Source organism: Helianthus annuus, chromosome 2, assembly GCF_002127325.2.
Source record: "Helianthus annuus cultivar XRQ/B chromosome 2, HanXRQr2.0-SUNRISE, whole genome shotgun sequence".
In the NCBI taxonomy this organism is placed as follows: domain Eukaryota; kingdom Viridiplantae; phylum Streptophyta; class Magnoliopsida; order Asterales; family Asteraceae; genus Helianthus; species Helianthus annuus.
Window position 1 is genome coordinate 170,704,828 of NC_035434.2, and position 72,089 is coordinate 170,776,916.

General features: G+C 38.2%; 5 protein-coding genes across 9 annotated transcripts in view; 3 read left to right on the forward strand and 2 right to left on the reverse strand.

Annotated features, from left to right (window-relative positions):
- Window positions 1-8,236: 8,236 nt before the first annotated feature.
- Window positions 8,237-9,146, reverse strand: LOC118488333. The gene is made up of 2 exons (XM_035985726.1): window positions 8,843-9,146; window positions 8,237-8,709 (listed from the first exon to the last, which is right to left on the reverse strand). Exons 1-2 carry the CDS (start codon window positions 9,039-9,041, stop codon window positions 8,330-8,332), a joined length of 579 nt encoding a protein of 192 aa, XP_035841619.1. The 5' UTR covers window positions 9,042-9,146; the 3' UTR covers window positions 8,237-8,329.
- A 13,800-nt stretch (window positions 9,147-22,946) lies between these two features.
- LOC110927197 (mitochondrial dicarboxylate/tricarboxylate transporter DTC) lies at window positions 22,947-29,642 on the forward strand. The gene is made up of 6 exons (XM_022170825.2): window positions 22,947-23,150; window positions 24,299-24,382; window positions 24,899-24,960; window positions 25,054-25,415; window positions 27,398-27,612; window positions 29,371-29,642. Exons 1-6 carry the CDS (start codon window positions 23,031-23,033, stop codon window positions 29,425-29,427), a joined length of 900 nt encoding a protein of 299 aa, XP_022026517.1. The 5' UTR covers window positions 22,947-23,030; the 3' UTR covers window positions 29,428-29,642.
- A 3,967-nt stretch (window positions 29,643-33,609) lies between these two features.
- LOC110927196 (DNA damage-repair/toleration protein DRT102) lies at window positions 33,610-35,131 on the forward strand. The gene has a single exon (XM_022170824.2). It carries the CDS (start codon window positions 33,680-33,682, stop codon window positions 34,589-34,591), a length of 912 nt encoding a protein of 303 aa, XP_022026516.1. The 5' UTR covers window positions 33,610-33,679; the 3' UTR covers window positions 34,592-35,131.
- Window positions 35,132-42,769: 7,638 nt separating this feature from the next.
- On the forward strand, window positions 42,770-49,267 carry LOC110927195 (uncharacterized protein At5g43822). Of its 5 annotated transcripts, none has more exons than XM_022170820.2 (7): window positions 42,770-43,110; window positions 44,185-44,385; window positions 44,494-44,612; window positions 45,366-45,545; window positions 46,429-46,485; window positions 47,642-47,706; window positions 48,924-49,267. In XM_022170820.2, exons 2-7 carry the CDS (start codon window positions 44,254-44,256, stop codon window positions 48,965-48,967), a joined length of 597 nt encoding a protein of 198 aa, XP_022026512.1. In that variant the 5' UTR covers window positions 42,770-43,110; window positions 44,185-44,253; the 3' UTR covers window positions 48,968-49,267. The 5 variants fall into 5 exon arrangements, with proteins under 5 accessions (XP_022026512.1, XP_022026514.1, XP_022026511.1 ...); XM_022170822.2 differs by having other exon boundaries at window positions 44,193-44,385; XM_022170819.2 differs by having other exon boundaries at window positions 42,771-43,110; window positions 44,157-44,385.
- A 14,086-nt stretch (window positions 49,268-63,353) lies between these two features.
- Window positions 63,354-72,089, reverse strand: part of LOC110927194 (calpain-type cysteine protease DEK1) — a 16,212-nt gene continuing 7,476 nt past the window's right edge. Inside the window, exons 18-29 of the mRNA XM_022170818.2 lie at window positions 71,909-72,071; window positions 71,743-71,814; window positions 70,870-71,247; window positions 70,653-70,768; window positions 69,627-69,924; window positions 68,581-68,900; window positions 67,401-67,752; window positions 66,240-66,665; window positions 66,028-66,156; window positions 64,863-65,381; window positions 64,112-64,348; window positions 63,354-64,016 (exon numbers count right to left, since the gene is read on the reverse strand). Coding sequence (XP_022026510.1) covers window positions 63,711-64,016; window positions 64,112-64,348; window positions 64,863-65,381; window positions 66,028-66,156; window positions 66,240-66,665; window positions 67,401-67,752; window positions 68,581-68,900; window positions 69,627-69,924; window positions 70,653-70,768; window positions 70,870-71,247; window positions 71,743-71,814; window positions 71,909-72,071 — 3,316 coding nt within the window. The 3' untranslated portion in view covers window positions 63,354-63,710. The remainder of the gene's footprint in view (window positions 64,017-64,111; window positions 64,349-64,862; window positions 65,382-66,027; window positions 66,157-66,239; window positions 66,666-67,400; window positions 67,753-68,580; window positions 68,901-69,626; window positions 69,925-70,652; window positions 70,769-70,869; window positions 71,248-71,742; window positions 71,815-71,908; window positions 72,072-72,089) is intronic.

The following is a 72,089-nucleotide window of genomic DNA, read 5'->3' on the forward strand; positions in this document are numbered from 1 at the left end:
TCGATTGCGTTCGTGAATGTTCGGTAAGGTGTTCATGAGCATTCGTTGATTTGCGTTCGTTTATGTTCGTATGTTTGTGTTTTAATTTAAGATCTTTGTACTTTCTTATATTTTATTTGTACTTTTTATATTATTAAACTTTTATTTATTTTATTTCCCTAACAATTAAATTAGGAAACCCACTTTCACCTTGTTTATGCATCATTTCCCTTTCATTTCTCATTATTTACATCCACGAATACAATCGACCTCCGTTTCACAATAAGGGATTCAAGTTCGAGTGCTACTCTCTGGGTCATCTATCTTTATCCTTCGTCGCGTTCGCCAAATTTATTTGTGTTCGAATGTGTTCGTGAACCGTTCGCGAACACGCTCATTTCCTTAATGAACGAACACGAACATAAAATCCCGTTCGGTAAGTGTTCATGAACCGTTCGTGAACACATTTATTTCATTAATGAACGAACACGAACAAGGCCTTGTTCGTGTTCGTTCGGTTCGTTTACAGCCCTACTAGTAACGCTACCCAGTTAGGAAGACCTGTAGCCAAATTTATCGATTCATCAAACATTTTTTAATAGTAAGAGCTTTCACAATTGAGTCTTCTTCTCCATCTTTATAATTACACTAAAAAATACTATATTTTCTCTTTTTTTCAATTAAATAATATTTTTTATACTTTTATCATTACATTTTCTCTCTCTCCTCCACTCACAATCATTTTAAAAAAAATATTAAAAATTATAAAGGTGAACAGTATCTCCTCCAAATTTACTGGTTAACAATAATTTACAACCACTCTAAAAAATATGATAAAAGTGAATATGAGGTTTTTACACACCTAAACTTAGATGTGAAACCTCTCAAAACTATTTAGTTTTGATTAATTTTATCTCCAAACTAAACTAAAAACAAATTAATTCATTAAAACCGACTTTGAGTCTTTGACTATTTTCGTAGTTTTGATAGGTTTCACATCTAACCTTAAGTGTGTAACAGCATCATATTCACTTTCCTAAAAAATATATAGAGACTAGGTTAGTTCCCCGTGTGTTACACGGGTTGAACAATTTAAACTATATATAGTATAGATATTTCCTGTAAATGCAAAACAAAGACAGAGACATTTACATACCATATTGACATAAATAAGTTAATATAAATGTAACCCATCAACTCGTACATATTAATTAATGTCGTAGAGTTCGATAAGACGGCTCTAATGTCGGTTGAATGAGGTCAATCAGAGTCTCTTTGATACCCTTGTACGACTTTTTTTTTTTTTTTGAATCTTTGTATTTGATTCTAAACCTATTATTAATATTATTAATAATAATTTTAGTTATATATATCAATAATATATTTAGTTTAACATATTAATATCATTATGAATTTCGAAACTTGTTTAGCTAGGATTTAAGATTCTATTGAAGTTTTAGTTTAACAATATGTTATTGAATTAATAATAAGAATTTGTATTAGATTAGATTAAATATTATTATTATTAGTATTATTAATAATTTTAATCAATTAAATGAGAGAATGATAAGTGTCTCAAAACAGATTTCTTTTATTATATAGTATAGATTAGAGTTACAATTATGAATGCTCTAAAATGATAATACTAAAAAACCACCTTTGAGATATACGTAGGAAAAGGTGAAGCAAACAAACATGTTAACATGGTAGAAAATTCTTAAATAGCACAAATTCGTACATGAAATAAAAAATAATGTATTGTGATGTAAAGGGTAAAATGGGAAAAAACAGGATCATGAAGTGCATGTGAGAAGTAGCATGGCTGGTGCTTACGTGTTTGCTTAACTGCTTCGCTGTACGCCTTCCACATTATTCTAGTTGACGTGGCATTTCTTTAATTAGTTATTAAAGCCATGTGAATAATGGATGTAACTTTTTTGAAGGTACTTAGTTTGTTCCCCGTTAAAATTTATGTACATTCTAGAAGAAATAATAATACTTATTATATAAGTTGATCAGAATACGTGTAGGTTTTAAGACTACTCTGTATGGTTGATAGAGAACGGGCCTTCATATCAGCGCCATGTAGGATGGGTGTGAGGATGAGACAAAGAGAATGGACCTAAGAAAATGAGAGATAACCTAAAATATATTTATGTGTGTTGTATGTATATTTGTGTGTGAGAGGGATTTTTTTTGCCCGTCCTCGTCGTCTCCTCCCTGCCGATCTCGATGCCGACGTTCTGCTGGAAATGGTGTTGAGGCCCTGCACCGTCTCACGACGTCCCTTGCCGAGCCCCACACTGAGTGGTCTAATATGTTGGACATTTTGTTTTAAATATGGTAAATATAGTGTTTTGCTGTTTAAACGTGCCTCTTTGTATATACACTACATGATCTATATGTACACATTTTTATATTTAAAAAAGGATTAGAAGAGTATATAAAATCAAAGGAAATAAAACATATTTTTTTCATTTTTATTACTTTTGTTGAAACATTATGTACATGTTTTTATACAGTTCTTATGGTTCTAACTGTAAAATTGAAAAAAGTGATATTTAGCATCACTAATATGGTTTTACCTAACTAACATCCATGATACAAGGTGGAAGGTTTGTCTTTAGTACACTAGATAAACCCGTTAGATCCATTTAAGAATAGCCTAGTGATGTTGATGAATTAGATAAGTTTTAAGATAGTAGGAGGTTATGGCCTTATGGTTCAATCTCCATGGTGTACAAGTTTAGCCATTCAAAAAAAGAAAGATAAACCCGTTAGATACTAAAATTTAATCACAACATCACTCGGATCGATGATCCAACAGTTGATGCCAAAAAGAATTAGTCTGAGAGATTAAAGTGGAAGCCCTAAGCCCGTAAGTGAGCAAACCGGATAGATCACCATTACTCCATTAGGCCATACGTAACGGTTAATGCCCTTTAACGGGCATTTTCCACCACATTAACATTATAAAGTCACTTAAAAATGTGTAATGGTTAACCCTCCTTAATGTCACAATTCCATCATTACTTTCCAATTTGTTATCTTCGTTGGACATTATACTAGAAATACCCCTTGCTCTTCATGCCCATATAAAGCCCACGAGGGTGGTGTTGGGGGCATTATCACACCCCTACAAAGCCCATTACTCGCTGTCTTATTGTCACAATAGAAGAGAAGTTGTGTTTTTAAATATATTAGAGATAAACCGTAAGGGTCAGATTCGGTAGAGCATTTATTATCAAACATGAAATTTCAAAGATAGCTCCCCCTGTCCCGAAGTGTAACTGTAAATAAATCGGTCTATAAAACTTGGGGTCATTTGTTTCAGACGAGTTGTTCTTCTTTTAGTCTGATAAGTGACTTAATTAGGAACAAAAAAGGCTTGAGTAACTTAATTGGAAAAGTGTAAAAACTTGGTTACTAGACTACGAAGTTTTCTCTTTATATTTTAAGTTTAGTAATTTTGTTCAATAGGAAATTCATGAGAAACGGGTGGCGAGGAACAAAAATAGGGCAATTTAGATACAACAAAATACCCACATAAAGTATTTGACTACAATTAATGACCAATATATGTTACGTTCGTACACAGTTTTGAACCAGTGTAGCTTCTCATATCTAGAGACCAAAATTTTGAAAAACTATGGAGACCACCAGTGTACTTTACTCTTACTTATAAAAGATTATGTATTTTTAAGTTATAAAAATAATTAACAGTCATCCTATTCTTAGTACCGCTCCGACTATGAATTTTTTTATGTTGTAAAACTAATTAACAGTCATTCGCTTCTTAGTATCGGTCCGACTAGTGAACCAGTTGAGCAACCAATTCAATAACCGGACCGGTTTTAACAACATTGCTCCTTGCATTGCTAGATCCTCCGAAAAGCTCATCCCTCAAGTACCTTCATTCTTCTTCAAAAGCTAAATATGATGTTGAATCTATTACTTACTTTAAATTATAACATTTTAACCTTTTTTTTTCCAGATCCCATCGTTCATACGTTGATTAAGTTCTAAAATTAATTATTAGTCATCTGATTCTTAGTACCAGTGCGACCAGTTGATCTGGTCTGACCAGTGAACCAGTAAACACCCGGTTCTAAAAAAAACCAGTCCAGATTATAAAACATTGCAATCAGATACTACTTAAACGGATCAACATACAATAATGCAATAATATTGGCTTTGCGGTATAGGATGTCGCATTTTAGCCAAAGTGCATACATTGGTTCCATTCATGGCTAGGGACCCATTGGTCTAATTTGTAGACATTATGGCTTGTGGTCCTTAAATGGGTTGATATGTTTGAATGGGTGGTACTTCACAAGTTAGGAGTGCAGTCATGTCTTGACTCCTGCCTCCTGGGTGGTTGGGTGACAATATTGTTGACATTAAAATCTTGATGAGCTGGACATTTCACATATTAGTATTATTTTCTTGTATGGCTGATATCCAACAAATTTTTAGAATATGAAAGAGGGTTGATAAGTTATAATTATTTTTCAAACATGAAAAAATAGTTTTAACCATATATCCATGTAAAACTGTTATAGGATCTCGTAACAATCGATACCCCACCAAACGGGCCCACAGTAAAGATACCCCATCAAACGGGCCCATAGTAAGGATACCCTACCAAATGGGCCCATAGTAAGGATTGGGGGTGTGAGAGTTGTTAAAAAAAGCTAAACTAAACTAAAGCAAAGGTTTTCTAACCTCATCAACACTATTTGATAATATTATAAAGGAACCATATGTTGTATTTTTCAAAATAAGAAAGTCCTCATAGTCTATTAGACTAGACTGGAACCACAATTGTTTAACAAAAATCTCCTTTTCTGCCACCCAAGGTAAAAGCCATACATAACCACGACCATTCTTTTTCAAAATCCAAATCTAAGCTACATGTCTTGCAAATGATAAAAGGCTAAGAGTTAGCTGAGCTACTTGAGGTCAACATGTTAAAATCATGAAGGAAACAGACTTAAATGAGCTTGAGTTTAATGTAAAGCTCATTTAATAAATGGGCCTAAACCCGAACTTTATACAACGGACTTTATTAGGTTTATAGGCTTAAACGAGTATGTTATTTTATAAATAAAGTTGTCTTTAAGTTTAATAATAAATAAATATTACATATTATATATATATATATATATATAGAGTAAGGTTAACATACAAAAAGCCTTATCATACATTACGTAGGAGACAATGGTAACCGTTGGATCAGGGGTATAATTACGCATGGGACCACATAATTACGCATGGGACCACATGGGACCACATAATCACGCATGAGACTATAATCACGCACGTTCTATGATAATAACGCACATTATATTTTTTGTCATGTATGTTAATGTAGGTTAAGCCCTGAAGTACATTATACTTTCTCTATATATATATATGTATTAAAATATTAAATTATAACTATTAATATATTATTACAGGGTGAGGTTCGGCTACAAAGTCTATTTTTCCCATAAAGTGTACAAAGCCATAAAACACCACAATTTCAGCCATAAAACACACTCAAAACCCACAAATAACAGAGTGAAGATCACTAAAACACAATATCTAAACCGTAACAGTCCATAAAATTAACTATTAACTAAGAAATCATAAACGAGTTGAGGTCGAAGTTGTAAGACTACTTGCAAAAAGAAAAAAGAGTCGAGCTCAATAAAGTGTTTCATGATTTACCTTAAACCCAAATAAAAGTAACCACTAACCAACACTTATCATATTTCTTTTCTTTATTTAAACGGGCCACAAATATACTTTATGGGCTCGGTTGGAGGCATTGGGCTTGTACTAAGAATATTCAAGTTGTTCGGCCACTTCTATGTAAATATTTTTGTTCTATTCCTTTATACAAACAACTTTTTACTAAAACTATAAAATAAATGGTTAATATCGAAATACACATATAAGTTATTGCATACATATTGATGTTACACTAAATTATCTATGATGTTTCTTATTATTATCCTTATAATTTAAATAAAAAAAAACGTTATTCCATAGAAGAAATTATTCATTTTCTACCCTCTTCCCCTCCACACATACACATTTCATGCTTTGTCCTTATAATTCTAAGAAAACGGTTAACAAATTGATATATCGATTTAAGATTCTACTGTTCATTTTCATATAATTTTAAAGATAAGGTTAACGTTTAAGGAATTTGATGTATGACTCTTTTAACTCAAACCTTGTAATAGGTGTAAACGGGTTAAGTTAACCACAAATTGCTCAACGTTAACACGTTAAAAATTTAACTTGAGCCGAGCTTATACTAGCTGGAGTCCAAGTCTTACTAAATCTATTTAAAATTAAACAATTTTTTTAATGACCAACAAAAGTCGTATCACATAAATAAACCCAATGACAAAAGACCATCTACGCCAGTAAATGCAGACAACACTGGTGACCCACTCTGTCACCATTCCAAAGAAAACACACCACCCGAAGATTTACCGTGATAAAATCATCTGACTTAACCTAGAGTTATTTTACTCCGTCCGAGACTCAGAATACATAACTTTTAATTAAGACTTAAGAGCCGTTATATGAAAAAAAAAAAAAATAATAGCACAAGATTTTATCATTGGTGTGACAGTTGTGACGTGGATTTCAAAAAGGGTGTTCTTGTGATTGGTTATGTAAACATGGACAATATTGTAATTTCACTTGCTAAATGATGCAATATGAGTGGTTGGCTTCCAATGGGGTGGTGGGTGTCCTCGATAAAAGCAACCACATTATATTGCCACCAAATTAGGATATTCCAAAACTACCCTTCCACCGAGACCATCGCCAATCACCTTGTGTGTACAAAACAAACAACTTGGATCGACTAGGAATCACAATAGATACCCTCAAGGCCCATTCCCCACTGGCCCACTCCATGACCCACTTGATCCAGTGAATTTACTATTATACCCTTGAGTGTTGAAGAATGAAGATGCCCAATTGTCTATTTGAAGAATGAAGATGTCTATTGGAATGACTATTGTGCCCATGACCCACTACAAGCAAAGGGTTCTGTTGCAACTTTGCTTCAAATAAACTCAAATAGTATTAAATTATTAGTAACTAAAACATATATGCAAGCAATACATATTATTGTTTTTATTTTTCTTAAATGGCACAACAAGCTTCACATGTCTGGCCAGCTCAGCAACAATGTGACATGTCAGGTTTACTACAATCATAAACTAGTTAAATTGGTGAAAAATAAAATCATTTGTTACAGTAGCTCTGTCGTTATAAAATAGAATAATTGGGTTCCTAAGAAGATAACTATATTCATGTGGCGGGCGGAGAAAACGAAACTCCCAAGTATTGAGGCTTTGAGGTATCGTAATGTGCATATAGAGAACGATGGGTGCAGTTTATGTGGCGAAAGCGAAGAAACAGTGATCATCTACTAACTTCATGCTACCTCACATTGAGAGTTTGGCAAGGAATGAGTTCGTGGTGTCTACACATTTGATGTTTGAGACCAAGGGTGTAGCTTAGTGTATAGTGGGGGGTGCCCCCCATCCCCCCCGAATGTTTCGGGTAGAAGTGTAAAATTTCCTATTTTTTGTTCGAAAATTTTAAATTATATAGGATTGTCCCCTCAATTATTTTGCCTAAATATTTATACAATATATAAATTGGGTTCCATGACTTTCCGCCCCCTCAGAAATTTTGGCAAGCTCCGCCGCTGTTCGAGACCCGTGTTCGGTGCATAGCAATCTAAATATGGAAGCATGTAAAAAGAAGGTGATATATGGTATAATTCTTAGGGCTACTTGGTGCATTTGAAAGGATAGAAACAAAGTGATTTTTGTGGATAAAAAGGCAAGTGCAGCAAAAGTTTTGGAGAATATAAAGTCTTTAGCCTACATTTGTATTAAAAATAGATCACTCTTTAAGAATCTTTGATGAAAAGATTGGTGTGCCCTTAGACTACATGGTATGGTGATGGACCATCCTTGGAGGATGATCCGCCACGTAGGCGCCACATCATAGTCCTCCCAAGGATGGATCATCCTCCAAAACTAGGGGGCATGGGAGGATGGTCCTAGTCATCATCCTCCACCACTTTTATATTTTTTTTTTTTTAAATCTCCATCTTTTTTTAAACATTTAACAAATAAAGTAATAAAATATTTTAATTAATATTATAAAACATTACATAAACATAAAAAAAAAATTAAACTTAAAAAAAATAAACTAAAAAAAACATAAACTTAAAAACCTAAAGTTAAAAAAAAAAAACGTAAAAATATCCTAACATACTAAAATAAGCTACTAGTCGTCGTCTTCCATGTGGTGGGCGGGTTCGTTTTCAGCGTTGTTCCAAATATGCTCCACCAAGTCCGCTTGTAGGTTGTGATGTGTGTACTCGTTTCAATTTGACAACCCATTGGCAAAACTTGTATAAACATCGACGTGCGGTTCTTTCAGACATCCTAATGTACTCGTCTAATGCATCTGGTGCGTAACCGTACGCAAGTTGGCGAATGGCCGACGTACATTTTTGTAAATTGCTGAAACCCCTTTGACCCCTAGCATCGTTTCGCAATGTAAAAAACGGATCAGACTGGGCCATGTCGCCTGCAATACGTAAGAACAGTCGACGACTCATGCGGAAACGACGTCGAAAAATCTCGGCTGGGTACACGGGTTCGTCGGCAAAATAATCGGCTACTAGTTTATCGTGGCCGGCTATAAATTTAGAACAAAACAAAAATGAAATTAATTAAAACATACATTTTAAAATCTATATAAAAAAACATACATTTTAAAATCTATATAAAAAAAACATACATTTTAAAACATACAAAAAAAATTAAAATACCTTCTTGGTCTCGATTATATTTTGCTCGTCTGGTTAGCGGTTGGGACGACCCTTCAGCGGCCGACATGAACACTTGAGCCGCGTTCATAATCATGTTGTGCATAATAACATCCTCTTCCGAAGATGATGAATACCACTCGGACGAAGACGATGAAGACATTGATGAAATTGAGGAAATTGAAGAAACGGGTGAAGCCATGATATTTTTTTAGCGAGAAATGGTGTGGAAGCGGGTAAAAAATGATGCAAAATATGAAGACTTTTTATAAAAAGAGATGAGTGGTTTATAAAATGTGAGAGAGATGGGGTGATATTGGGTGAAAAGTGGTGAAAAAAGGGGTTAAGGGTGTGAGTATTTATAAAAATGGTATTGAAATGGGTATTTATTTGAAAAGTAGCCGTTAGTTTTTTTTTTTTTTTTATTAATATTCAAACGGTCATATGGGGGGCCCACACCTTTTTGCTTCGTCGAGATCGTCCGAAAAGGGACGTTGGGGACGGGATGGGGGCGGCACGGTGTTTGGACCGTCGCCGACCCGCGACGGGCCGGGGCCGACCCCCATACCGTGTAGCCTTAAGATCACGGTTATTGTTTTTACTTTTATTTCTAGCTTCTTGCTAGTTTTACTAAATGAAAGTCGTTAAAAAAATTGTATAAATATCATTTAACATTTATAGATAAGTCTAAAGGTATTGAAAGTAATATATCAAATGATAAATATTTTTTATGCTAATGTAATTTAGTATTAATCTACAACAATAACTATATTTATCAAATATTTTTATATAACTATACTATGACACTCACTAGTCATAATTTTAAGGTTTAACTACGACTACAGCTCAAAGCTTACAAAACTCATCTATTTGTCAACTATACTCAAAATCACGTGGATTTAGCCCTATGATATATAAATGTAAATGTAAATGTATGCACACCTACACGAGCATACACATATATAGATATAACTATTATGGGTGCATTGGAAATTACTTTAACATCATTTTTTTTTCTTGTTAATTACACCTTATTTCCTAATAACCTGCTACGACGTGCTTATATTAACAAGTGTTTTGATGTGCCTTTTCTTCTAAATTATTGTCACCATGTGTTTTTTATGTACATCTTGCTATTTAAAACAATGATGTGTTTTTTATGTACATCTTGCTATTTAAAACAAAGGCTCAACAACTTTATACAGTTCTCTAGGGGTGGATCTAGCATAGGTTGAGAGGTAGCCAACTTTCTTTGCGAAGTACATTTTCAGTGCAATTTTTTTTTTCTTTTTTTGGTTTTATGCATCGGCTACTCTTGAACAATTTTTTAGCACGTGTTATCTCTCAACTTTTCGCTTATATCCACCACTACAATTCTTTCTACGTACTTTATAATGACAATGTTATCGCAACAAGGTGTGTCCACCATAACATCAGCTCAATAATTTTGTCAAAAAAACATTTTCAACTTTTGTACATTTTTATATTTCATAAAAAAGAAAAAAGAGTTAAATGCCATTTTAGTCCCTGTGTTTTGAGTCATTTTGCCAGTTGAAGGGGTATGGTCCCAAAAAGTCGCGCAAACCTCAGATCAGGTTGCGCGTGAGACCATACTCCTTAAAACAACAACTTGTTAACAACAACCTCGCGCGACCTACATCGCACTACGATTTATCCCGCGCGAGGGAATGCACACAACAAACTCAGATATCAACACTTAGCATAAAATAATGGTACAAATGAGCACACTAGCCCCGCGCGGGTTAGTTGCCATCCAACAAGAACCACTCAGTAGGAAAGCGCGCTGCTACCTACAAGGGTACACGGGGTACAAGTGGCAGTAAAAAGAGCCAATGAACGTCCAGCAGGCTCTGTCCAATCGTGCGCCACGATCGCCTGACGATAAGTACACAAGGACGCCTACATGGCACCAATCAAGAGACGGGGACAACTGTCCCACGATCTCCACTCGTCTGCTGATGACAGAAGGACAACAAGGCCGACAACAATGACACGTGGCTCCAATCAAGGTGCGCCAGCACCGACGAGCATCTAGAAGCCACTAAGCGGTCGATGCCAGCAAGGCAATGAGCATATTCGTTGTGTTGTCCGTTTCTGGCCCAAGGCCCATCAGCCCACAACCTCTTACACCTCTCCGGCTATAAATAGAGACCTTCATTCCTCAGGTTAAACATTCGATTCCCTTGGCTCTCACTCTTTACACTTAATTACTCTCAAAGCAGTCGCTTATTCTCACGCCGGAGCCTGGTTAAGAGGGAAACCCCCACATTCCCCTCTTAACGAGTTAACGGTGTTCTGTTTTGCAGGTTAAATCACCAAGTCGGAGCTCAAATATCCTTAAGAAGATTAACCCTCATGAAAGGAACATAAACCAATCTAATTAACTCCCTAATTAGATCACTGTTTCTTCATTGGCGCCCACCGATTTTTTCTATAACCACCCTCATCTTCTTTTATTTGAGCCTTTGACACCTCTTTCTTCCTTCGACTATGACTGGTCAAGGAATCATCCCAGAGTTCGGTTTCGGAACCAACTCTAACACGGCGTTGGGCGAAGGAATCCAAAACTTCCAAGCCCAACAAATCGAAGAAATCGGCGAAGTTGAAATCAACAATACTGGGGGTCCGCGCGGGAGCTTCACCCGCATCACCCAAGTGGTCACCCCAGGAAACGGAGAAGGACCTTCGAACACAGCGCCACCTCAAAATGTATCTGCATTACTTGGCTTACCAGAAGGTGAAACCCCAGCCTCGTGGTATGCCAAGAACATCGCCACTATCAATGCAGCATACCAATCGCTCATCGCGCAGCAGGCAGTTTTGACGGCAGAACCGTCCTTGGTCACCCCTCAGAGTCAGGGGGTGCGCCAAATGCCACCACCAGCCAATATACAAGGCATAACCAACAGGCCTCCCCCTACAAGACGTTTAAGCGTACAAGACACGCGCGATACAAGAGGGGAAACGGATAGTTACTATGAATATCCGTCGAACCTTCAACGAGGCCCTGTTCACAGCCGGCTCACGCCGCGCAACATGAACAACGAATGGGAAGAAACAGACCCATATGATCCCACATGGGAAGGTGACGAAGAATCGTCAGTCATTAATCGTTTACCAAAAAACCATGAGTACTACAAGTCAAGACAACACATTGGCTACACAAAAGAAGCTGAAAGAGATTTCCGCCTGGCATACAGACCAGCGGAAGCTGCGGAACACTCCAAGTTTATCCCGAAAATTGCACTCGCGCCGCTTTCACGAGAGAAGCTACCCCCAACTGTTGGGAAATTCAATGGGTTGACTGACCCAGACGATCACGTCAGAACATTCACGAGTGTGGGCTGCATGGGAGGTTGGAACATGCCCATGTGGTGCCACCTGTTCATTCAAACCCTTACCGGAGCGGCTCGCGCCTGGTTTGACAGCCTTCCGCCTGGGAAGATTAAATCATGGACAGATTTCAAGACGCAATTCTTAAGCTACTTTAGCCAGCAACGTCGCTACCAACGTGACACAGCTGAAGTAGAAGATATTTGGCGAAGAGATGGTGAAGGTCTGGAGGACTTCATCACGCGATTTAACAAAGAGTGTCTGGAAATAGGCGGCGTCAGTGAGCAACTCATGCGTTGTCACTTCAAAAAGGCTATACGCTGCGATAGTCTCATTAGAACCATCACAGGCAAAGATGGAATGCCGAAGGAGTGGGATAAACTAATGGAAGCCGCAAAAATCGTCGCGCAAACTGAGGAGTCCCTTGCTGGTGGAAAGGGCTACTACCCAGAAGATCGATTTTCAAGAGGAAGTACGCGCGATAACAAAAACAAGCGTAACAAATATAAGAGTCATGACTGGAAGTCTGAAAGACCAAGAGGCCGTGACGACAGGCCACGCTACAGAGAAGATGCGCGAGAAACGATTGACCGAATCGGTTACAAGAAGGCGGTCAGGGACGACAATCGTGACAAACACTGAACTCCGCTCAGAAAAACTCCAAAGGAGGTATTGATGACGGAGAATGTCGATTTCAAGGCGCCAAGGCCAATGACAAACAAGAAAGGGCAAGACCCTAACTTGTACTGCGATTTTCACAAAGATTCAGGGCACCAGACCGACGACTGTTACAGCTTGCGCCAAGAAATCGAGAGAGCGCTCAAAAGCGGCAAGCTAAGCCATTTAGTGAAGAATGTACGCAAGGAAACCCGTCAACTCCAGCGCCACGATGAAGGTAACCACAAAAAGGTCCGACGACTAGAGACTCACATGGTCAACGGACCCAGGTACAGCGCGAAAGAGAAAGGCAAACGCCCTTATGAACCTTCTTGGCAGAAGCAGCAAGTTATATTTCCAGTAGTGCGCGGCGGACCTCGCGCCACACGTCCTGTGGTCATCACCGGCATAATCGGGCATTATGAAACTGACTACATATTCATAGACCCGGGAAGTACTGCCGACATCATTTACGAACAGTGTTTCAATCAGTTGGATGAAGAGGATAAAGCGCGACTCGAACCTGTCGATTATCCTTTGTCTGGATTTTGCAACGAGATGGTTTTTCCTCTCGGACAGATCAGTTTCCCCGTCACGCTCTCTGACGGGAAACACTCAAGAACAACAAATGTGAACTTCATGGTAATGCCAGTGAAATCGAGGCATGATGTGCTTATTGGGAGGGAAACGCAAGGCGAGCTAAACATGGTGACTTCAACGCCTCATTCTGCGATAGGTTTCCCAACCAAGACAGGAGTAGCAATCATATATGCCAAGAAAGAAGTAATGTCAACTGAAGAGTTGCGCCCAACAAAGGCGGCAAAGGTCTCCACGACCGAGCCAGAGAAATGGGTTTTAAACCGGAAATACCCCGAGCAGACTGTGACAATTGGCCACGCCATTTCGTCAGACATCAGAACACGACTAAAGCAACTGCTGTTTCGAAACATGGATATATTTGCCTGGACACCGGCAGACATGACCGGTGTCCCGCGCAACATCATCGAGCATTGCTTAAACACGTACCCATCTGTCGAGCCAAAGGTCCAAAGAAGGCGCAGCCTATGGGCAGACAAGACAAAAGCAATGAACGAGCAGGTATGTGAGCTGCTCAAAGCCGGGATCCTGCGAGAGGTAAGATATCAAAGTTGGGTGGCGAACCCCGTGATGGTCGAAAAATCAAATGGCGGATGGCGCATGTGCGTAGACTACACTAATCTCAACAAGGCGTGCCCAAAGGATTGCTATTCCTTGCCTGAGATTGATAAAAAAAATAGATTCTCTCGCGCCATACCGATGGAAGTGCTTTTTGGATTGCTACAAAGGATACCATCAAGTGCAGATGAAGCTAGAAGATGAAGACAAGACAGCGTTCAGAACGGATCTTGGAATCTTCTGCTACACAAAGATGCCTTTTGGCCTGAAGAATGCAGGCGCGACATATCAACGCTTGATGGACAAGACCTTCGCAGGTGACATCGGAAAGCATATTGAGGTTTATATCGATGATCTAGTGGTTAAAAGTCCTGAGGAGGACCAAATGTTGAAAGACATCGAGAAAACATTCAACTCATTGCGCAGCGTAAATATGAAGCTAAATCCAGCCAAGTGTTCTTTTGGCATGGAAGAAGGGAAGTTTCTAGGCTTCATTGTCACAAACGGCGGTTTCAAGGTGAATCCAGAGAAAGTACAAGCTATAGAACGAATGCCTTCACCGAGAAACATCAAGGAAATGCAACGACTAGCCGGCCGGCTGGCCGCGCTTAATCGTTTTCTCTCCAATCACGCCGCAAAGTCGTATCCCTTCATTAGCACATTGCGCAATTGTGTGAAGAAGCAAGAGTTCAGATGGACCCCGGAAGCCGAAACAGCTTTTCAACAAATGAAAGCGTGTCTGATCGAACTCCCTACCCTGACTGCACCATTTGAGAAGGAGCCCCTCGTACTGTACTTGTCCTCCTCGGATAAGGCAGTAGGGTCAGTACTATTGGTCGACAGAAGCGGGGTACAAACCCCGATCTACTATGTCAGCAGGGTACTCACTGACCCAGAAACAAGATATTCCACAATGGAAAAGCTGGTTCTTGCACTACTACACGCCTCCCGAAGGTTGCGCCGATACTTCACAGGCCACGTGATAACTGTGCTTACAAATTTCCACATTGGCACCATACTACAGAAGCCTGAGACATCAGGCAGGTTGGCAAAATGGGCCATTGAACTGGGCGGCCATAACATCTTGTACAGGCCGCGCCCAGCCATTAAGGGGCAGGTCCTTGCCGACTTCATCACAGAAGTGCCGGCCGATAAAATCAAGGAGTGCGAGCTGATAGAGACTCCCGAGAAAGATACAACAGATGAAACTTGGATGCTTTACACCGACGGGGCATCAAACGAAGATGGCGCTGGAGCAGGATTGCGCCTGGTGAGCCCAGAGAATCACGAGTTTACTTACGCCATTAAGTTGGACTTCAAAAACACCAACAACGAGGCTGAGTACGAAGCATTTCTGGCAGGCTTACGCCTCGCCATCAAGATGGGAGCAAAAAACTTGCGCGCACATGTTGACTCACTCCTGATAGCCAGTCAAGTAAATGGCATATACGACGCGAAGGGAGAAGTCATGGCTTTATATCTGGAACAAGCGAAAGAATTGCTCCAACAATTCAAATCCCACAAAGTTATACATATCAATCGCTCAGAAAACAAGCCCGCAGATGCCCTGAGCAAACTCGCCTCGACTTCCTTTTAACATCTCGCCAAGGATGTAAGGATAGAGGTACTCAAGAACCCGTCAGTATTGCTGCGACAGGTGAATGTGATCGAAACAGGGCAACCATCGTGGATGACCCCGATCATCCAATACTTGCAAGAAGGGCTGCTCCCCGAAAACAAAGCGGAAGCAAGGAAGATCCAACACAAAGCCCTGCAATACGAAATGAACGGCGGTATCTTGTACCGAAAATCCTTCCTAGGGCCACTACTGCGCTGTGTGGACCCCCAGGATGCGAATTATCTGATAAGGGAAATCCACGAAGGGATTTGCGGCATCCACTCCGGACCACGGATGGTAGTCGCGAAGATCATGAGCGCCGGTTACTACTGGCCTGGTATGCATGTTGACGCAATGAAGGAGATCCGCAAATGTGACTCTTGCCAGAGGCATTCTCCAAAAACGCTGCGCCCTAAAAATGATCTTATCCCCGTATCCACCGCATGGCCCTTTCAGCAATGGGGAATTGATATGGTGGGACCCTTCCCGTATGCTCCCGGCGCCGTAAAGTTCATCATAGTAGCTGTCGACTACTTCACAAAGTGGGTAGAAGCCAAAGCCCTTGCATCCACCACAGCTATGATTGTGCGCAAATTCATATGGGAACACATCATATGCAGATTTGGCCTCCCGCTCAAGATCGTGACTGACAATGGCACCAACTTTGCTTCGGACGATCTTAAGAAATGGATGAAGGAGATGAACATCGAACACACTTTCACATCCGTTGCGCACCCACAAGGCAACGGACAAGTGGAAAGTGTGAACAAATGCATCGTCGAAGGGATAAAGGCCAGATTAGGAACAAGGCGGCGCGGATGGGTTGATGAGCTCCCAAGCATTTTATGGGCTCATCGGACCATGCCAAAGACGAGTACCGGCGAGACCCCTTTCAGCCTGGTCTATGGCTCAGAGGCGGTCATTCCGGCGGAGATTGGCCTGCCCTCGCCACGCATGACAACGGTCAACGCAGTTGACAATGAAGCGGAAAGGCGCCTAGACTTGGACCTGTTAGAAGAAAGACGCGAAATCGCGAGAATCAGAGAGGCCAAATACAAAACCCAGTTGGAAAGGTACTACAACACAAGGGTTCGCATTTGTACCTTCAACCCAGGGGAATACGTCTTTCGCGACAACGAAGCATCAAATGCGGAACGTCCAGGGAAATTGGCACCTAAATGGGAAGGCCCATATCTGATTCATGAGGTCCTGGGCAAAGGGGCCTACAAATTGCGCACCCTAGATGGCCACATCTTACCAAGAACTTGGAATGCGCAACAATTGCGCAAATGTTACATGTAATCTATTTCGGCCTTGCGCCATCTTTCAATTCACTACGCCGGCTACAAGCCATTAGCAATTATGTATGAAGGCCTAAGCGCCCATTTCTGACTTGAATGAAAACATACGACATGTTTTTCTGTTACATTTTTCGTTACAAATGCATGCTAAACTTTTGATTAGCGCGAAAACGCTCCAGCATTTCAGGGTTGTTCAAACCACCTCCAAGGTCCTCCGCGAACAAAGCGCGAGACCGGGTGGATACCTTAATACTTAAAAAACGCTTCCATTTATTCGAGCTAATTTAACATAAAGTTTTTATAGCAATGCAATAATTGCAACGGAAAAAACCAAAATGTTTCATTTCATTTAAAACTTGCGCAAATGCGCAGCATTGTACATAGAGTGTCCGAAGAAATTACAAAGGCACAAATGCCTATCAACCACCTATTCAACAAACTATCCTATTCATCGCGTCGATCATCACCATCATCTCCGTCATCTCCATCATCATCATCGTTGCCATCATCATCACCATCGCCGCCATCATCACCAGCTGGCTCTTCGTCGGACAACTCGACGGTAACTGGTGGATCGAGGACTGCCTTAAGACGCTGGCACCAGTCGTCTTTCTTCAACGATTCAACAACCAACTCCATGATAGGCAAGGAAAGGTTGTCATAGGAGTTTTCAGCACTTGCCAGTGCAGCATCAGCATGTTCCGTCACTGAGCAATGACTTATGTCAAATTCCTGCCCAAGCATCTGCTCAACGTGATCGGCACACTCCAGGTAGCCTCCCCGATGACCCACCGCACGCGCCGCATCTGTCAGAGCCGCTACGGCGCGGTCTAGCTCGCCCGCATTCAGGATGGAGTTGGCAACCTTCACAAAAAACAAAAAGCATTAAAGATAAAACTCTCAACAAGAAAAAGCATAAGACAAAGGCACTTACCAGCACTACTCCACGAGTGCGCATCCATTCAGCTTCTGAGACAAGCGTATCGACGATGCCTTGAGCCTCGGAGTAGTTGGTTTGGGCCACATTCAGCGCAGCAGTGCTAACAGCACGCGCCTCCTCAGCCGTAGCAGCCTTAACCTTCTCGGCTTCCAGGTCGATCTCCAACGACTCGCATCTGTCAATTTGCTCGTTTAAGCGACGTTTGAGCTCCGCAATCTCAGCGTCCTTGGCGTGGAGATCTCTGTCCTTGCTGGACAGCTGTAGTTTGACCTCAGACAATTCAACCTGAAGGCCGACAAAACAACTTAGGCCGATGTATTAACAAAATAGCAAGTATAAAGGAAAACAAATAGACTAACCTCCACCTGCTGTTTGGCAGCCTTCTCTCCCTGCGCCTCCTCTACCTTCGAGGTCAAGTCAGCAACTTTAGCCTCAAGATCAACTATCTTCTGTCGAGCCGCATAGGCGCGCTCGTTGTCTTGGGCACAAATACGTTTAAAATCGGCCTTCTCCTTGGCCAGTTGCTCTTCAACATTGTGGAGTTTTTTCTGCAGCCCCTCGCGGCCCCACTCTTCAGCCTTCTTGTCAGCCTCAAACTTGGCTCTCTCCTCACCAAACGCGGCTTTAGATTTTTCAAATTCAGCAATACGTTTCAGCATACGCTCGCGATAAGCCTCCCAGTCGGCGCGCTCCCTAACCATCGTTCGCCATTCGCGAACTATTTGATGGTTGGCAGCACGAGCGTTCGCCTCGCCAAGGATATAAGTACGATACAACATTTCGTGAGGTTTCGCCCTTTGCCGATTGACTTCAGCAGGTGTAAAGGAGTTCAAGAACCACTCGCGCGCAGGGCTGAACTCAATGAAGGTATCTTTCTGTTTTAAACTCCAGGGGGCTTGATGAGGAGCGTCACCACGTTCTTCTTCATTGTAAGTCTTGTAGTAAATATCCCCAACGGTGTCCTTCGCACCTATCACATTGGGGTTATAACCCCCAGCTCTACCAGAGCTCGCGCCGCTTGAGGAGAAGCGGCTGGAACCCTTGGAAGTAATAACAGGACCGGTGTAGGTTGGTTTGGTGACCTCAGGACCTGGAGATTTAAGAGGCTGATCCATAGCCTTTTTCGCCGTTAGCTCCTTCTCCAAGGCCTGCTTCCTCGCCACTTCAGCCAACCTCTCCTGCTCCGCCCTCTGCTTCCTCTCCTCCTCCTCTTTTCTCTTTCTCTCCTCCTCCTTCCTCTTCCTTTCTTCTTCATCCTTCCTCTTCTTCTCGGCAACCCTCTTCTTCTCTTCCTCTCTCTTCCGATCCTCCTCCACCTTTCGCTGCGCCTCAGCAGCCTTCGCGGCATCCTGAGCAGCAGTGTCAGTGGACTTGACGGTAATCTTGGGCCTTTTCGCCGCAGCCTCACTGAACGTGACACCCTTCTCAGGGGTCTTCTTCTTGATTTCTGAAAAATAAAGCAAGTGCATTTGAGTAAAGAGAAAAGTATTAAGAAGAGAAGCGAAGAACTTACCAGGAGAAAATTTGTATAACGAGCGCAGCTTGCTCGTTTTCCCAACCACGGGAATCACAACAGATGTAGGGGCGGAAGCCACACCAGTCGTGGCTTCGCTCCTACCCCTCTTCCGCCCAATAAGCTGGGCACCAGCATCTTCTTCTTCGTCATCTTCAGGAAAAGATGGAGTCGCGCCAGCTTCAGGGTTACGAGAACCCGCGCTCCCCGAGCTTTTCGACCCACCAGCACCAGTTTTTCCCTTAGCTGCATGTGATAAACCTTCATATGAGTCACTGATTATCACATAGTCGTCTAAGTCACGTTGACGAAGGCGAAGAGTACCTTTGACAGCAGCAGAAGTTGCGCGACTAGGGCCAGTGCCCTTACTGGTCACCTCAGGCTCCACCTTCTTCTTCTTCTTCACCGGTTTCTTCTTCTTCTCCTCGGGGTCAATCCCCAGGTCGCGCAACACACCTGCAAAGATTTTAGACCAAGAGCTTAGCTCGCCGCTGGAAGAACCTACGGACTCCTCGCTGGAAAGATAGAAAGTCTCTTTCCCAGCGAGAGTCACAGAGCGCAATGGAAGAGGTTTAGGGTATTGCGCACCTTCAGTAGCGGCCGGCGGTGAAGCGAAAGCATCAGCAGCAGGAAACATGAAGTTTCCTTTAATCTGGTCATACCAGCTTTCCTCGTCATCGCGCAATGGGCAAACGCCCATGGAGCCGCCAAATGTCGAGAAGGCAGCTTGATAGAGTTGCGCTTCTAAACATGCACTTAATAAAGTTAGTAGCAATTAAAGCAGATCAACTAAAAAAACAACAAAGAAGACACTAACCTTGATCGCCGATCTTCAAAACCGGAACCTCCCTGCTGCTAGGTAACCACTGGTCACTCATCTTAGCAGCAACTAACACATTTTCCCCAAACACCCGATTTGGGGTTGGGGTTAGCTGCTGGTACCACCGAGCAGTTTTTGGGATGGGAAGATCTTCCTTCGGGATGGCCTCGGTCCAGTCCCTAAAGGGCATGGCAATCGGCAAGACTTCTTCCCTGATGAAGAAGAACTTGGGTTTCCAGTCGTGGAAACTCTTAGGAGGATTCAACAAGATCTTCTTTGCCGCGCCCCGGCTTGCAAACGAGAAGAACCCCATCGTTCTCTGCAACTGGTAGAAAGCACGAAACTTATCTACCGATGGCTCGACGCCATGGGAATGGCACAAAAACTTAAAGTGTCGTACCCTCACCATCCCGGGAGGGCTCATCTGAGATATATGGAAATTGTAGTAAGAAAGGATACTGCCTAGGAAGTTGGTCGCCGGCAGTCGGAAATTACCCTGAAGAAAGAAGTCTTCATACAGGGTAATGTAACCGGGTGGTGCATCAGCCGCGGTCTGGCTCTGAGCCGGATACCGGGCATCCCACTCCGGTGGGAATCTGAAACTACGAACAATCTGTTCGAAGAGACCTAAGTCCCATTTAAGGACAGGAACCGGTCCTTCCTCACTAACAGGAGCCTCTGGGTGTTCTTCACTCATCTTTTTAGAAAGATCTGGAAAAAAGCTTGAAGAAAAGTTTGAAGATTTGAAGAAATCTTGAAGAGACGAAGAACACTTTGAAGATTCAAAGAGTTTTTGAGAGAAAAGTGGAGAAGAAACGAAGAGAAGTGAGAATCTCTCACCTTCTCTTCGGATATATATACCCATCGCATTTAATGCGATGGGTAACCGTGCCGCGTTCGCCGCTAGGCCAACCAACGAGAGGTTGCCACGTCGAGCGGAAAACCAGGGACGACGGTTACCACGCGCGCGTGGGCCTCACTCTCCTGACACGAAGTGCAACCGCCACAGGCGGCATGATGACATCCGTGCCAGGGGTCAACTCAAACGTCGCTCTCAGCGACTTATCTCACCAACCTGTCAGAAGTTCAAATTTCGAAGTTTCTCGCCATAAAACGTGCAAGTAACTTCATGCAGAAGTCACATGAGCCGCGCCAGATATACGTAACCTACTATAACCTCGCACGCCTAAAAAGGTCAAACAATAAATCACTCAACACCTGCCTAGTACCTGCGCATTTAAAACGACAGTTTTCAACGTACGCCATACAAGTCAGGATCAAAAGAACCATTTCCCCTTCTCTTATTTTTTATTAAGTCCAGAGCTCCAACCACTTGCGTTGCGCATGGTGCAGCACTGGACTGGGGGGACTTGAAGGGGTATGGTCCCAAAAAGTCGCGCAAACCTCAGATCAGGTTGCGCGTGAGACCATACTCCTTAAAACAACAACTTGTTAACAACAACCTCGCGCGACCTACATCGCACTACGATTTATCCCGCGCGAGGGAATGCACACAACAAACTCAGATATCAACACTTAGCATAAAATAATGGTACAAATGAGCACACTAGCCCCGCGCGGGTTAGTTGCCATCCAACAAGAACCACTCAGTAGGAAAGCGCGCTGCTACCTACAAGGGTACACGGGGTACAAGTGGCAGTAAAAAGAGCCAATGAACGTCCAGCAGGCTCTGTCCAATCGTGCGCCACGATCGCCTGACGATAAGTACACAAGGACGCCTACATGGCACCAATCAAGAGACGGGGACAACTGTCCCACGATCTCCACTCGTCTGCTGATGACAGAAGGACAACAAGGCCGACAACAATGACACGTGGCTCCAATCAAGGTGCGCCAGCACCGACGAGCATCTAGAAGCCACTAAGCGGTCGATGCCAGCAAGGCAATGAGCATATTCGTTGTGTTGTCCGTTTCTGGCCCAAGGCCCATCAGCCCACAACCTCTTACACCTCTCCGGCTATAAATAGAGACCTTCATTCCTCAGGTTAAACATTCGATTCCCTTGGCTCTCACTCTTTACACTTAATTACTCTCAAAGCAGTCGCTTATTCTCACGCCGGAGCCTGGTTAAGAGGGAAACCCCCACATTCCCCTCTTAACGAGTTAACGGTGTTCTGTTTTGCAGGTTAAATCACCAAGTCGGAGCTCAAATATCCTTAAGAAGATTAACCCTCATGAAAGGAACATAAACCAATCTAATTAACTCCCTAATTAGATCACTGTTTCTTCACCAGTTTAGTCCAAATGTTTCATTTTTCGCTTGTGGGTCCAAAAAAGTTTCATCGTTTCCATTTTAGTCCACTGGACTAACTTTATCCATTATTTCTGTTAACGAGAAAAACAATTCGGTCATTTTATATGGCCGAATTGCCTTTCTAGTTAACAGAATTAAATATAAAATGACCGAATTGACCTTTTCGTTAATAGAAAACATGGACGAAGTTAACCAAGTGAACTAAAATGGCAATAATGAAACATTTTTAGATACACAGGCGTAAAATAAAACCTTTGAACTAAACTGACAAAACGTCACAAATCACATGGACTAAAATAAAAGTACACGAAACAAGGGCATTACGGTCAACAAACATAAATGGCACGTTCGTAATATAATTGTAAACAAAGGGGCATACCTGACTATTCAAAGCAAAGCACATCACAGATTCACAGGTAGTTGGGTGTGTGAGGGTATAAATACCTGTCGCTGTTTCATTGCATCTCCATTTCAACTCTCTCTCTCTCTCTCTCTCTCTCCCTCTCTCCCTCTCTCCCTCTCTCCCTATTTCTGATCCTCCAAAAATCTCGTCAAAATATGGGAGAGGAGAAACCAAAGCCAATCGGCGGCGTATGGCCGACGGTCAAACCGTTCGTCAACGGCGGAGCTTCCGGTATGCTTGCTACCTGTGTCATCCAACCTATCGATATGATCAAGGTTTGTTTACACAGTTATACATACTGTCAAATCTGCATTTCAAGTTTTCAACCTCTTATTCTTATTATTATTGTTATCACTTTATAAAAGTTCTTCAGATCTGTTGTTAAAATGAAGATTAGGCTATCGTAATTGTAATTGTTTGATGTTTTAGCTCCTTATTGATAGATGTAGTCTGTAATTCATGATTTGGTAATTGAAACGACGCCGTTTAGTGTTGATGATATGTTTTTAGTGTTTTGCATCATGCATAGGAGGTGTTCGACGATATGCTTGAACTGGATTTATCGAAATTGTGATTGTTTGATGTTTTAGCTCCTTATTGATAGATGTAGCCTGTAATTCATGATTTGGTAATTCAAACGGCGCCGTTTAGTGTTGATGATATGCTTTTAGTGTTTTGCATCATGCATAGGAGGTGTTCGACGATATGCTTGAACTGGATTTATCGAAATTGTGATTGCTTGATGTTTTAGTTCCTTATTGATAGATGTAGGTGTTAGGTTTTCAATTATTAATGTAGATAGTATGTAATTACTAATTAGTGATTGGAACGACCTCGTTTTGCGGTGATGATATGTTTTGGGTGGTTTTTCATCATGCATAGGAGGTGTTCGAAGAAATGCGTAAGCTGCCTTTATTGAAATTATTTATAGTAACTATTAATATAAATTGGTACTTGAAGAAACACCGGTTCTGATCCGAGACATGTTCATTTAGGTTGTTCAGATCTGTTATGAAGATGAAGATTAGGCTCTCGTAATTGTAATTGTTTGATGTTTTAGTTTCCATAGTGATAGATGTAGGTGTTCGATCTTGTGTTAGGTTTTCAATTACTGATGTAGATGTTCTGTATCTTTAAATATTGCCTTGATAATATGTTTTCAGTTTTCTTCATTATGCGTAGGAGGTGTTCGACAAAATGCTTGAACTGGATTTATCGAAATTCTATATAGTAACTATTAACATAAGTCGGTACTTTATTTTGATTGTCACTGGTAGAGTTTAATGTACGAGACGTCTAATTTAGGGGACACTTTTTTGAAATATATATTTTTTATTGTTTTGAGTTTGATGAATCTGCTGTTCTTTGATTTGAATTGTATAACGTGTTAACTTATTCGTGTGATGTGATGTGCTATTTATAGGTGAGGATCCAATTGGGACAAGGATCTGCAGGCGAGGTCACAAAAACTATGCTGAAGAACGAGGGGATCGGTGCTTTTTATAAGGTTTGATATCTTCATAGTCCTTAAGTTTTGAAATGGTCAACACGCGCATGTGTGTGTGACCATGTGTTTCTCTCAGTTGATTTGATAATTGCTAAAGAAGATCTGATGATTAGATTGTAGTTTTGTTATAATCTGTATCTGTACTAAGATACTGTGATTCAACACACATGATCATTGAATTTGTGAAACATGTTGTGATATAGTAGAATACAGTGGTGTAACGTCTCGTACAAATCTTTTTATGTTGGTTGCAACTTTTGCTCATATGGCATTTGCCCTAAATTTTTCACTACTCGTATAATTAAACCGAGGCTATTTGCGGTCAAGAATTGATAAATTCTTATGGAAGTTCACACTTGTTAGTAGAAACCTCATTCATTAACCAACATCTTTTATTTTTTTTCACATGCCTGCTTTTGTTTTTTGTTTTTCTTATCGTTGATGCTCTTTATCATACTTCTGTCGTTACTTTCATTAAACATTTTAATTATGTATTAAGTGTATTATTTTGAGCAGGGTCTCTCTGCTGGATTGCTTAGACAAGCTACCTATACAACTGCCAGACTTGGTACATTTAGGTACAATCATTAACGAACATACTGAGATATATGTTGGATAAACATTAACTTAATCTATCATGTAATTAACAATATGACATTATTACTTGATAGGATTCTGACCAACAAGGCACTTGAGGCCAACGACGGAAAGCCCCTGCCTTTATATCAAAAAGCTTTATGCGGTCTGACAGCTGGAGCAATCGGAGCCTGTGTAGGAAGCCCTGCTGATCTGGCACTGATCCGTATGCAGGCTGATGCAACTTTACCTGCTGCCCAACGTCGTAACTACACAAATGCATTTCATGCTTTGTATAGGATTACTGCAGATGAAGGTGTTCTGGCTCTCTGGAAAGGTGCGGGCCCCACAGTTGTACGGGCTATGGCTTTGAACATGGGAATGCTTGCTTCTTATGATCAAAGTGTCGAGTTCTTTAAGGATAGTCTTGGTTTTGGTGAGGGCGCTACAATTTTAGGTAAGATTGAGCTGCTTTATTCTAACTTGGGAAAACTGCATAAAATAGAAAAAAAAGTTTACATTTTTTTTTCGTGATTTTCGCAACAAACTTTAAACTAGGCGCACCATATAGGCCTGTAAATGAACCGAACGAACACAAACAGAGGCATGTTCGTGTTCGTTTATTTAACTTTAACCGAACACGAACTTATAATCGAACACATTTTTTTGTTCATGTTCATTTATTAAGAAAGTGGGCATGTTCGTGTTAATTTGTTTAAAACCTAAACGAACATTTCGCGAACGTAAACAAACATAATTTAACAAACAATAAACAATACAAATGAACATAACTGAAGAAACATAAATGAACACAAATGAACATAATTTACTAAACATAAACGAACATAAAGTAATTTTTTTATATAAGTTAGTGAATAAGTACGATAAATTCCACTGGAAAACCCATTTTCATTACTAGAAAGCTCAAATTAGTTATGTTTATATAAGTAGTTAGAAAGTTCCTTTTATGTTTAACATTTATATAAATATAACAACCTATGTATTTAAATCTAAACAAACACACATAAATGAACGAACATAAACAAATGTAAATAAACGAACATATATGAACACAAATGAACTAACTTAAATGGATGTTCACGGTATAAATACGAACATACACACAATGTAAATAAACGAACATATATGAACACAAATGAACAATCTTAAATGGATGTTCACGGACATAAATGAATGAACAAAACGTGTATTCATGTTCGTTTGCTTAATTAAATGAATAAAACATTGTGTTCAGGTTTGTTCGTTTATTAAATAAACGAATTTCCTGCTGAACAAGTTCATGAACAGTTAATGAACGTCGTTTAGTGTACAGGCCTACCAACATAGAAACCAACTTACACTTCATTACTGATTTTAGCAACCAAAATACATTTTATTAGCAAGTGTAGCAACAAATGGCTTGTTCAACCAGTAGCATGTCACTTTTTGCTGATTTTTTAAAGAGTTGGCAACATGACATCTGATTTGAGTCGTTTGACATTTGTTAAACTTGTAAATAACCCTTTTCCACATATGTGTATCTCATGTGATGACTAGCAACTAGCAAGGCCACATCAGCAATTCACATGTAAAATACCCACATTTGATTCACAATTACTAATGTAAACGAACTGAACGAACACGAACAAGGCCATGTTCCTGTTCGTTCGTTAAGGAAATTAACATGTTCGTGAACTGTTCACGAACGTATACCGAACATAAGTTTATGTTCGTGTTCGTGTTCGTGTTCGTTCGTTAAGGAAATTCAATTGTTCACGAACAGTTCATGAAGACGGGTCTCGAACACAAGCAAATAAAAACAAACACAAACGAACATTTAAGTTGAAAATAATAAATAAAAACATTGTTATCCTTAAACATTGGAAATAAGTAGTTAAATACAACCATTAGATGATAAACAGAACACAAGAAGTCTACTACAACCACCAAACGATGATTCAAGTTTAACTAACTTAGACATAATTATCCCAAAAAATGTCTTAGAATGTCCAAATTTTAGCTAACTTAGAAAAAATAGAGTTTCAAGTTTTCAGTATGTTTAGATAAAAGGTTTATTATTTATTATTTTTTAATATAATCAAACGAACGAACATGAACTAACGTAACCGAACATATTACCGAACGTTCACGAACGCAGTCGAACAAACGAGACCTGTGTTCGTGTTCGTTCGCTAAGCTAACCGGACAAATTTTTTTGTTCATGTTCGTTCGTTAAGCTAATCGAACAAACATAAACGAACTTCCCGCCGAACGGTTCATGAACTGTTCGCTGAACGTTCGGTTCGTTTACAGCCCTAATTACTATAATGGACGTTCACATATTACTCAAATATGATAAACACGATTGCTGGTAGTTAATGTAGTAATCTTGGTGTCTTTTTCGGCGTATAAAGGTTTTTCGTTTTTTTTTTTTTGCAGGGGCCAGTTCTGTATCAGGATTCTTTGCTGCTGCATGCAGTTTGCCGTTTGATTATGTGAAAACTCAAATACAAAAAATGCAGCCTGATGCTGCGGGAAAATATCCGTACACAGGATCTATGGATTGTGCCATGAAAACCCTCAAGGCTGGTGGGCCCTTCAAGTTCTATACAGGATTTCCAGTATATTGTGTTAGGATCGCGCCACACGTCATGGTACACTCACTCTTCTATTAAGTTATACAAGTTTAAGGGATTTAGGGACTTACATGTGAGTTTAATAAAGTCCTTAAGGTTTTTCAACGATTGCTCTAAAACTAGGGTAGGATTTGAAAGATAACTATTGGCTTTTACTTTTGTCAAGACTCAAGATCAGTCCCTAAACTTTGTTGTTTCTGCATGATAAAATCTTGAGTAAAATGCCATTTTCGTCCCTGAAATGGTCAGATTTGCGACTCTCGTCCAAAGGTTTGTTTTCCGCATCCGGATCCAAAAGATTTGAAATCTTGTCGGTTTCATCCGGCTCATTATTAGCTCCATCCTTTTTTCTCCGTTAAGTCAGGGGCATTTTTGTCTTTTTTGTTAACTTAAAAGGCAATTCGGTTTTTTGAATACTTGTACATTATGCTAAATGCTTGTACATAAAGTGAAAAAAACCGAATTGCCCTTTAAGTTAACAAAAATGACAGAAATACCCCTGAATTAACGGAGGAAAATGGATGGAGTTAACAAGCCGGATGAAAATGGCAGGATTTCAAACTTTTTGGATCCAGATGCGGAAAAAGCTAAAACTTTGGACGAAAGTGGCAAAACTGGCCAAACCTCAAGCACGAAAATGACATTTTACTTATCAAAATAGACCCTTTATAAGTCTATAGCTTTTTTTCTTCGAATGCCCGGGATATTGTCGAAAGACTTTTGCTGAATTTTGCACAAAAGTCCATAGAGTTTACTGTTGCATGATTAAGCCCTTGACTTTAAGGGCATGTTTGGCTAAGCCTGTGTCCTTTTCTGCATGATTAAATCCTTTAATTTCTTGAAAAGACTTTTTACTTGTTTTTCATATGATCAAATTCTGAACCGGAAAAAAAAGATTTAGGTGGTGTTTGTTTTTTTTCAAAAAGAGCTTCCTGCCTCTTCTGTCTGCACCGTGCAGACGCGGGAAGATGTTTAGCCTCAAAAGAGTGTTTGTTTTTTTTTTTTGAGAAGTGCTTCCTGTCTCTCCCCAGCCTCTTCATGAGGAAGTGATAAAACCAAAGCTTCTCCAAGAAGAGCTTTACCTCTTCTTGGCACCACCTCCACCTCCACCCATGCTCCGCCCCTGCTCCGCCACCACCACCACTGCTCCGCCACCATCATCATCATCATCACCACCCCTGCTCCGCCACCACCACCTCCACTCCGCCACCACCTCCGCTGCTCCGCCACCACCACCACTGCTCCGCCATCATCATCATCATCACCACCTCCGCTGCTCCAGCCTCCACTCCGCCATCACCTCTGCTCCACCTCCACTCCGACATCATCATCAACATCACAAACAAAACCCCCACATCAAAACCCCCAAAACGAAAACCCTAAAATCGAAAACCCTAAATCGATCGGAAACGAACACCCCAAATCGATCAAAGTTCAGCGAGAGAGAGTAGAGAGAGAGTGGAGGTGCAGATTGTCTGTGTGGTGGTGATGATGGCGGTGGTGCAGATTGTAGAGAGAGAGTAGAGAGAGAGTGGAGGTGCAGATTGTCTGTGTGGTGTGTGTTAAAACCTAGAAGAAGAAGAGGTTTTATATAAAAGAAAAAACAAACCCTCTTCTCCTTACAGACTGAAGACATTTGGTCCACCTCTTCTCCTGCAGATGCCTGCAGATGTGGCCTGCAGCAGAAGAGGTTTTCAAGAAGAAAAAACAAACAGCACCTTAATCTTCAAATTTAAAGGGTACTTGTTTCTGATTGGTGGATTTTTGGTGTTGTAGATGACATGGATCTTCCTCAACCAAATTCAGAAGCTGGAGAAGAAAGCTGGATTGTAATTTTTTCATGCAGGAACACTAAGATGTTAAGCGAATAATATACCGGATTTTGGTTACTTGCACAAGTGTAACTGTGCAAGTCTTATGAGTTGTTATACCATTTCGAAACGGGACTGTAGAATTGTTGTAATATCATTTGGACTACATACAGTATTTTAGGATAGGATTGATTCATCTTTGAGTAAATGAGAACCATGTGGAGTTTTTATTATGTTTGCAATTTTGCATGATTATCATCTGGTTTAAGCTTTTATTATGTTGGTACTTGATATGTGATATTTGTCCGGACCCGCCTTGTCGAGTGAAGTGTATTTATCCTGAGGTTTATCAGTTTTGTCTTGTTTTAAACTCATCAACAAAGTGACTCTTATCTCCTGACCAAAAATATAGTTACTAAAGTTGGTAGGATATATGTCGAGCCATAACTAGGGTTGTTTATAAGCCGAATCGAGCCGAGCCAAAGTCAGTTTGACTTGAATCTTAAACACGCTAGATCAGCGAGAGCGATGGCATTGGGTCAAGTCATAATATACATGTTTAGTCACTCTACTTTAATAAAGTATTTTCTTTTATTAATTAACTCTGTATATATACATGTTTAGTCACTCAACTTTTATATTGAGTATTCGGGTCGCACCCGTGGCATAGCGCGGGTGTAACCCACTAGTTCGTTAAACAAGTTATAATGAATTATATACATACATGTAATACAAGTTCATTAATTCACTGGTTCTAAGTTTGGAAATATATTTATGTAAAGTTATGAACTACCAAGTCAAAATGCACACAACCAAGTATATTCATACCAAATGTATTCAAATCTTATCTTAATAGATAATAAATGAACATCAAGTCCTCAACAAGGATCATTGATATACACATCTCATTATCTCAATCCCGACATCAACCTATGTCGGCCTAATATGTCAATGTATAAGCGAGTCCTCGCAAAATTGAACCAAATACTTTAAATTCAACTTTGACAACGACCACAAAGTAATTGTGTCTTAAGATGTCACATCTAAAACAAGTCCTTGCCATAGAGAATCTTCCAAAGCAACCTTGACAACAACCATCATACTAGTGGAGTAATTGTGGCTGAAGATGTCACGCAGAATTCCGTAGTTAAAAAGAAATTGTGTATATATTTTTAATTGTCGTTTCTAAAATATAAAGGTTGTCATTCCGTATAGACTTAACATACTATTAATAACTAAATAAATTCTGAAATGCACTATTTAGTGAAGCTATAGACTTAACATACTTTTAATAACGAGATTTTTACTATTATTTCTTACTTTCATCCACTTTTCATCTTTTACAAACATGTCATAAAATTTTTGTTTTACGTTTTGATCTAACTTTTGTTAGTAAACAAGTTGTAACACGAGTGTGTGGTAAGTGGTTTAACAATTTTACATCTATTAATAGCCCAATTACAATGCGAGGATCCAAAGTCCACTTTTTTTTTTAACGAGGATCCAAAGTCCACGTATTATTCATTTCTATGTTTTATGTTTTAGTATAATTTTTCGCGTAAACATGCTACAACATATGTGCGTGATTTAACGTTCCGTCGCAAAGCATGAGTCCTAAATACGGGTTATAATATACTGTAAAGAGTGAATTTCAAGTTTTGTCCTTTTTCTTTAGGCCACTTTGCAAGTTTTGTCCTTTATGTTTAAGTTTGACGAGTTTTGTCCTTTATGTTTAAAAATCAAGCACGTTTTGTCCTTTATGCTTGATTTTTAAGGACAAAACGTGCTTGATTTTTTAAACATAAAGGACAAAACGTGTTTGATTTTTAAACATAAAGGGTAAAACGTGCTTGATTTTTAAACATAAAGGACAAAACTCGTCAAATTTAAAGATAAAAGACAAAACTTGCAAAGTGGCCTAAAGATAAAGGACAAAAACTTGAAATTCACTCTACTGTAAATTATAAATTGGGTAATGGCGCAAAATATAAAATAACCAAACTGATTATCTATACTATATAATAAAAGAAACCATTTTAGGGACACTTGTCATCATATTAAGCCATCTCTTATAGATAATTATTATTTTAGTTTAAACTTTTCTAATTTATTAATTAATATAACAAAATTGTTTACGTTGAGTGAAGCTTATTATTTAACTATAAAAATGTATTTGTTTTACAAGACTTATACGAAATTTTCAATTTTGGTTTGAAAGATATTTTATTATTATTATTATATATCTATTCTAATACAATTTAAATTAAGTATGCTACATTGAGTGTTAAGAAAATAAGAATGATGGGATCATCTAATTTAAATCATAATCTTTAGGTCAGTAAGTTTCCTATTGCAAATACAATAAGCTGAATTTTGAATGAGCTTTCATTTTTTAACAGAAACTTAACTTTACATCATTTGTCTTTAACTTAAACCCTCATCTAGGCCTGTAAACAACCGAACACGAGCACGAACATATAATCAAACATTTTTTTGTTCGTGTTCGTTCATTAAGAAATCGAGCATGTTCATGTTCGTTTATGTTCGTTCGTTTAAAGCCTAAACGAACAGTTCACGAACACAAACGAACATAAAAAAAATTAATTGAATATATTTGAATAAACAAAAATTAACATGATTGAAGAAACAAGTTTAATATATTACATTTCATCTGAAAACACATCTAAATAAGGGTTCATAGATATACTAATTAGGTATATTTATATAAGCAGTTAAAAAACCTAATATTTATATAAATATAACTATTTATGTATTTATTAAAATTTAAACGAACATAAATGAACGTTAACGAACATAAAAGAATGTTCACGAACATAAATGAACGAACACAAGGTGTGTTCATTTTGGTTCATTTAATTAAACGAACAAATATTTTTGTTCGTTCGTTTATTAAACAAACCAACATAAACGAACTTCCCGCCGAACAAGTTCATGAACAGTTCATGAACGTTCGGTTCGTTTACAGGCCTACCCTCACCAGCAAAAAGTAAGTACAATGTCATTCATTGCAAAATTTTTCACATTCTAGAAGTAATTAAATAATTATATAAAAAGTTATTATATCATTAGGTAAAGTGTTCAACTATAGTCATTAAACTCTATCAAAACAAAAGGCACTATCAAATTAGATAATCGAGCAATAATTATCAAAACGAACGATATTATCTAATTACATTATTATTATTTAATGCTATTCGTTTATAATTATTTATATTTTAAATAAATCACTTATCTTATCTTATTTTATCTTACTATATAATAAAAGAAATAACTTTAGGAACACTTGTTATCATATTAGGCTATCTCTTATAAATAATTATTATTTTAGTTTAAACTTTTCTAATTTATTAATTAATTATAGATAACTCTCCTACTAAATCCAGTTCAAAAAAACTCTTCTACTAAATATTATTAGTTTAATATCTTATGGATAATTATTATTTAGTTTAATCTTTTTCTCATTTATAATATTATTTTTTTGAATTAATTATATTTGAACGTTTTGTTTAGTTTGGTATCAAATAAATTTTATAAAACTTAAAATAAAATTAACTAATATTATTTATCATTTATATATTTACGGAGTTTTAAATAAAGGGTTAAATTTATTGAGACATTGTTAACAAATTTTGCAACAACAGAATAATCTATTTTAATCACGAAAACCAAACTTTGTATTAATCTATTAAATATTTTTATTTTCACTATACAAAATTACATTTACTTGACCCATGTAACACATGAGATTTTTTAAGATATAACTTTTTATTATTTGATATATAAAATTAGATTTATTCAATTCGTACAATACATGGGTTTTTTAAGGATATATATTTTTTATTATTTAGTACAGAAAATTACATTTATTCAAACCGTGTAATGCGCATATTTTTAAAGATGTAAATTTTTTATTGTTTGGTATATAAAATTTCATTTATTCAAGATGTATTATTTTATTATTTGGTAAACAATATTACATTTATTCAACCCGTACAATATGGTTCTTAAACTTTTTATTATTTAATATATAAAATTATATTTATTTAACCCGTACAATAAATGAGGTTTTTAAGTGTTTTATTATTTAGTATATAAAATTTATTTATTCAACCCCGTGTATTACACGGGGTTATAACCTAGTTATTATTATATAATACACACTTGACAGTTGCATGGATATACACTTACAAAACCCCCGTGTCACCTTCTCCTAATCCACCATCACTAACCACTAACCACCGTCATCTAAAAAAATGTCACAAAAAAACTCCGATCACCACCGTCTCAAATTCGTCGCCGGAGCCGACGCTTTCGGCTGCGCCCTAAAAGACACTCTCGTCTCCCACCTCCGCTCCCTCAACATCCCCGTCGAAGACCTCGGCACCGACAATCACTACTCCATCGGCGCCAAAATCGGCCAAATCGTCAGCTCCGGCAACAACTCCGGCACCGAGATCCGCGGCCTACTCGCCTGCGGCACCGGCGTAGGCGTCTCCATCTTCGCCAACAAATTCCCCGGCGTCTACGCCGCCACGTGTCTCACCCCCGCCGACGCCGTCAACGCCCGCTCAATCAACAACGCTAACGTCATCGCCTTTTCCGGCATCTCCGCCACCCCTAACGCCGCCGTCGAAACCCTAGATAACTTCCTCAACACCCCGTTCAAATCCCCCTGTCCCGCCTCCAATTCCGAACCCTGGCCGGAAAACATCCAATCATTCCTCGATAAATCTCTAACCGAAATGCCCAAAATCGGATCCACAAACCCTAACCCTAATTTTTCAAATTCGTGTGTGCTTTGTGATTTGGCTTCCGGCCGTGAGTTTACGCCGGTGGAGATTATGCCAGGAGGGAGTATGAAGATAGTGAGGGAGTCGCCGACGGCGGCGGTGGTGAGATTTTCCGGCGGGAGTGTGGAACCGGCGCATCACCATAGTTATGGACATGATGTGGTGGTGATGAAGGGGAGGAAGATAGTGTGGAATATGAGTAAGAATGAGAGGTGTGAATTGGGGGTGGGGGATTATTTGTATACTCCTGGTGGGGATGTGCATAGAGTTAAGTATTTGGAGGATACTGAGTTTTTTATTAGGTGGGATGGTGGGTGGGATATTATGTTGGATGAGGATCTTGCTACTGCCCTTACAGATCTTGATCAAGAATGATAGTTGTTGGGGTTTTGGAATGACGGTTTTTGTGATCGTTGTTGTTGTAGTAGTTGTTATGGTGTTGATACGTGTTGAGTTGGATGAGGATATGGCGAGTGTTCTTACTGATCTTGATCAAGATGTGTAGTTTTTGCGGGTTTGTAATGGTGGCTATTGTGTTCGTTGTTATAGATAAGTGTTGAGTTGGATGGGGATATAGCTAGTGCTCTTATGGATCTTGATCAAGATGTGTAGTTATTTTGCGGTTATCGTATTTGTTGTTGTCGTTGTTGTGAGGATGTTAATAGTCATGGTAAATAAATGTTACAAGAGTGATGTTGAAAAAGAAGCATAGGAGGTGTAGTTGGTGTTTGAATTGGGTTTACAATGTGATTGTTGCCGTTGCCGGTTTTAAATGGTAGTTATCGTAGTTGTGATCTTGGTAGAGAGTTTTGTTGATAAGTGTTGAATTATGTGTTTGTGATCCTGTGATGTTTGTGGAGTGTGTTTTACTAAGTGTTTGAATGTTGTAATGGAATTTTGTGAATTTCATGTTGATGGTATGGTAGGATCTGTTGATGAGTATGGTGTTATTTACAAATTAGGTAGTGTTTGGTGTATGGGTATGAGAGTGAAGGAATCTTTAAAATGAGCTTTTGTTTTAAAAGGTGTGTGTGAGGAGGCGCTTCATGTAGAAATCAGTGGAAGACAGGTCAGAGAGAAACGTATAAAATCGGTGGTCGAAAACGTATATACCCAAAAATTTCTATACGAAAACTACATACTCTCCACTACTGAGCGAAAAGTTTGGGGGGTCGGCCGTCCCCTCCCGCCCTACTTAAGTTGCGTCCATGGAGAAGACCAAGTGTCCGAACAAAAGAGAGTAGATCAGAGAGATTGGGTTAGGAAATAAGAGCATTCACGTCGCTTTCATTAAATTACATGAGAGTTTTCTTTATATTATAAAAAGTGTTTTTATGTGGAGGAGTGAGAAAAAATCAGTTTTCTTATGTAATTTGTGAATAACATGATACTCATTAACAGATCATACCAGTTGCTCACGGGCCTTTCATTCCAACCTGTTTACTTTACCCTTGAGCCCAATAACCCATTAAACAACTAGTTAAATCCAACCTTTAACACCGTGGGGTATGGTGGGGCTTGGGTTGAGGCATGAGTTGACATGTGGAATTGAAGTCCCCTCACCGCCTAGTGACGTGTCCGTGGGGTATGGCGGGGCGTGACTGCACCGCTTGGGTTGGTAGATTATTAAAAAAAATTACAAAAAATTTATAAAATTCACACAACATTTATAAAAAAAACCTAAAATTTCATTAGATTTTTAAAAATTACATAATCCTAAAAAATACAAAATAAAAAACCTAGAGCGTTAGGTAAATTTAAAAAAGGGCGATCTTGTCGAACGCCTTTCGCTCCTTGCCTAGAAATTCAATGTTCGCCATCGCCATCCGGTCCTCGTGGCTTAAATCGCCGCTCGGAACAGCTTCGTAGTAAGCCTTGAAACGATCGAGCTTGGGCCGTAGCTCGCGCCATTTATGTTGGCACGCGTTGAGGTTGTGACGGTCGTGTCGGTTTATTAAAGACTTTTCAAAGATTGCTCAGCCGCTTACGCTACTGACACAGAAGGGTGTCACCTATCGCTGGGGAGAGCCCCAGGAGACTGCTTTCCAGCACTTAAAGGATAGACTTTGCAGTGCACCTATCCTCTCATTGCCAGAGGGCACAGACGATTTCGTAGTATATTGTGATGCATCCATCCAGGGTCTTGGATGTGTATTGATGCAACGGGATAAGGTTATTGCTTACGCTTCACGTCAACTCAAGGTTCACGAACGGAACTACACGACGCACGATTTAGAGCTGGGAGCTGTTGTTTTCACGCTTAAGATATGGCGACACTACCTGTACGGTACCAGGTGCACGATTTACACCGATCACAGGAGTCTCGAGCATATTCTTAAGCAAAAGGATTTGAACATGCGTCAACGAAGATGGGTCGAACTACTGAACGATTACGAATGCGCTATCAAGTACCATCCAGGCAAGGCCAATGTTGTGGCTGACGCCCTCAGTCGGAAAGACACTCTACCTAGGCGTATACGAGCTTTGCAGCTCACGATTCAGTCTAGTCTTCCTGCACAGATACAGAATGCTCAGGTAGAAGCATTGAAACCAGAAAACGTTAGGGCTGAAGCCCTACGCGGCTCACGACAGCGGTTAGAACAGAAGGCAGACGGCGCCTACTATGTAACGGGGCGTATTTGGGTCCCACTTTATGGCGGTTTACGCGAGCTGGTAATGGATGAAGCTCACAAGTCCCGCTATTCGGTACATCCAGGGTCGGATAAAATGTACCACGACATCAGAACTACCTATTGGTGGCCTAGTATGAAGGCCCACATCGCTACTTACATCGGCAAGTGTTTGACCTGTGCGAGAGTCAAGGTTGAATACCAGAAACCAGCGGGTCTACTTCAGCAACCCACGATACCGCAATGGAAATGGGAAGAAATTTCCATGGATTTTGTTACAGGCTTACCTAGATCTCAGCGTGGGAATGATACCATATGGGTGATCGTGGATCGACTCACCAAGTCTGCACACTTCCTAGCTATAAAGGAAACGGATAAGTTCTCCACTCTCGCAGACATCTACCTTAAAGAAGTTGTTTCGAGGCACGGGGTGCCCACCTCCATCATTTCGGATCGGGATGCACGATTCACGTCAGAGCTATGGCAAGCGATGCACAAATCTTTCGGCTCACGGTTAGACATGAGCACAGCATATCATCCTCAGACGGATGGGCAGTCTGAGCGAACGATCCAAACTCTCGAAGACATGCTTCGGGCATGCGTTATTGATTTCGGCAACGGCTGGGAAAAGCACCTCCCTTTGGTGGAGTTCTCGTACAATAACAGTTATCACACTAGCATACAAGCCGCCCCATTCGAGGCATTGTACGGGCGTAAATGCCGGTCACCTCTCTGTTGGGCAGAGGTGGGGGATAGTCAGATCACGGGTCCAGAGATTGTAGTGGACGCCACAGAAAAGATTGCACAAATACGACAACGCATGGCGGCAGCACGCGACCGTCAGAAAGTCTACGCGGATAAGCGTAGAAAGCCTTTGGAATTTCAGGTCGGGGACCGGGTTTTACTTAAAGTCTCACCCTGGAAGGGTGTGGTTCGTTTTGGCAAACGGGGCAAACTAAATCCGCGGTACGTCGGACCGTTCGAAATCATTGAGAAAATCGGCAAAGTGGCCTACAAGCTAAACCTACCAGCTGAACTCGGGGCAGTTCACAATGTTTTCCACGTGTCGAATCTGAAGAAATGCTTGTCAGATGAGACCCTAATAATTCCATTGAAAGAGCTCACTATCGACGAGCGGTTGCAGTTCGTCGAGGAACCAGTAGAAATCACGGACCGGGATGTTAAGGTCCTCAAAAACAAGAGAATCCCTCTTGTTCGAGTTCGTTGGAACTCCAAACGTGGCCCAGAGTACACCTGGGAACGCGAAGACAGGATGACAGAAAAGTACCCCCAGTTATTCGGAACCAATGCAACCACTACTGAGGCTGAAGCTACTACTTCGGAATTTCGGGACGAAATTCCAGATCAACGGGGGGAGGATGTGACACCCCAGGAAAACCAGTGAACAACACAACTTACCTAGCTTCCTCAGTGAGTGCATACCAAATTTCGGGACGAAATTTCTTTTTAGTTGGGGATAATGTGACAACTCGTACTTTAGACCTATCTTGTAATGTTACGTGAGCTACTCTAATTGAATAAATGCATGTTTATGTGATATGTGTGTATTAAATGTTAGTATAGTGAACGAGCCCAAACCGCACACCACAACCCGATCGCACAAGACTAAATCGGTCGCACAAGCCCCTTTGGGCCGTATCACTTGTATTCGGACTTTAGGGCGGCCCAAGTGAGGGTTCGGCCCACCCACCGTACACGTTTAACACCTTGGAGTGTTGTAACCCTTTCACACTTTTACAAAACACTCTATACACACAAAACCCTAATCTCTACTTCTCTCTCTCTCGTGTGCTTTGGAACCCGACGGCAAACACCCTTCGAAGCTCGTGAACCGAATCGATCCCCTACTTTCACCCGGTTAGTATATGTTCACCGATTTCATGCTTGGTGATGTTGATGATATAATCGGTTAGTTTATATTAGATGATGTTGTGATTGTTTCGATTGTATATGATTACTTTAGGGTTATGCATGCTAGTAACTCGGTTCATAGGTTGTATGATGTTATGAATGCATGATAACCGGATTGAAGGCTACTGCTATTGTTATTGTTCTTGTTCGAATATATGTTGTTAACCGATTGTGATATTATGATAAGGGGTTATGACTTAGGTTGCATGATAGTTTATAATTCTATTAATCACATGAATCCGATCATATAGATGTTCTTGATAGGATATGAACGTATACGAACATGTTTGATTTCTGAATAAGTTGTTGATTGATCCGAATTGTGAAACTGCCAAAGATGTTTGCTAGAATTACGGAACTGATTGAGCTGCAAATTATGGAAAATAGGAAGTTGGTTACATTCCTGATCTGGACACGGGTTGCGAGTCGAGAACTCCTAGTCTCGACTCGAGACCACAACACTCGCACACAAACAACACAACTCGAGACCAACGTTTGCGGGTCCGGATTGCGACTCGAGACCGTGTGATCTCGACTGGACCATGACAAACCGAGACCAGCTCTTGCGACTCGAGAACACCCCTGTTGCGACTCGAGATCTCATTCGTTGCGACTCGAGATCTCGACACCAGCATAACTCGAGACCGATAGTCTCGACTCGAGACTGTGAGCACGGGCACCTTATTATTGGACTGTTTAATCTTATTGGGCCGAGATTGTATTATTGATTTGTTATGATATTTGGGCCGGAGGTTATTGGACCGACTCCTAGTTTCACAAGTTGGATATGTTATGACAGTTAACTTATGTTACGTGTTTGTCATGATTATTACGTGCACGTTACCTACTAGTCTATGTGATACATATGTGCGATACTTGAGTCAAAACCTGACTTGTGTGGTAACCCTGTTAGGACGAGATTGACCACTTTAGTTCAAGGAACCCTTTTTGTGTATCTGCCGAGCAAACCAAGGTGAGTTCACACAGCCAAGGCATGGGGTTCCCAGGGTGGGAATGGGTATTGGATGATTATTTCGTGCGTACTTAGTTAATGGAACTTAATGATATGACCTCAGGGTGAGGATGGTAAATGTTAAGATACGGCTAGACTAGTATACCTACTTGAACTGATCTTCGCACACACGCCAGGGGTTGGCTGCGATATTATGACTGATCTTCGCACACATGCCTCAGGAAGGCTGCGAACTATACATACTAAAACTTCGCACACATGCCAGGGTGGCCAGCGATACAAATATACATAGTCTAGAATACTTGAGAACTTTCCCTAATCTTCGCATACACGCCTAGAGGGCTGCGATACGAACTAATACGATACATGATTAAATGAACGAACGCAATGCTTACTATACCATTACTATTACTGAACTTACTTTCTGTGAACTCGCTCAACTAGTTGTTGATTATCTGCTGCATGCCTTGCAGGACCTTAGGTACGTTATGGAGCTTGCACAGGGAGGAGCAGGTCGTTGTGGGATACGGATCGTAAACGATATTTGAACTTATAACTTACTTTGGGTTTTCATTATTATGCTTCCGCTACTGAAACAATGTTTGGTTATGAACATCAGTCATGTCACGATGAATTACATTTTCTACTTTTACACTTAAATGCTATGTTTGATATGATTGATGGCTTGATCCTGGTCATGTCACGCTCCCAAGCGGTGATACCCCGCAGGTGGATTTTGGGGGTGTGACAGCCACGCCCCAACCCAAGCCCACCCAGGGTGGTGGCTTGGGCGTTTTTCCCCAACCCACGCCCCAACCCAAGCCCCATACCCCATAGTCTAACGTGACCCACACTTGATCACCATTTATTAAGATTAAATATTCAATTTCACAAACTTTATAAAAACTAGTTTTTTTATATCTCGCATTGCGGCGAAACCGAGCAAATGATAATATAAAACAAACGTGATTTGAAAATAAAGCATGTCAAACCATTAGAACGATTTAGTTTATCATCGTACCGTTTTATGATACCAAATAAATACTTAAGTTTTTAGAAAAGGTTATAAACGTAACTTATTAAAGAAGTATCAAATTAATCGATAAATTAATATATGTTAAAAAAAGAAAAAAAACAATTATTAAAAGAAGGTAAAGGAAATATATGTTTAAAAAATAAAGAAAAATATGTTAGTAAAAGTAAATATAATAATACATTATTATAATAAATTGAATAATAAATAATTTAAAACTATATATTATTATAAAAATAAAGTTACTATTTATCGTCCCTCGAAATCAATATATATATAATTATATCATCCACCAACAAACTTTATAAAAATTATATCACCCATTATTTGTTAATTTATCAATTTAAATTATTAAATAATGTGTCACTAAATCATTTTTTAATTAGCAAAAAGTAATTAAATAGTGGGCGAAACTGAGTGCATTGTTGTTGCCAGTTAGGGTGTTAAAATATGTTAAACTCGATTTCAACGATTTGTACATTAGTACTAACCCTGTAATTCATATCGAAACGTTGATAAAAAAACTTGTACAACGCTAAATTCGGAATATTATAAAACATCAAATTTTAAAGGTTGTGAGAGGAAAAGAAAAAAAAAACAAAACTTTGAAGCATCTTCGAATGCTTGTATGGCCGTGCTTTGATAACTTCTACATTTTTTCTCGAAAACTTGATTTCGTGTGAAATTTATATCGAAGCATCTTTAATGATAATCTTGACATCACCAGTTTCAATAAAATCACATAGCTTTTTTTTCCTCGTAGCCCAAGACTTTGACGGTGAAGGGATCATTGAAAATGGAGGATTTAGAGTAATCTACAAAGTTTATTATTCTTTTCTAAACAAGGTGCATCAATTCAAGATGAATGTTAGTGTTTATGTGAACTAGACTACTTTTATAATTGTGTTGTGTTGTGTTGGTATACACCACCACTATTGGTGTGCAGTTTGGTTTCATATATGGTGAAGCAAGAAGCTCTAACCACACTTTTGACGATAACTGTTAATTTAAGGGTGTAAGGGGTGCTCACCTAAGAGGTGAGTCCCCTCTCTTACGCCCAACCAATCCTCGTGTGCCACGTCAACTCCCCTCTTAAACTCCCCTAACACCCTAAATTGATGGCGGCACTCCCCTCTTAGGTGAATTGGTTTTTTTTTTTTTAAAAAAAAAAAAAAAGAAAAGCATTGATTGGTCAAGCTCTCCCTCTCTCCTCCCTCTCTCTTCCCCTCTCTTCGGTGAACCCCCACCCATTTCACTCCCCTCACCCACTCACCTAAGGGATGGCGGCGGTGTTCCCCTTAGGTGAATGGGGTCACCGAATGCATTCCACTCTTACACCCCGTACACCCTAAGATAATAGTGCGGTGGAATTGACAGTGTTTGCAATGGATTCATAAATTGATGTTTTCCAAGATATGATATTATCACTTGGGGAGATGATCATTGTGTGTATGATATGCAAAGCGCATATTACATTTGTTTGAATTGGTGTCGAAGTCCACTAGTTAAAACTAATTCCATAATCCATACCCAAATAATTTCATTATTCATCCGGCCATCTGAAATATTTCACGTTTTAGATATCCAAAACTCGATCTTAAGCTCACTTATAAAACTGTCTTTAAATGTCAATTATTCAACTACATTTCTTACGCTTCTATTTTTTTTAATAATTTCAACTTTCTAACTATTTCAACATAGTATTTGTTATATTATTTGAAACTATACAACATAGTTATTTCCGATGTAGGTACACCTTTTTAAAAACCTTTTAAATTTGTTAAAACTAATTCCATAGTCCATACCCAAATAATTTCATTATCCATCACGTCATCAGAAATATTTCACGTTTTAGATTTTATCTTCAGAGTCAGGTTCGTATGTCATCTTCACTCCCTAATAAATAACAAGGAGGGTATAGGGGGCGGAAGTGTGAAACCCGCTAATCACCCATCTCCCCTGTTTGAACCCGCATCCACTTACGCCGGTGTTTCTGAGCCACCCCCTCCAAGGGTCAAAAACACATGTTTCCTAGACACCCGTCACCCCGTGACCCCCTGAATTTTTCTTCAAGATCCGTCACATACCAAGCTCGAGCCCTAACCGACACCCCCAAGCCCCTCTTAAAAGAGTTGAACTTGAACTCATCAATAAAACCTTCTGCTTTTAAACACAAATACCAAACCCTCTCTTTCTCATTCAAATTTCTGACACAAAAAAGGAGCAAATCTTGATTCTTCTAACAATTCAAGATTCTTATTTTTTCCATTTTGATTCATCCTTTACTACAACCTTTTCATATCTTGGCTCCCTTCAGTTTATTCAGGTTCGATGTCTTTTCTTTACAACACATTCATTTTTCTTGGATGATCAAAATGTTTTGTATATTTCTTATTTAAATCTGTTCATATGTTCTGTTATGTGTTAGCTAAGAATGAATCTTGTTAAGCTGGTAATGTGATGAATTAGGGTTTTTATTATTTTTTTGTGTAAAGATTCAATCTTGTTGATCTGTAGGTGTGGATTAACTACATGTTTTAAGTTATGTAATTGTTGCATTTAGACCGTGGGGTATGGTGGGGCGGGGGTTTGGGGCATGGGTTGACACGTGGCTTGGGGGGCTTTGCTGGGCTGACCCACATTGAAGACAGTATGGTGGGGCGGGGGTTTGGGGCGTGGCCAGCCCAAACTGTTATTTGAATATTTTTTAAAACAACAAATTTAATTTTTTTAATATTTTTAAATAAAGAAAAGGTTCATCGGGCTAGGTATAGAATCGTCGGTGTGTGGAAAGTTAGTAAACAAACGATTCCCGAGATACGATGCATAACTCGCCATATCGGGCATAGGGGAGTGTATTAAAAATGGACGAGGCATTGGACGATTGGGTGGTGGGCTAGGATTATTTTCTTGGAATGCAAACGGGTTGTTCGGGTCATAACCACGATTATGAGGATGCATTTTTCGTTTTGTAGAATGAGAATAGAGATGATTATAGAAGATCTGGATTGTATTGTGGTTGAATGTGGTATAAAAAGGAATAAAAGTGTGAGTTTTTATAGTGAAAAAATTATTTTTTTTAACATAGCCGTTGGCCAACGGCTAGTTTGGTTTGGCCATTGAGAGCCCGCCATGTCACCTTGCTAGACCCGCCCCACGCCCGGCTTTAAACTCCCGCCCCTTGGGCCACGCCCCAACCCAAGCCCACCCGGGGTGGTGGCTTGGGCGTTTTCAGCCAACCTACGCCCCAACCCAAGCCCCATACCCCACAGTCTGTTAATCTTTTTTGCATTTCAATTCAGTTGCAGAGTATGTGGTGATCATCTTTATGTTCTAAACTTTGGGTTGTGTTCTTTGTTTTTATATTTTAAGGCAATCTTTTTGCACATTTGAGTTATAGACTTATAGTTAGGGCTGCCCATTTTTACCGGAATATCGGCGAGAGATTATATATCATTACTGGTTAATAATGGAGGCAACAGTGAAAAAATATCAGCAGAAATTCAAAAAAGTAAAAGATGACATGGATCGATGGGATGATCTCCACGCTAGATTACTTTCACAGTTCAGAAACGCTTCTTCGATCATTGGAAGGCTGCAGGTTCTTCACATTTTGCAAAAATAAATATTTATTTACGTTTCTGAGTCTTCGTTCTTAGTTTTTTTTTTTTTTTTTTTTTTTTTTTTTTTTTTTTTAATCTTTGATCAGTTGCTTGATGATCCAAAAAACTATGGTTTCTTGAAAGATATCGATAATGTTAAAGATTTGATCTTCGGAAAGCAGATGGAATCGCTACAGATGATCATGCTCTCGATGAATAAAACTTTGTAAGTTTGTGTTCGATGGTTTAAGAAGCTGCATTTGACATTTTCGTTTGTTTTCTGGATTGAAGGAATTTACGTGACGTCCCTGCCAGTTTTGCGACTTTCGTCCAGAGGTTTGTTTTTCCGTATCTGGATCCAAAAGGTTTGAAATCTTGCCATTTTTATCCGGCTCGTTAACTCCATCCATTTTCTTTGTTAGTTCAAGGGCATTTCCGTCTTTTTTGCTAACTTAAAGGGCAATTCAGTCTTTTTCACTTTATGTAAAAAGACTGAATACCTCTAAAGAAGACCTAATTGATCTTTAAGTTAACAAAAAAGATGGTTTTACCCCTGACTTAACAGAGAAAAATGGATGGAGTTAACGAGCCGGATGAAAATGGCAAGATTTCAAACCTTTTATATCCGGATGCGGAAAAACAAACCTTGGACGAAAGTCGCAAAACTGGCCAAACGTCAGGGACGAAAATGGCATTTTACTCTTTTTTTTGTTAAGGGTCAAAACGGATCGATTTGGCATGAAATACTTTTTCTCCAGAAATGTTATATATATTTAGTGTGTCCAATCTGCGACAAACAAAGTTATATTATTTAAAAAAAAATCAAACTTTTTTGAATAAAATGATTTAATTAATTTAAAGCATTATAAAAACAGTTTGGGTGAATTTCGACCCATTTTGCCCGTCACCTTCTAAGATCGTTTTTTACTCGTTTGCCAGCTCTAACCCCAACTATATTTTGAATTTTTGATGTCATCAGGGAGGAATTAAATATTATTATTTTATCGCTTGCAAAAACTTACCGTGATGCTAAGCAGCAATTAAAAGGTGGTTCTATTCAGTTCTCAACGAAACAGTTAAATTACCGCATTGGCGTAAAACCAAGTATTGCAGACTGCTTAGAAGGGCTTCGGCTTCTTCATGAGATGCATCAATCAGAGTAGGAATTCATACACTTGTCACCTATTATGTACAATTTTTTTGAGTAAAATGCCAAAACGATCCCTAAGGTTTGGGCATATTTGCCAAAACGGTCCCTAAGGTTTGGGCATATTTGCCTGTTCCATCCAAAATGACTTTTTTTTGTGCATTTTAGTCCTTCACTTTGTTTTTTATGCCATTTTCATCCTTGAGGTTTGCCAGTTTAGTGCGACTTTCGTCCCTCGAACCCCCCCCCCCCCCCCCCCCCGGGCGGATGAAAATGACGAGATTTTAAACTTTTTGGATGAAAAACAAACCTTTGGACGAAAGTCGCAAAAGTGGCCAAACCTCAGGGACATAAATGGCATTTTACTCTTATTTTTTATCATTGTCTACTTTGAGATAACGAGTAATACCACCCATAGTTGTCAATAGCGAGCGTAGCAATCGCTATAGCGCGCTATGTAGCGTATAGGTCTAGGCTCGCTATTAGGATTGTAGCGACAGATAGCGATAATAGCGACATTTTATTTTATTTTTCGTATATTTAATGTAATAGCAATTAAATATAGCTATAAAATAGCTGGATTTTAGGTTTTTGTAAAATCTACATGTAAAATAGCATATATATACCAGGGTATTTTGATTTAATATACATATAATTTTTCTTAAAATTTTTATCTAGGGTATCGCTATTTATAAAATAGCCGCCCGCTATTTATCGTTAAAATTTTTATCTAGTGTATCGCTATTTATCGTTATTCGCTATGTAACATGTAGGTATCTTATCGCTATTTGTCGCTATTCGCCATTAACAACTATGATACCACCATATTACAAAATTTTACAACACGATTGGCAAGAAAGTGCGATTTATACTTATTTTTTATCTAATAATTCAGGTACCTGCTTAAATCATCGGTGATTTCTGCACTTGCTGGTCTTGCCTTGAACCCGAGGTATGTTTCTAGAATATTTGTCCTATGTTTTAGTAGAGGTGGCGGCATAGACGGTAAGTCGGGTTGGGTGACATGTCAAAACGAGTAATCTGATCTTATTATACATAATTAGTGTTTGTCAAATATTAGTATGATCGTTATATTATTTCAATATTAACTCTATTTTAAGAATAATGATTTAGGTGGTTTTATGCATTATGGGTATATTTTTGAAGGACTTTTGGCCCGTTTCCTATTTGGTTGTACCTAGGCCTATAAACTAACCAAACGTTTAGTGAACCCTTTGGCGGGAAGTTCGTTTATGTTCGTTCATTTAATAAATACACAAGGGTCTCGACGGGAGCAAATGAACATGAACACATGACCCGTTATTCGTGAACGTTTATTTACATTTGTTTATGTCCGCTCGTTTAAATTTGTTCATTCGCTTAAATATTCATTCTAATTTATTTATTATTACTAATATTAATTTGAAAGTAGTTTGATTTTCGTATTTTAAAACCCTTTGTTTAAATATATACATTTAGTTCCAAAATGTTCGATGTAATATGATCAGTGGCGGATCTTGCTCGTTGAACGTGCCAGGGCCGAAAGACACGGGCACTAAAATAAGCCCGGGCAAGCCCGGGCCAAACATAGTATATATAAAAAATTTCGATCGAAATGCGGAAAATTAACACTACGGCCGAAAAACTTGCCCGGGCCGTGGCCCTGCCATAGGCCTTCTAAGAACCGCCCCTAAATGTGATGGTACTTTAGACTTAAGTTTGATCATTTCATGTTTACTTAAACTCGTATTGGTTTATGTTGGTTTGTGTCTATTATGTTCATTTATGTCCAATTATGTTTGTGAACCGTTCATTTAGAAGTTTAACGAACGGATATAAACGAACAAGTTCAGTTTCTTTATGAACGAACACGAACAAGATATTTTGTTCGTTTAAATGCTCATGTTTGTTCGTTTGTTTGGTTAAAGTTAAACATACGAACATGAACAATGATCGTTCGGTTTGTTTACAGTCGAATTTTTACTTATTTGTTCAAATAAAACATAACCATAACCATAACCACCCATCATAAGTAAACGGGTTGAAAGTCGTATTGTTCTTGTTTATGATAATAATACAAAATATGCCGTTTGATTAATACATTGCAGTGTTAATGATTTACAAGCTTTTGAACGACTTTTGGTTGATCAACCCAATATCCCCAAAGAAGAAGGTAAAAATAAGAGTTAATTACTGTTTTCGTCCCTGTGGTTTGTCAAAAATCACTATTTCAGTCCATTAGTTTAACAATTACGATTTCAGTCCCTGAGGTTTCACTTTCGTAACCATTTCAGTCCACCTCGTAACCATTTCAGTCCCTGTACTAACAGAATAAATGGATTGAAATGGTTACGAAAGTGAAACCACAGGGACTGAAATGGTTACGAAAGTGAAACCACAGGGACTGAAATCGCAATTTTTAAACTAATGGACTGAAATAGTGATTTTTGACAAACCACAGGGACGAAAACAGTAATTAACTCTAAAAATAAAGTGTTTGAAAGAATAGTGATGATTTACTGCTAATACTTTGGTATTGCTTATCAAAATCGTTTATCCGCTTATCGCGTCTTAATACAACAATGAGTTGTTTTTTTGTGTTTTTGGACCTGCTTATCAAATTATTTACTAGTGAAATAAGTTGTTTTAAATAAGCAGTTTGAAGTATCTTATTTCAAACTAAGTAATTTAAGAGTTAATTACTGTTTTCGTCCCCGTGGTTTGTAAAAAAATCACTATTTTAGTCCATTAGTTTAAAAATTGCGATTTTAGTCCCTGTGGTTTCACTTTCGTAACCATTTTAGTCCACCTCGTAACCATTTCAGTCTCTGTACTTAACGGAATAAATGGATTGAAATGGTTACGAAAGTGAAACCACAGGGACTGAAATCACAATTTTTAAACTAATGGACTGAAATAGTGATTTTTGACAAACCACAGGGACGAAAACAGTAATTAAATCTTAGGATAAATTACTTTTTGAGTCCCTGTGTTTTAGTGGTTTTAACCACTTAAGTCCAAAATCAAAAAGTTTAACGCCCTGAGTCCCTAGTCATTTATTTTATAACGTTTTGAGTCCAATTTTGTTCATTTTATAACGATTTGAGTCCAAAAAATTGGATTCAAAAGGTTAAAATTTGGACTCAAAATGACTCAAATGGTTAAAGAAAATGCTTATAGGGACTCAGGTCGTTAAACTTTTTGATTTTGGACTCAAGTGGTTAAAACCACTAAAACATAGGGACTAAAAAAGTAATTTACCCTAAATCTTAATTAAAAAAAACAATTAACAAATATAGCCGGTTTTTGTTATTGTATATCTTGTCTTTAAATGTGCATGTTCTTACGTTTTTCGAAAGTTTTATTGACCTCTTTCGATTATTTGTGCAGTGCAATCCGTATACGACGTCATATTTGCTGAAGAAATTTGTTGATAGATTATTTTTAGATGTTATATTTAAGAAGTAAAGATTTTGTGGTTGATTTTATCTGCTCTCACATTACGGTAATCCTGCTTACAAACATCGGCGGATGCAGTATATAAATCAAGCGACGCTGTTTTAAAAATATTTACGTGTTATGCAAGGGCGATAAGTGAAGAAAAGATATTCTGGGTATTTAAAATCTTTGAACCAAAGTTATTAATCTTCTTTAAGATAAAACTGAAATCAAAAGAATGTTGTATCAAATACTTTTATGGTTAATTTAGTCGTTTGTGTTCGTTCTTGAATCAATCGCAAGTGTAAGGAAAATTGAAACTAGATCAGCGAGTGTAAGTGTTTTTTTTTATTGCGCGTTATAGGAACTCATATACAGTACTATCACCAAAACACTCGATAATTCCCCATTGATACATGTAATATATATGGTGTGCCGTTTTCTCAGCCCGTTGGATTTAAGTTAGAAGGTGGCAAAATGGCTAGGTCGGGTGGGTTGGGTAATGGGTCAAAACAGGTGATTTTATGTATGGCCCAGGCTAGGTTGGTCCAAAACTAGTTTGTGAAAAACTAGCTAATATTTCAGATATGATTATGAAAAGAGTTAATTATTGTTTTCGTCCCTGTGGTTTGTTAAAAATCACTATTACAGTCCTTTAGTTTAAAAATTGCGATTTCAGTCCCTGTGGTTTCACTTTCGTAACCATTTCAGTCCACCTCGTAACCATTTCAGTCCATGCACTAACAGAATAAATGGATTGAAATAGTTACGAAAGTGAAACCACAAGGACTGAAATCGTAATTTTTAAACTAATGGACTGAAATAGTGATTTTTGACAAAACACAGAGACGAAAACATTAAATAACTCTTATGAGAAACAATTTTATTTGAATAAAATGGTATAGGAGGTTCATAATTTCTTATGCATTTAGTAATATATACACTCTTACGGGGAGACAGGAGAGCTTTGACCCGTTAGAGATGAATCATTGCCCGAATTGACCCATTCATAAGTAAATGGGTTTAAGATGTTGTGGATATAAAGAGCTTATTAAATACCTATTGAGAGCTTTGCTAGTTAAATCAATCTATATAAATTTTTATAAAAAGTATTTACATATGCAAGAAACAAAATAGCAACTACTTATTAATATTATTATATTAGTAATATAATAATATAATAATATATGAGATTAAAGTTTAGGATATTTTGATAGTAAATCATGTGTGAAACCAAACCAACTTGTACTAGGATCTTTTAGTATGTCTAGAAAAGATCCAATACTTTTTCTGCATGAGTTTGGTGTTAAAATATCTTTTGATTTATAGTGTATATGACTTATCATTCTATATTGTTCAAATATGCTTTTAACCATAAGTTTAGATTCATATACTCTTTTACAATTGAAAATGTAAGGTTGTAAAATATGATAACATGGGGGTGGGTGGGGCAATCTTACCCATGTGAAAGACAAAGGTCCAACCAACCACCCCTTTTTGATGATGAACAATCCATGATTATGTGTAGACACCCATTTGGTTGGGCTTGGCTTTCATCCCCATGTGCATAGCACATGATGCCAAAATGTCATTTGTCACTTTGTCTCTTGCCTCCTTCCTTGTTCATGCCTAGGGATTTCACTATTTTAGCACACCCTTTCTCTAATCTTTGTTAACTTTCATCAATATATTAAGTATTATATGGTGAGTTTAAACTACAAAGTGTGTTTTTGTCCAAAAAGTATAAGAAGTGATGTAGGCCTTTAGATTTTTTATTTATGATAAGGCTCCAATGGTGGTTTTTTATTAATTATGGTGTTTAAAGTTTAGTATTATGCGGTGTTTTGTACTCATAGTTGTATGATGGTGTGTTTAACGTTTTTATGGGCCTTTAGGGTTCGAATATGGTGTTTTAGTAATCTTCACTTTGTTATATGTAGATTTTGGGTGTGTTAAAAGAATATAAAGGTTTGATATACCAAACTCCTATCGCTTTTCACACTTTTTACGAGTTTTGAACTTTGTAACTAATTTTCAACCGGCTGTTATATATGTATATCATTATAAATATCTAACCTTATAGACTTCCTAGACTAAAGGTCCCATAGACTCATATATAGCGGTCCGAAATGACTTGTAACCGATTTAAAGTAGTATCTGATTAATATATTTATAAATAAGGTAATGTCTGATAACAAAAGAATGTGACGTTTTGTTTGTAAAATGTCCGAAAATAAGTATATGTTGACGGGAATAAACGAGAGAAAAATAGAGTTTTAAAGAATTTGTTTGTATAATTTGGTCCATAAATTGAAAATGGAATATAAAGAAAGAAGAAAAATGAGAGAGAGAGAGATGAGAGAGATATGAAAGAGCACCGCATATCAATTCGATGGTTTTCTTTATATACTCTCGGTTTTTAGGTACCATATCTTATTTTAAAAACTCTTTAAAATTTTCAAAAAAGGCACTCCTAAAAATATTTTGTTATTCAAACTGACTTGGATGAGCGAATTAGAATGACTTGCTAGACTTGCAACTATCAACTATGTGAGGATATGGTCGAATATAAGAGTTCGTAGAAACGTATAATTAAGGTTATGAAATCTTAGGAAAGCATAGATCATGTTAGTTTTATTTTTCTCATGGTTTAGCTTACTTTCTCTAAGGTTACTTCATATTTATAAAGATTACCTTTTCTTTTGTTATTTAATGTAATGTTCGTTTACGTCTAACTCTTCCTGGATCCTACCAATAAGTTTTGTTATAGGTAAGAATTTACTGGGCTCGACTAATTGAGTGAATTGTTTTAGTTGTATGCATATATACTTATATAGAGGCCGGTTATTGTACAAATTGCCTTAACGTACATTGCGTACGAGATGTAGTATCAACATGCGATTTTGGTTTTTTTTCAGCAACATGCGATCTTTGGTTTTTTTCAACATGCGAGATTTCCTTTCTGGGGTTATAATATGCGAACTTGCCATAGCGTACGCTTCGTACGTTAAGGCATTTGTACGATACACTTTTTCTATATATATATAGTTATATATAATATGATATATATTAGTTAGTTATTATATAATTAGTATATATATAAACTTTTACTACGTAGTTATGTCTAATATATCTATGCTTTAGTCAAATTCGGTATATAAACCTTGAACTAGAACTTGATATATGAAGCTGTCGAACGGGCTTCAATTCATGTTAGAGGGGGATTAAACTCGTCTAAACATGACTTAGATCAAGCTTTAATCGAACCAATCTTAAGTAGCCCACATATGACTTAGCTTATTTAAACATGTGAATATTACGCTTAACCCAAAGTCCCAATTTGAAATAACCAATTAAATCGTTACACCTCATTTTTAACGATTTCTGTGGTGGTGTTTGAGAAGTACTCAATTCACTTTACTCATTTTCACCTCTTCACAAACTGATACATCAGATAGTAATCACCAAAATCACAAAACGAGGGTTGAAGTCGAAGGATTGGCAACGACGTTACCAAAAACCCAATGTACCCGAGCTACGCCCCGAGTACCCTAATAGATTGCTACACTAAAAGCATCATATCCGGTTAATTGAGGAAAACTTTTTATTAGCGATCAATGTCTTCAAGTTAATCATGAAAAAAAGTTGTGCGATAATCCTTTTATTTTACCTAATTTAATTGACCTCCATTAAAGAATATAAAATTCTTTAAATGAGTAGTAATGTAAGATTTGACCCTTGAAGTAGACATCAAGTGGGAATGGTAAATATCGGAAAGCGATATATCGAATAAGGAACAAACATATGGAGATTTGGTTTAGTTTTAAGAGAATATAATTATATAATCAATAATAATTGATTTTCTTTTTCAAGAGGTGGTGGTGGAGTCGTTGGGAAAAGAATTAGTATCCCTTGTGACCCAGATTCGATTCCCACTCTCCTTGTTATTTTCTGCGGCATCCAGGTTTTACCGATTATTCCACTGTCGTCCCTTTCGGGCGGGTGGAGGTCGAATTTCTCGCATCTGGGGGGGAGTCAAGGGGCTGACGACGATCAGGTGGTCGACCTTGATCACAGCGCCCGTTGTTACGGTGATTGACATGTCGTATTTTGCCGTTAAAAAACAGTAATTGATTTTCTTTTTCTTCACTTGTAGTTTGATTTATGATTGGAACTTAGAACCGACTGAGTAAACTGAATCAACAGTTTAACATTTATTTTATTTTTTTCTTTATGGTTAAAGGGAGGGGTAAAGTTATCCTACAAAGTCTCTTATATATGGAAAGGGTAAAAAGACACAATTAGTCGCAAAATATAACACAATGGGTAGCAAAATATGATACAATGCCGAGAAACATAACACAATGCCAAGAAAAAAAAAAGACACAATGAATCGCAAAAGGACACAATGACCGAAATTACAAAAAAAAAAAAAAAAAAAAAAACACAATGTCAAATAAAAAGACAGAGTGATCTACAGAAATTATAAAATCTACAAGCTAAAAATACAAAAGCAAAATCTAAAATCTAAGATCGCAGAGTTCGACGAGACGATCCTAATACTGCAGAAATGAGTTTAATCGGAGTTCGTTTGATATTCTTCCTACGACCTTTTATTTTTAGAAGACTATATATTTATACCTTTTCTACAAAGTTCAGTTTTGGGCAAGTATTATGTTAATAAGCATCCTTATCATTTGTAAGAAAGTTAAAAAAAATTACAATTTAGAAAGGCAAATTGGAAAATAATAATCCCAGCATTTTGAAATTGGCCAATAATAATCCCAAGTCAGGAAATAGCCAATAATAATCCCACCTCGTCAATTTTTGGAAAATAATACTCCAAATGCTGACGTGGCACTTTTGTCGTTTAGTGACTGTGGAGTATTATTTTCCAAAAATTGACGAGGTGGGATTATTATTGGCTATTTCCTGACTTGGGATTATTATTGGCCAATTTCAAAATGCTGGGATTATTATTTTCCAATTTGCCATTTAGAAAAACCAAACTAGCCGGTCCAACCAACCTAATGGTTTAGTTTGTCATTTTACAAAATTATAGGTAGTGGTTTAACACTTTAACCCATAATATTAATATAACCGTCTTAACCAGATCATAAACACCGTAATAACATTGTAGGTAGTGGTTTAACACTTTAACCCATAATATTAATATAACCGTCTTAAAGAGACCATAAACACCGTAATAATGAAATTGTTATAGTAGCATTTAGTATTTACAATATTTTTTTCGAATTTGAAACTCTTATTTCAATCTTACAATTTTCTCTTTAAGGTAGAAAAAAATGTGTTACCTTAAAAACTAATTGAACTTCAACATCAACAACATTTTCTTCTATCAATTTCCGTGTTAACATATATACTGGTCGATTTCTTACTGGTTAATATCCACTAAGATATTTTTTTTAATTTAAATATATAAATTAACAGCAAAAACTTTCAAGGTGTTATTAGTGCTTTAGAATTTACAGTCTCTCATGATGTGATAGTATTTGAAAGAAAATACTCAAATCACTGAGTTTCTTGTTTTAGTAACTTTTTTTTTAACGGACAAGAAATCTTTCATATGGGCTACTGCAATTGAATTTATAACATCGGGATACATTCGTTTTCGAACCGGAAAAAACCCTCAACCTAAGGCCGAAGCCCGTAAACACTCGTCCGAAGGAATAACAGTGCAGTGAGGTAAAACCCGCACAGGTCAATGATCGAACTAGCGATCTTCGCCTACTCGCATAGTTTCCCATCATCACCAGGTGTCATCAAAACTAAATGATGGGGCAGGAATATAACCTGATTCACTTAGAACACCATGTCTCTCTATTACCACTCTACCTATTGGTTGTTTTAATAACTTTTCACATATATAATTAGTTATATACTAATATAACATTTTAAATATACTCTTTACCTTTTTGCACCTGTTTTTCAGAATTTTTAAACTAAATCAGTTATTATATTTATAATTTATATATTTTTTCCTTAAAATCTAATAGGTTATTGTTGAGACTTGAGAGATGCTTAGGTAAGTGAGAGGGGCACTCCCCTAAGAGGGGAGTCCCCTCTCTTACGCATAACCAATCCTCGTGTGTCACGTCAACTCCCCTCTTAAACTCCACTCACACCCTCAATTTGATGGCGCCACTCCCCTCTTAACTCCCCTTGTTTTTTTATTCAAAAAAAAAAGGAAAAGGTTTTGATTGGTTGAAAGTGAGGCTGGCCCACCATCTCCCCCTCTCCTTCATCGGTGACTTCTCCCCGCTGCCACTCACCGAATCGGGTCACCGCAGGGATGGCGGCGGTGTTCCCAATCGGTGGATAGGGTCACCGAAATGCCTCCCCGCTGGTGCCCCGGATACTCTTAGTTTATTTAATATTATATGAATAATAAAATATCTCAAAGTTGTAATTATAGAGGGGGTGTACGGGCCACAGAAGTTTCTGTTTACCTGATTTGACCACAAGTTTGCTTCTATAATAATTGCGTGAGTACAAATTAGAGTTCTTAATTAATTGGATAGACAGTTCACATGATGATGTTATGAGCTTTAAAAACTTTACTTTAATTTGAATCACAATAGGTTATAAAATCAAGATTATATTAATTTTTGAGTCTCTTTAGTGGTTTTAACCAGCTAAGTAAAAAATCAGAAAGTTTAAAGCTCTGAGTGCTTAATCGCTCATTTTATAACGTTTTGAGTCCCTGTGTTTTAGTGGCTTTAATCACTTGAGTCCAAAATCAAAAGTACAAGTGTTATAAATTGGACTCAAAACGTTATAAAATAAGCGATTAAGGACTCAGAACATTAACTTTTTGATTTTGAATTCAAATAGTTAAAACCACTAAACCACAAGGGCTTAAAAATAATTTACTCTAAAATCAACCATTGAAGTAACGTAAAGAGAAAAATGCCCGGATAGTCCCTGTGGTTTCGCGTTTTTTCACCTATAGTCCCCAACTTTTTAAAATTACCTGAATAGTCCCCAAGTTTTCATTTTTTGTTCCCGGATAGTCCCTGGGTCTAACTTCAGTTTGTTTTCTCTGTTAAGAGGGTGTAAAATGACAAAAATACCCTTTCCTTAAAAAGGCCAAACCATAGGGACTATCCGGGCATCTTCTTCATTTTTTTTATAAAACCCCACCACCACACTTCATCTTAAACCTCCACCCACCATCACCCTCCTCCACCCTCCACCATCACCGCCGGTCTCCGCCGCGCAGAACCACCACCACACTTTATCTCTTTTTTTTTTATAAAAAACATAAACCTAATCTCTTTTATCTCAGTTATCTCTTCAACCAAACCCCCCACCCCTACCACCTCTGTGTGAAAGCCACCAACACCACCAAATCTGCCGCCACAACACCAAACCCCACCCCCACAACCACTGTGACGGCAACCACCAAATCCCTCACAGCAACCACCAAATCCCTCCCCCATTCGAAATCCGTTTGAACAACAATCGGAGCTCTAGACATAGCAGGAGCCGACAGTCGCCTACTGAGGGTCACCGTCATGTCACACTCACCCACCATCTCCATCTGAACCCTAACAACTTTGCAAAAAAAGTCATCAGATCTGAAAAGCGTAAACGTCAGATTCTTCGCAGATCTGAAACCAGATAGTAGTCTCCGACGAAACACCACCGACGGTGGTTCTTTCGTGATCTGAAAAGCGGTGGTGGTGGTTAGGTTTGGGTGTTTAAAGGCAGCGTCAGTAATGGCATTTGGTAGTGTGTAAGTTCAAAATCATGTTCTTCTTCAGTCAAAATCATGTTAAAGGGGCCGAAGGATTCTGAAAAGAACGGATGGGTCTTATGATCTTATACCCAATTAATGATTTTGACTAATGTTCAAAATCATCGAGAACAGGACTTTGACTAAATTTATGAAAAGAACATGAATATGGATTTATAAATAACCCATAGATTCAATGGATAACAAGTATTTGAATTTCCTTTTATAAAAAAAAATGTTTTAAAGCATGCAAAATCAAAAAATTCAAGCGGTCAAATGGAGAGGTGTTGAAAGTGGTGGGTGGTAGATGGTAGGGGTGTGAGGGATTTGTGACGGTGGTTCTGTGCGGCGGAGACCGGCGGTGATGGTGGAGGGTGGAGGAGGGTGATGGTGGGTGGAGGTTGAAGAAGAAGTGTGGTGGTGGGGTTTTATAAAAAAAATGAAGAAGATGCCCGGATAGTCCCTATGGTTTGGCCTTTTTAAGGAAAGGGTATTTTTGTCATTTTACACCCTCTTAACAGAGAAAACAAACTGAAGTTAGACCCAGGGACTATCCGGGAACAAAAAATGAAAACTTGGGGACTATTCAGGTAATTTTAGAAAGTTGGGGACTATAGGTGAAAAAACGCGAAACCACAGGGACTATCCGGGAATTTTTCTCTAACGTAAATGTATACAAGCAATGTTTTAAAAACCGGTAAATACCGGCCGGTTATACCGGTATTACCGTTTCCAGATGTAAATCCGGTACGAAACACCCCGGTAAATAAGTGAAACGACATAAGATTTGTACCGGCGGTAAAATCCAGTATACTAGTATGGAATGTAATACCGGTACCGGCCCAGGGTTATTTTAGTTTGGGTTGTTACTTATTTTATTAAATATGTTACTTATCTTACGTAATTTTTATATATTATGATTATTCATAACTAAAAATTCTTATTTAATATTGTATGAAACGAAAATACTTATCCTCTAGTTGATGAGGATGACGATGATAGTGAATTTCATCTTTTATGCAATCGTGAACTTGATGTATTCAACACTCAAATGGCTTAAACATATCGTACACTTTCATTTAAAAGAGATTGTTGGAAAATTGAATGATTTTCGATTGTCTTTTGGATAATTTTTTATTATGTATTTACTTTTGGATCATCTTTTAATATGTAAACATGTATTTTTTATTAGCTTTTGAGTTGATGTTTTAATTTATAAAATTATAGAGTTAGGTAGTCAACCCGGTTAAACCGCTCGGTACAACCTGGTTCAACCGGTTGAACTATTTTTTTAGCCTAATCCGGTTTGATTTAAAAACCGGTTTTTAAAACATTGTATACAAGAACAAGAATACGAGGTATCAAAGCGTGTAAAAATATGTGGCTAAAAATTTACTCCCTCTGTCCAATTTTAGATGTCATGGGACCTACATTCACACAATTTAAGAAATATTTAAGTATTTTATTTTTTGAGTTGTAAAATGACAATAATGTCCTTAGAAATGACAATTAAATTGGGACAACAAAAAATGAAAGTTTGTAATGGTAAGGGCAAAACTGAAAATTATATTTACATTTTTGGAAATGACAATTAAATTGGGACAACCAAAAGTGGAAATTTGGACATTTAAAATGGGACGGAGGAAGTAGTTTATTAGGGGAGGGGGTGGTTCACTAGTGATAGAATTTATCACTCACAAGCACCAATCAAGTTTCGCCATGTCATCGACCATTTTTCCATCACTCACAACCTTTTTTAGTGGGGGTGGTCATCACTCATCACCACACCCAACAATTTCCTCCCAACCAACAAATACCCTCCCAAAACAAATGATTAACGCGTGATACAGATAACGAAAATTTGATTTCGTTGAACATTAACACGTAATACTTGTTGCCGGCGGTGGATATAACGCGTGATGGGTTCTGGCCGTGATATTATAACGGACGACCCCGCCTCCTCTTATAACTCGTTGTATGTAGCGAATTTGATTTTCCATTATTTTTTTCTTTATAATAAACCATTTATGTAAAATCTTGAACCGATATAAATGCTATGAAAAATATTGTTTTAAGGGCGTTAATTTTGAGATCCAATATTATTTCAAAAATTGCTAGAACTACATTGCACACTTTGTAAACATTGCTATAAGTGTAATACACATGCCGATTACATTGCACACTTTGTAAACATTGCTATAAGTGTAATACACATACCGATTTTGTAACATCTACCCCGCTAACTAGGGGTGTGTACGGACCCGTTATTAGCCTTAACCAAATTTGCGTTAAAACTTTTACTTAGAAATACATGAAATTGAGATGTAAAAACATAAAATGGTAGTTTAAATACATAAAAATTGAGGTATAAATACGTGAATTGAATGTATAAAAATATATAAAATAGAGGTATAGAACATAAAATACATGAAATGGATGTATAAAAGTTAGAAATATATGAAAATATGAATTGTTAGGTTAACCAAGGGTACAAAATAAACCGATAACCAATCTTTTTTAGTTAATTAAGTTTTCGATTTTGTTTCGGTTAACGATTCGGTTATTGCTCACCCTACCATTAACTTTCTCTCATCCATTAATCAACAAAAAACCATATACAAGTATTCGAACACAATATTGAGAGATGCAGGCGACACTGGTGAGCAATGTTTGATTGTGGTTAATTGATATTAGTTATATTCGAACACAAGTATTCTAACACTTGGTGCAGAGTGAGACACTGGTGAGCAATGATAGGAGACTCAGGGAAACCTGGGTTAGATCCTTGAGCCAAACGGGTTTTACCGGTAATTTCACTGACGGGCGGGTGGGTTACCGGGTTTTCCCCAGAATTGGTGGTGAACTCGGGTTACTCTCGGAGTACTCCGTTTGTCCAGTGGGTGGGTGCCCCTAGAGTACTCGGGAATGAGTTTGTTAGCCGTTTTCCAACATATATTGTACACTCAACAGGAACACTAACCACATAAATCAAAATTAACCACAATCAAACATTATATCAATAACTAATATCAAAACAATAAACAGAAATTCACAGATCTAACAAACTCAAATAAAATTAAATGTATATATAATCAACCGTCCTCTCATTCTCTCCACATGAAATCGAACAACAGAACAGCTGTATGTATATATAATAATAATATATGATAAATAATAATTAATATAACACTAACACTTAAATTAAAAGAAGCAAGCGTAAACGACCGCGGATACAGCGGCGACGGCGGCAGGGACGACGGCGGTGGCGTCGGACGTCGGAGCAGGTGCCGGAGCTTGCGCGGCGGAGACGGCGATCATCATCATCACCAGCATTGCGGCGAAAAGGTTCTTCATCTTCATCTCCATTGCAATGGTTTTGTGATTTGAATTTGAGAAAGAATGAATGATGGTGAAAGAGAATACGATGTGAATATGAGGGTTTGAGAATTAGGGTTTTATAGAAGGATAGTTGGGGGTGGTCCTACAATAACAGAAGGGTGGCTGCCCGCTGCCCGTGATTTTCGAATTGGTTTTAGACACAGATTTTTTTTTTTAATGAGATTTTTTTTGAAGTTATATGATTTGTGATTTATTTATGTCGTGATGACTATTTCTTGACCGATGGACCGTTTACAATTTAATGAAAAAAATTCAAATAATTTATTATTTTCTCAATTTAATCGAACGATTCCATTATTTATCTACCCTATTCACAAAACACTATCAGGTTTATACTGTCATCTACCAAAACCTTTCTAAATTTTATATTCCCATCTACAAAAATCTCATCTCAAAATGGCAAAGATCTTGTGAACAGAAGAGGAAGACATCGCGTTAGCGATGTCTTATGTCGCTGTCCATGACGAACACTCATCCCCTAGTGGAAGGGCTACTTTTTGGAACTGGGTGTTCCAACAATTTTGTATCCACGTTGGTGGTACCACCCGAACCGTGGATCAAGTAGACTCACGTTTCTCGTTTGTCCGTTTCAAGTGTTCAAGATTCTATTGAAGTTTCTTGAATGTGGAAAATCCCCACAACGAGTTCTCAAAGGCGGAAGTTATTAAGTGGCCCTTGGGGATTACAAACACGCCTACGACGAGGTTTTTGAGCATGTTTCGGCATGGCAAGTTATTAAGACCTATGTTTAAGTTTTATGTTTTAATTTTATGTAATGCTTTAGGTTTTATGTTATGTAATGTTTTAAGTATTATGTTTTATTTAATGTAAGGTTTTAAGTTTTAGGTTTTATTTTTACGTAATGTTAAGCTTTAAGTTTTATTAATGAAATTTAATTTTGAGACTTTGTTTAAATAAAAAAAATAAGTTTATGGTATGGGTAGGCATCGCCGGTACTTACTAGCTAATGGGTAATTTAAGCCAAATCTGACGTTGCGGATAATGATTGGTTGTGGCTAGAGTACTTACCCTTGAGTGCCCCTACCTCCCTTAGTATAGGTACGTCCTTGTCTACGCGCATTCTATTTCAAACCAAGTTTAATGCGAACACCTCAATCGAGTTTGATGAAAGATGTGTGTTGTAGTTCTTGAAAATGTTAATTAGATTAGGACCCTATTTAAGTTTTTCTATAAAAAGTTGAATAACAATATAAAATGTTTCTCATTAGTGAGTTGATGCATCATTCACATAGCACAAATGCACGTAAATTTAGTCACATCTCACATGTATTATCTAATCTTGTTGTTTTACTTATTTTTAGGACTAAAATTAATTTTTGGTTTTAGAAGTTTCTTTATGATACTTAACATGAATCTCTTTTGTAATGTGAAAATATAGTAAAACCTAAAAGTTTCTTTATAATGTGAAAACAGTGGCAGATCCAGGGGTGTTTTGGGGGTTCCCGGAAACCCCCTCGGTTTGGAAAAAAATGAAAAAAATAGTGGAAATTTAATATTATTTAAAAAAATAGTGAGAATTAGTGAAAATCTACCAAAAGAAACCCGGTGAAAAAAATTTCTGGATCCGCCACTATGTAAAAATATGGTAAAACCTAGAAGTTTCTTTATGATACTTAGATGAATCTTTTGTAATGTGAAAATATGGTAAAAAAAAAGTGGTTTGTTAAAATTATGGGACAAAGTTTGGTTTGTAATAAAAGGAACACTTTTATGTAGAGATAACGGGTTAGAGGCTTTAGCTTTTGCCCTTGTTGTTTCACTTTATGTTATCACTTTGTCTTTCTTATTTATTAAGAATCCACATTGTTAAGTTTTGACTTTTGACACCCAATTCCTCACATTATTTATTCTTATGATTAATAATGCAAACACATGGTTACTTTACAACTCACATTCGCGAATATTTTATGTTAGCTTCTAGAATTGGTAAGACAATCGACATACTTGATAGCTTATTGTCACAGGGTTAGTTTTCGACCCCGTGTGGCATCTTCGGTTGTTTGGAGACAAGCCATTCAATCCCGCTTCTTTGTGTGGATTACTGGTTTCGTCCTGCCTTGGACTTATCAGGAGAGCGGCGCCAGCCCTTAACCAGTGGTGCGTTCGTCGCATTGACACGACTATGCACGTACACCTTCTTGTCCGCTGAGGTCGTCCCGGACTAGCTAGTAACCCAAGCGTTCAAGCACAACCCATAGCATTCCGACCTTCAATTATTTGGCCCGTGACATTATAAATTACTATTCTTATTTTAATTTATAAAAAGTTATTGATTTTATAATTATGGGTGGATGATGGTTAAATGTTGAAATCATAGCAATAATCTGAAGAAGCAAATGTTTGTCACCAATTTGGTTTGGAGATTACCTTCCATAAGGTAGGGATTTTTTTATGGTAACCATCATCCGACAGAAAAATAAGTACTTGTGTCAAGTAATAAGTATATGAGAGAGAGAGAGTACTGGATAGCGAATTACGATATGTATTTTGGGGCATAGCTGTTTTGACATGAATTATCATGCAATATGATTGGCGGTCAACGTAAACATGCACTCCACACAGTTTACCACGTAAGTGAAACACCGTGTGGACCCAACACAATCCTGGCTCCTCGGATTGACACCAGTGTGTAAAATCCGACTAGAATAGACAAGCTTGCCAGCTTGGTACTATATCTCTTCATAATCTAAGAACATGACACTTTAAAGTGTTTAGAAATTTCGAGTACCGACTTTATGTTACTGTCATGGCTGTAAAAATCCCAACGACGCCGATTAATCCCCAATACATCCCGATCAATCGTTAGTCCCTACCCACCGCCGACTAGCGACTACTACAACACGGGTTACCATTAATATAGTGTATTAAAATGTATAAACCAAACCTACTTTTAAGATGCTCAATGAAAATTTCATGTATGATGAAAAAGAAAACTAAAGATTTATCAAGATATTTATACCAGCATAAAACAGATACTTCCAATGTATTTAATGCTTATAGACATGATCACATGAATATATTTCTAATAGTAAAACTAATAATTACTCTTGTTGTTTTCTCCATACTTGTCACCATCTATCTACTCATTCCAAATTCATCTTTTTATCTCATTACTAACCGATTTTAGCTCTTTTTTCTACTTCGTTTTAACTCGTTCAATCATTCAAGGCGTAAGCAACGTCGAAAGAGGTTGACCCGGAATACGGTCAAATTAGAAGCGGATATTTTTCCATTTCAATAATAAAAAACGCGGTCAACATGTACATAATGCAGACATATAAACCTCCCCTCAAAACTGCACCTAGTGCCCTCTCTCTAACTCAACTTTTCTATCTCTTTTCCTATTCATTTACATCATTACATTCTTACACCACCCCACCCCACCCCGACCCAAAACCCGAAAACCCGTTCTCTAAACCCAGAAAAGCTTCATCGAACAACAGCCGCACTTATAACACACATTATATACCATGCTTGTGGACCACCAATTTGAAATCGGTTCACCAACCGGTCCCAATTTTAAAATTTTAAACCCATAAAACGGCTATGTGCATGGCGGTTTATAAAGCTTCAAGGGTGATGGATGCTTTGGTGAATACGGAAAGAACAAAGGGTGCTTCTTCTCCGGGGTGTATTGTCGTTGGTACTATTGTGTAACCTTTCGGGTCGGGGTCTAACACCATCTCGCAAGATATTTCTCGAGAATTTACGTAATCGGTCCCACCTACGGACTCATGTAAATATATGTTATAAGCAGCACGACGTCCTCGTGTTTTGATTATTCTCATTCCGATATAGAACATCATCGAATCATGACTAGATTGATAGTTTCTGAATCCAGCTGTCGTTCTCGAGAAACTCACCCCCTAAAAACCAACAGAATACATAACTAATTAACGACCCGACTAAAGAATGTTACTTCGCGTAATATGTTGTTTAAAGACAAGCACTTATGACTTACCTGAGTCAAGGTAATGAAGACGTGTATAGGACATGATGCGTCTGAACCAGTGGCTCGGATTCTAAATTGTGGGTTTTGGTGCCACGTGTCGTAATCCTGGCAGCCACCGGCACTATAACCGCGCCATTGACCGTGAACTGAGTATCTCATTTCGGGCGGGTAGACCCGGCAAACGTAAATTGAACGGAAATGAATCTGGAAATCTTGCCATGACATCCAAAATATACCGTCTTTTGCCTGTTTGAAAAACATAAGAAATCATATTGATATTTGGGTCGCCTATGTATATTATATACAACATTTATAAAAAGTAAAATGCCATTTTCGACCGAGGTTTGGCCAGTTTTGCGACTTTCGTCCAAAGGTTTCTTTTTCCGCATCTGGATCCAAAAGGTTTGAAATCTTGCCATTATCATCCGACTCGTTAACTCCATCCATTTTTTCTCGGTTGAGTCAGGGGTATTACCGTCTTTCTAGACATTTTTAATTAAACTAAACACACTTTATAAAATAAAGTCAACAGAGGTTGACTTTATTTCTTAAAGTGTGTTTCGTTTAATCAAAGGAATGCATAAAAAGATGTAATCCCCCTGACTCAACCGAGAGAAATGGATGGAGTTAACGAGTCGGATGAAAATGGCTAGATTTCAAACGTTTTGGATCCAAATGCGGAAAAACAAACCTTTGGACGAAAGTCGTAAAACTGGCCAAACCTCAGGGACGAAAATATAAGTTTAGTCTATAAACGTACTCGAGGGACATGCTTAAGCTTGTGTTTCATCCTGTCCGTCCATTCAGGTGATGAATCGGACCACGGTCCGTTCCATTCCACCTCATTAGCCCACGGATTTCGAATTTGAACGAGTTTATGTCCATCAACTTCTCGTACTTGTAACAACGAGTACGCGTGGCCCTGAACGATCCCACTTGAAGAGATATGCACATCCGAACCCGACGGGCTTCCCGCACCTAACAAGAAACCTTCTTGTTTGAACCGTAGTAACTGCGACCATAATCTCCCGCTAGCGAGATCAATCTGGGCCTGTGAACTTCTCATGTCAATCTCTTCACCCGCACCGCCCGTTAGGTCAACAAGTGCATCTTGGACTAGCCCGCCTTCTAGGGCCTCGTAGGACCCGTGAAGTTTGGCATATGCTTTTTCTAATAAAGATACCCATAATTCGTTCCCCTTTTTACTTGTGGCGAATGCCGGTTTTCCCGGTGCTTCACATGGTATCCAGTCATCAACAACTACCGGGACCCATTCTCCCTTTATACATAAAGATCATTAATTAAGTTAGATACAATAATTAAGGTATAATGTGTATAGGATTAGGTTCAAGAGTGAACACCAGTGTAGCTTGCGAACTGAGTGAACTAATCCTGGCCATGCACGGGTGTAGATCAATGGCCAGGATTTGATGTTGAAATACACTAGTGTATTTTACCATTTGATGATGAGATCCTGGCCATACACGTGTGTAGATCAATGGCCAGGATTTGTTCACTCAGTTCGCAAATACACTAGTGTTCACTCTAGAACCCCACCCTGTGTGTATAAGTGTATAACCACACGAGTATTTAAAAGGTTACACTATAGCCACCCATGTATCAATTGGTCACTTCGATCAAAGACTCTACCAAAAATACAAAATGACAAAAGCGCCCTTATAGTTGAGGGGCATTTTTGTCATTTTATAACTCTAGATGTGGCAAAAGCTATATTACAAAATGCAAACCACAGAGACCATCCGTGTACTTTTAGAAAGCTAGGGATCAAATCCAAAATTTTGGTTAACCACAACGACCATTCGTGTACTTTACTCTTGCGTAAACAACATCCTTGGGTGGCTTATGTATATGTTATCTCTATAATAGATCAAACACGGTATCAAGAACTTCTAACGAATCTGTACCTGAATACAGAAACGGACGGTGTAGATTCCTTCCTCGTTATATTCCGGTGTAATTATAACTTCCGATATTCTAGAAACCTCGGTCAAAACAGCAACCGCACTCAAAAACCAACAATCACCCAACCGGCCCTGTTCAAAAGCAATTGAACATGCAAAAATATATAAATAAATAAAACAAATAAATTTTATCAAACGAACTTTTTGATTCATACCTGACAGACATCAGAAGGATTTGCATCGCCGGAAAATAAGCATGGATTATAACCGAACTGGTTTTCGTTAACGATTTCGGTTGGTTTCGACCATTTAGACACAACTTGCAATTTAGAAGGCGGGCTATCGGGGTCTATAAACAACGAGCGGTCATTTGGGGGGAATTCTTGGTCAGTAAAGTGAGCTTCTCCTTTAGCCAAAAGGTTTTCTTTAACCGCGAGTTCAACTGACAGCATTCGTTGAATGATTTCTTCACGTGTTTCCGTTCTTGGTTTTCTCAATCGTCTTGCGAAAGAATCCATATCGACCACAATTCCTTCGCGTTCTGATCTTCGTTTTCTCCCACTAGAATATTGACCGTCCCAATCTACATCATCTCTATCGTATAAATCCACCTCAGCAGGATCACTGTCCCATTCATCAACCTAAACCAGAAAAGTACAATTCGCTAAATATAATTAGGCCTGTAAACGAACCGTTCATTCATTTAACTTTAACCGAACACGAACATATAACAGAACAACTTTTTGTGTCCATGTTCGTTCATTAAGAAAATGAGTATGTTCGTGTTCGTTTATGTTCGCTCGTTTAAAACTAAACGAACAGTTCACGAACATAAACAGACATAAACAAAGAAACTTAAACAAACATAATTTAAGAAACATAACAAATGAACATAATTGAAATAACATAAATGAACCACCATAATTGACCAAAATACACCAAGACAACCGAACCAAAACTAGTTTTTTAAACGTAAATTAGTGATCAATTACGATAAGTTCCATTGTAAAGCTTTTTTTTTTTTACTAGAAAGGCAAATTACTGTTTTTTTATATTTATATAAGTAGTTATAAAGCCACTTTTATGTTTATATTTATATAAATATAACTGCTTATGTATATATGTATATTTAAACGAACACAAACGAACGTAAATAAATGAACATAAATGAACTAACACAGCATGTGTTCATGTTCGTTCGTTTGATCAAATGAACAAAAAACTTTGTTCATGTTCGTTCGTTTATTAAATAAACAAAGTAACAAACATAAACGAACTTCCAGCCGAACAAGTTCATAAATGTCCGGTTTGTTTACAGGCCTAAATATAATGTAAAAAAGGCAATTCAAAGAGTAAAAAGTAATAAAAACGCGTACCCTAGGGGGCGAATCCGTCCATTGCCAATTGTCTTCGGGGAGATCAAACATATTGTACTCAGTAGAACCCATGGCGGCAGGAAGAGCGGAAATTTCGTCTTCGGATAAGCATCTTCCCCAAAGAAAAAGATCCATTACGTGCATTTTGGATTCAGATCCTTCACTATCGGACCGCCCAAATGCATCTACATCAGTTGGCGGTCTAACACCGACCCAAACCTCTGTTCCTTGCTCCCAAACGCCGTTTCCGACACGTAACGGTAACCCTGTTTGGTATCCATCAAAACCGCCGTCTAAATAGCAAGTCGCCTCCCCTAAGTCGGCGTCAATGGTGACTGTAACTGTATGCCACCTGAAAGTGATAATAATATGCATATAAAAATATATTAATTTGCAAATACCTGTGACCAAGTTTGACCATTGTGGCCATGTTTCAGCATTGTTTTATTTTTTGTGAAATTAACTGACTTACTATGAAATGAGTAAATATGATAAACTTTAGTACCGTAAAAGGATAAATATAATATTATGAAATCTTAAACGTTTAGAAGGATGTGTGTGTGTGTGTGTGTATATAGGTTGGGATCCTACGAGAAACACATGCTAATTGAGAAATATGAAAAGCATTTTGGACCTCGCAATTTCTCAAAGGCAAAAAAAATTACCTCAAATCGCACGTTTGTAAGTGTGTTTTTTTTTTTTTTTTTTTGGGGGGGGGGGGGGGTTGATACATATCTGTATATTATAAAATATCAAAATATATGTATGATACTTTTCAATTTTATACACATATTTACACATATGTACACACTAGAAAAAACATGTTTAGAACCATAATCTTCATTTATATACACACATACGTGCAATCATTTATACACATTTGTACATATATGTACATTACCAAACGTAGATGTACAATACTTATTTTTCAATGTTAAACACGTATATACACATATGTATAGTTAAAAGATTGACAACATACACGTGTATATACCCAAAAAAGAAAAAAAAATCAAATAGAAAAAAGGGCGACTTACACACATAAAAATGCATTTTTGATTAGGAAAAATGTGTGGTCCAGGATACTTCTCGCGTTTCTTAATTACCCTAGTGCTTCTCACATGATCCTAGCCCTGTATATATATATATAGTCCTTTATAATAATTTGCATATAAATTACCTTCCATCAGCAATACACGCGGCACCAATGTTCCACTCCTTTGAAACAGTAGTCTGTCTATCTCCTTTTGTTATGAGCCTGAGCCCAACTTGACCCGCTTCAATTCCTTGCTCAGAACCCGCAACGAGAATTTCCCAGCACACTTGCTTCTGAAACTCGGTGCCCAACAGACAAACAGGGCCCGACTCAGGCTGGATCATAACCGCCATTGAAAAACAAACTTTTTGGCTAAGACAAACAGTGGGGTCCATCTGGCCACAGTATCTACCACTTGTTACCGGCTCATCGTCAAGAACACACACTGCTCCCGAGATTCCCGTCTAACAACCAAAACAATAATCATATTAGATCCAAAAAAAACTAAGAATAAAATGATACATTCATTCTAATGAATCTGAATTATATAATCTTAAATTGAAAGGTCGGTGCCGACCACCTTTCTAATTTGACAAAAATAACCCCACCTTTTCTAAATTGACAAAATTCACCCCTCAAATTTCTAACTTGACAAAAACTGAAAAACCAACTTTCTAACTTGACAAATATGACCCTCCTACTTTATAACTTGACAAAAAGGCTCCCTCTTTAACCCTCAAACTTTTGACATCACATGTAACCCATTTTACCCCCAAACTTTGCTATTAATGTAAAAGAGATAACCCTCTAACATTGTAATGTCACTTTGACCCCCTCAAGTTTCTAAAGTTTCGAGCTTACCCTAAAACTAATTTCTTCTGTTTTTTATGGACGTGTCGGTATAAATTCTAGTTGGTCTATGCTTTACTGTAAATTTTGTTTGAAAACAAGTTGGGTCAATTATAAAATGTTTTTATGTACGTTTTGAGTTGGACTACGTTTTAACGTAACTTTTGTTTGAAAACAAATCGGGTCAAATGTAATATGTTTGGAAACGAATGTGGTCAATTGTAGTCTATATGTTATCATTTCGCGTACGCCGCCGCCGCAACGCGCAGCCGGTAAAAAAGCTAGTTTAAATCAAATTACCTGGAGGGCACGGGTAAAAAAGCTAGTTTAAATCAAATTACCTGGAGGGCATGACGGGCTAGCTGAGTGCTACGAATTCTCCGTGCAATACTTGAAACCCGTTCACGTGCAAATGAATCATCAAGAACCGAATCACCACCGACTGCTCTAATGGCTGCTGACATGGCGGCGGCTTCCCGACTTCCGGCGTTTGGAATAGAAGATATGAGAGTAGCTTCTATTTCCTTCCATTTCCTTTCTTCCTTTTCTAAAAGAGCTTTTCTCCTCTCTTTACCCTTCCCTTCTTCTTCACGTCGCTGCATCAATATTTCTTCTTCCATCTCCTTCTCTCTTATATAACTACACATTTAAAAATAAAGGTGCCATATAAATCAGATTTATAATAACCATAAAACAAAAGGTCGGTGGTAAAAACCACCGACCCATTTCTACCCCTAAAGTTTGACATTTCTCATTTCTACCCCTAAATTTTGATAAAATGTCAAAAGTAACCCTCTAACTTTGTAAATGTCACTTTGAAGTTTGACCCCCTCAAGTTTCTAAAGATTCGAGGTTACACTAAACTAATTTCTTACTTTTTTATTTTTATATATGTGTTGGTATAAATTCGAATTCATCTATGCTTTAACGTAATTTTTGTTTGGAACGAGTCGGGTCAATTATATAATGGTTTATTTTTATGTATGTTTTGAGTTGGACTACTTTCTGACATAAGTTTTGTTTGGATTTTGGAAACAAATCTGGTCAAATATAATACGTTTTCGTTCGAGGGTATAAATTTGAGTTACTATACGTTTCAACGTAAATTTCGTTCGGAGTCGGGTCAATTGTAGTCTATACTTTATCACACTGCATACGATGCCCACACATGTTTATTATATGTACGTTTTGAGTTGGTCTACGTTTCGACGTAAATTTTGTTTGAAAACAAGTTGGGTATAAACTCGGATTACTCTACATTTCAACGTAAATTCAGTTTGGAAACGAGTTGGGTTGATTGAGTCTATAAATTATCACGTCACGTAGTTTCTGAAAAAAAAAAAAGAGATCTTGATTCGGATCCTTACCTCTCTTGTATAATTTCAAAGTGCCTACGGTCTTCCGGCATCCACTTTTTGATCTTTTTAGCACTTAAATCTGAAAACCCGATGCTATCAAGAAAGAGTCTTAACCGAACCTCGTCCTAAGAAACAGAAAATAAAAGGTTACATAAATAATGTAAATGCTTAAAATGTCACATGAAAATGTGATGATAATATGATATGAAAGTTGAATGATGTTCACCTGTACACGTTCAGCTTTAGCGGTTAAACCAAGCAAAAGAAGTAAATAACCACCAAATTTATCCCACATGTACACCCATTCTGTATCGATTGCTTCTTCTAAACCCAGAATTCGAGCATGCGCACACATCTCTCTTCTATAACCCATGTCATTGGTTGAATCGTGCTGGAATAATATCCCGTGTTTTATTTTAAGAAGAATCGATCCTGCAGCCAATTCTTCGTTTTTCAAACGATCTCTTAATTTCATGACGTCTGCTCTCGGGAGCACGAAATTTCCTGCTCGATCACGTGTGATGTTGGGGTCTCCGACTAAAAGAGCAGCTGAGCTGGCGGATCTCTGTGGAGCCGAATACGTTCCCGATAGAGCATTTCTTGTCTGCGTAAGGATTAAAAAAACCCATTTAAATAAATCCAAAAAGGAAAACTTACTAAGGATTCCACTGAAAAAACCGAGTAGAATGCCATTTTCGTTCCTGAGGTTTGGTCAGTATTGCGACTTTCGTCCAAAAGTTAGTTTTTTCGCGTCTAGATCCAAAAGGTTTGAGATCTTGCCATCCGACTTGTTAACTCCATCCATTTTTCTCCGTTAAGTCAGAGGTACTTCTGTCTTTTTTGTTAACTTAAAGGCAATTCGGTCTAACGGATTCAGTCAGGGGTATTTTAAATGCTTGTACATAACGTGAAAAAGACCGAATTGCCCTTTAAGTTAACAAAAAAGACGAAAATACCCATGCATTAATGGAGAATGATGGATGGAGTTAACGAGCTGGATGAAAATGGCAAGATTTCAACCCTTTGAATGAAAGTTACAAAACTGCCCAAACCTCAGGGACGAAAATGGCATTTTACTCGAAAAAATCTTTAAATATACCTTGGTGGCGGATCGGGCAATTGCTTGAATAATGGTGTCCTTACTGAGAAAGTGTACAGCATCTTCCATCATCTGTTAACAAGAGTGCAAAAATCAGTTAGATACATGGATGGAACTGGAAGTCAAACAAGAAATCAAGAATAAATGTCTTGGTCAAAAGTCAAACCTCGAGAGTCAAACATGGACGGGAGACGGCGAATCCAAATGATACAACAAGTGTAATTGCTGAAACGGCTGCTCCGGCAAAAGGTGGATAAATTACTAAACTTGCGACAACGCCCCAGCCTTCAATTGCTAATGCAATCCCGTAAAGAACAATGAAAGCAACACTGTTGACACACACAGAA

Bases quoted from the DNA above. Each gene is read 5' to 3' on its own strand.
- LOC118488333 (XM_035985726.1), bottom strand. From the start codon at position 9,041: ATGGCTTCACCCGTTTCTTCAATTTCCTCAATTTCATCAATGTCTTCA. The intron at 8,710-8,842 runs GTATTTTAATTT...CTAAATTTATAG, and splicing joins ATATAATCGAGACCAAGAAG to CCGGCCACGATAAACTAGTA.
- LOC110927195 (XM_022170820.2), top strand. From the start codon at position 44,254: ATGGAGGCAACAGTGAAAAAATATCAGCAGAAATTCAAAAAAGTAAAA. The intron at 44,613-45,365 runs GTAAGTTTGTGT...TGATGTCATCAG, and splicing joins CTCTCGATGAATAAAACTTT to GGAGGAATTAAATATTATTA. The intron at 47,707-48,923 runs GTAAAAATAAGA...TTATTTGTGCAG, and splicing joins CAATATCCCCAAAGAAGAAG to TGCAATCCGTATACGACGTC.
- LOC110927197 (XM_022170825.2), top strand. From the start codon at position 23,031: ATGGGAGAGGAGAAACCAAAGCCAATCGGCGGCGTATGGCCGACGGTC. The intron at 24,383-24,898 runs GTTTGATATCTT...TATTTTGAGCAG, and splicing joins GGATCGGTGCTTTTTATAAG to GGTCTCTCTGCTGGATTGCT. The intron at 27,613-29,370 runs GTACACTCACTC...TTGGTGTTGTAG, and splicing joins GGATCGCGCCACACGTCATG to ATGACATGGATCTTCCTCAA.
- LOC110927196 (XM_022170824.2), top strand. From the start codon at position 33,680: ATGTCACAAAAAAACTCCGATCACCACCGTCTCAAATTCGTCGCCGGA.